The 71,256-nt window shown below is 47.2% G+C and overlaps 6 protein-coding genes across 6 annotated transcripts; 2 read left to right on the top strand and 4 right to left on the bottom strand.

The window, feature by feature from the left end:
- Positions 1-8,292: 8,292 nt before the first annotated feature.
- On the bottom strand, positions 8,293-9,730 carry PtA15_12A568 (uncharacterized protein; the record flags this gene model as incomplete). Its single annotated transcript, XM_053162190.1, has 9 exons — positions 8,293-8,373; positions 8,451-8,508; positions 8,596-8,633; positions 8,720-8,816; positions 8,894-9,063; positions 9,154-9,211; positions 9,314-9,348; positions 9,439-9,520; positions 9,609-9,730. The coding sequence occupies 9 exons, from the start codon at positions 9,728-9,730 to the stop codon at positions 8,293-8,295; spliced, it is 741 nt and encodes a 246-aa protein (XP_053026133.1).
- Positions 9,731-16,627: 6,897 nt separating this feature from the next.
- Positions 16,628-18,075, bottom strand: PtA15_12A567 (uncharacterized protein; the record flags this gene model as incomplete). Its single annotated transcript, XM_053162189.1, has 6 exons — positions 16,628-17,152; positions 17,222-17,356; positions 17,428-17,537; positions 17,588-17,788; positions 17,879-17,911; positions 17,973-18,075. 6 exons carry the CDS (start codon positions 18,073-18,075, stop codon positions 16,628-16,630), a joined length of 1,107 nt encoding a protein of 368 aa, XP_053026132.1.
- Positions 18,076-21,888: 3,813 nt separating this feature from the next.
- On the top strand, positions 21,889-25,257 carry PtA15_12A566 (uncharacterized protein; the record flags this gene model as incomplete). The annotated part of the gene is made up of 4 exons (XM_053162188.1): positions 21,889-23,406; positions 23,473-24,153; positions 24,217-24,504; positions 24,622-25,257. The coding sequence occupies 4 exons, from the start codon at positions 21,889-21,891 to the stop codon at positions 25,255-25,257; spliced, it is 3,123 nt and encodes a 1,040-aa protein (XP_053026131.1).
- Positions 25,258-43,796: 18,539 nt separating this feature from the next.
- Positions 43,797-44,123, bottom strand: PtA15_12A565 (uncharacterized protein; the record flags this gene model as incomplete). The annotated part of the gene is made up of 1 exon (XM_053162187.1): positions 43,797-44,123. The coding sequence occupies one exon, from the start codon at positions 44,121-44,123 to the stop codon at positions 43,797-43,799; it is 327 nt and encodes a 108-aa protein (XP_053026130.1).
- A 4,034-nt stretch (positions 44,124-48,157) lies between these two features.
- On the bottom strand, positions 48,158-51,305 carry PtA15_12A564 (uncharacterized protein; the record flags this gene model as incomplete). The annotated part of the gene is made up of 18 exons (XM_053162186.1): positions 48,158-48,424; positions 48,500-48,656; positions 48,722-48,797; positions 48,860-48,899; positions 48,965-48,997; positions 49,069-49,106; positions 49,181-49,283; positions 49,351-49,480; positions 49,548-49,686; positions 49,749-49,795; positions 49,856-49,957; positions 50,033-50,065; positions 50,140-50,297; positions 50,377-50,401; positions 50,466-50,512; positions 50,581-50,678; positions 50,756-50,978; positions 51,060-51,305. 18 exons carry the CDS (start codon positions 51,303-51,305, stop codon positions 48,158-48,160), a joined length of 1,962 nt encoding a protein of 653 aa, XP_053026129.1.
- A 10,528-nt stretch (positions 51,306-61,833) lies between these two features.
- PtA15_12A563 (uncharacterized protein) lies at positions 61,834-69,860 on the top strand (the record flags this gene model as incomplete). The annotated part of the gene is made up of 17 exons (XM_053162185.1): positions 61,834-61,842; positions 63,812-64,030; positions 64,088-64,201; positions 64,302-64,414; positions 64,532-64,994; positions 65,018-65,758; positions 65,837-66,214; positions 66,278-66,318; positions 66,413-66,540; positions 66,614-66,645; positions 67,691-67,918; positions 67,995-68,048; positions 68,114-68,404; positions 68,467-68,611; positions 68,685-69,256; positions 69,334-69,734; positions 69,794-69,860. The coding sequence occupies 17 exons, from the start codon at positions 61,834-61,836 to the stop codon at positions 69,858-69,860; spliced, it is 3,996 nt and encodes a 1,331-aa protein (XP_053026128.1).
- Between the last annotated feature and the right edge of the window lie 1,396 nt (positions 69,861-71,256).

Below are 71,256 nucleotides of genomic sequence, written 5' to 3'. Positions count from 1 at the left end.
CAACATTTTAATTTTTTCCAAAACTAGGGACGAGCATCTGAAGGATTTAGATAACATTTTGCAAAAGCTGCGGGAATTTTCTCTTAAAGCATCGTTGGCGAAGTGTGAATTCTTTTGCTCTAAGGTAACATTTTTGGGGTTTGACATTACGGATAAGGGTTTAAAAATGAATAGAAATAAGCTGTTGACAATTGAGCAGTGGCCTTTTCCGGCTACGGTAAGAGGGTTGCAAAAGTTTTTAGGATTTACGAATTTTTATCGGCGCTTCATACCACGGTTTTCTACTGTGGCGGGGCCTTTAACAACTTTGACACAGGAGAAGTATAGTGATTCGACTATGTTGAATTTGGAGGAGGCTGTTTGAGAATTTGAATCTTTAAAGTGTTTGTTTGTTAATGAACCCCTTCTTTTGCATTTTAACTTTGCACAGGATAGAATTGTACATGTCGACAGCTCTGGCTATGCTATAGCGGCAGTTTTGAGTCAGCTGAATGAGGCAGGGGATGTCCTTCCTGTCAGTTACTTTTTGAGGAAGCTGACGGAGCGGGAGCGATCATGGAAGGTGTTTGATTTGGAGCTCCTGGCAATCGTTTCTGCTTGCCAAGAGTGGCAAGCGTGGTTGATGGGTACGGAGAATCCAGTAAAAATGTTTTCAGATCACTCGAACTTGCTTTACTTCAAGACAGCTAAATATTTATCGCCTAAACAGGCAAGGTGGGCTTTGTTTCTAGATAATTTTAATATACTGATTTATCATATTTTAGGTTATAAGAACCCGGCGGACGGGCCGAGCCGTTGAGAAGACTACTTTGAAGAGAGAATCAGAAGTACTGACGCTAATCTAATTTCGGGGCGGATGGTGGCTTGTGAGGAGAGGAGGCGTCTACGCAGGACTTATCCCCTTTTACGTCTCACAATTTGTTTTTCCAGCGGCCTTCAAAAGAGTTGTTAGATTATTTTGGTGAAAATTACACTGAGGCTGAGAAGACAGGGAAATTTTTGCGGTTTGCTAACAATGTTTATTGGCATCGGGATAGGATTTTAGTTCCGGCGGCGTTGAGGACGCGATTGATTTCTCTTTATCATGATTCACCTACTGTAGGTCACCCGGGTATCGCTAGGACGTTGGCGACGTTGACGCGAACCTTTTCTTGGCCGGGAATGAAGGATTCTGTTATCAAGTACGTACGTCAACAGCTGTGATTCATGTCAGCGGGTAAAGGCTTGGCGGCAAGCGGCAGACGGAAAGTTGGTTTCCATAATTGCTAATCCAAAGCCTTGGAGCGTGATTGGGATGGACATGATTGTTAAGTTACCAACTTCGGGGGGGGGGGTTCGACTCCATTTTGGTTGTGATTGATCTTCTGAGCAAACTGACTCACTTTATTCCTTGTAAGGAGGTGTCGTCATCGGCGGTTTTGGCTGATTTGTTCAGAAAGAATATTTTTTGTTTACATGGTCTTCCTGATAGGATTGTTTCGGACCGGGGTTCTACGTTTGTAAGCAATTTTTGGAATGCTTTGTTGAAGTCTTTGAGTATACTTCCGGCCTTGTCGACGGCTTATCATCCACAGACGGATGGGCAAACCTAGCGGATGAACCAAGTAGTGGAAGATTATCTTTGACACTTTTGTTCATATTATCAGGACAACTGGCACAAATGCCTAGAGATGGCGGAGTTTTCTATAAATAATTTGGACCCGGCGAGCACAAAAATTTCCCCATTTTTCTTTACTTATGGTTTCCATCCGAGGTTTAATGTGCTAACTGAGAATACAGGAAGAAAAAACTTGGACGAATTTTTGGTAGACTTGCAGGTAACTCAGGAGACGGTGATGGAATGTTTGCATCAAGCAAGGGTCAAACAGGCTGAGTACTACAATAAGGGTAAGAAAGAAGCGCCGGTTTATCAAGAAGGCAACAAGGTTTTGCTTTTGCGCAAATTTATTCAGTCGCGGCGCATTAATGCAAAGCTTGATTATAGGTTTATTGGTCCTTTTAAGGTGGTTAAAATGGTCGGTTGCAATGCGGTAATGTTGGATCTTTCTAAGGATTATCCAAAGCTTCATCCGGTCTTCAATGTTTCTTTGTTGGCGCGATATATAAGCCCTAACTCTGTGGAGGGGTGTTCTGCTGATTTGGGTATAAAGGGGCGCTATTATACTGACAGCCAGGTTGTGGATTGGTCAAAATTCAAGTCTGTTTTAGATGTTTGTAGCGCGAAGAAGGGCAAATTTTATTATCTCATATCATGGAAGGGTTCTACGCCGGGGGAAGATACATGGGTTTCAGAGAATCATATCCCGGTATCTGCTGATTCTGCTTTGCAGGCTTTTTGTAGGACAGCGGAAATCCAGAAGAAACGGAAGGTAAGGAATGCGAAATCGGGCGCTGACATTGAGGTTTCAGGGAAATAGGGCAAGCTTATTTTGTAACGTCTTGTTTTTCATTACAGGGCGGCAAATGCTTATTCCTCCAGCTAATTTGTCGGTTGGCAAATCTCCTGTCATGCGCTTTGGGTTATTAATCCTAATGGTGGATTAATTGAGATTATCCAAATGATCATGACGTATCTCTTTCACAATCCTTTGTCAGTTCGGTTTGGATTCTTATTGTTATCTTTCTGTGGTTTTCATGTTTTCCTCTTTTCCCTTTCTCTTCTTTTCCCCATCAATATATTCTTTTTCATTTCATCCATCACTATCATCTTTGTGTATCCAAGAAATCTCAAAACACTCGGAAAAGACTACATTACCATTGTGAATCTTTCTTCTATTGCAATTGCATAGAACTATAAACTTATTTATTACTCAAGAATCGGCGAACTATCCTCTTGGATAGTTTCATAGCCTTATATAGCGAACTGAGTAGTAGCCGAGTCCTCACAAGAGGTCCCTCTTGGTCGACTGTTCTATGTACATATTTGTCAACCAGGAGGGATTCTTCCCAGTCAAAAATTGTATGAAGCAGTTGTCCGGGAGGTATCAGGATCCCTCCCGGACAACTATTCTATGTATCAGTCAACCGGGAGTATCAGTTGACGATCCCTCTTGGTCAACATGGGTGGATTTTGCCTAGTCAGTTGGCTGGGGGGATTCCTCCTGCTTGACAAAGGTGCTGACATGTACCTATGTGCTACTGCCGTGCCAGCTGAGCAACTCAAAAGTGAGTGCACTAAGTTAAGGTGCCGCTGGTGTGGCTAAGTAGAGTCTTAAAATACTGCTTAGCCTAGGCTGTTAAGCAACTTTAGAGCTGGTCGCTTTGAACCCGGGTACCCGTTCGTGTCCGGGTACCCGCAGCCTTTTTTGGGCAAAATGAGACACCCGCATCCGCATCCGCACCCGCAGAGCGGGTACAGGCGGTACCCGCGCGGGTATTCGCGGGTACCTGCCACTTCATCTTCTGTCGCCGAGGTTACATCGGCGACCAGGAGGTTTTCTTCTCGTCGCCGAGGTTACTTCGGCGACCAGGAGGTTGTCTTCTTGTCGCCGAGGTAACTTCGGCGACCAGGAGGTTGTCTTGTCCTTGCCGAGGTTACTTCGGCGACCAGGAGCTTACCTTCTGGTCGCGCGGCGAGGTTATTCAACCTCTGCGCCCAGGATGATTTCCTCTTGGTTGCCAATTTTTTTATAACCTTTGTGACCAGGATACATTCTGGTCGCCGAGGTTTTTTAACCTTTCCAACCGGGATGATTTTTTCCCTCTGGTCGCCGAGATACAGCCCCGGCACCCGGAAGGAATCCCTCCTGGTCGCTGAGGTTGTCTGTCATCGGCGACTAGGTGGGTCTTTCTGGCTGCCAAGGCTGTAAAACCTTGGCAACCGGAAGGTATCAGGCCTTCCAGCCGAAGAGGTGGGCGGGTGTGGATTGAACTACCCGGGTACCCGCAGGCTTTTTCCCGGAATCCCAGGCATCCGCATCCGCACCCGCACCCGCTAGCGGGTACCCGCTGCCCACAAGCGGGTACCAAGGAAGCAACTACTACGCTAATTACATTAGCGGCGCTAATTCTGTAGCGTAGTAGTTGGCCGCTAATGATTTTGGCTGTTAGTTTTAGCTGTAATACAAAGCCGCTAAATCACGCTAACGCTAAATTACAGCTAAATTACAGCTAATTAGCTACCCATTACAGCTAAATTAGCTGTAATTTGCAGCTAAAATTGCACTTTTTTCTCAAATACCTGTTAGCTTTAAATGTAATAGATTTTAAGCTACAATCTAGCGTAGCGTAGCGGCCTCAAAAACCGCTAAGTTAGCGCTAATTACGCTAAACGTAATTTAATAGTTGCATCCTTGCGGGTACCCGCCAACGGATACCGGGTACCCGCAACGGGTTTGTTTTGACCAGCTCTAAGCAACTTCCAAATATTCCAGGTTGCACCACCCTGGGATTTGCTTTGTATCAGGCTTGTTTCAAGGGGGACTGACCTCCAGTATACTGCATGTCAACTGACACCAGTTTCTCGAGTTTTTTTCATAGTGAGGGGGGTTCACAATTGAAAATTGGGAAACTTTAGGACCCATTTTAACACCTGTGTCAATCCAATTCTTCCGCTTTAAACCGAAGATAAATTCGCCATTATCTTTGGTTTGGAACCGATGGGAGGGCGGAGCTGGATGGAGCTGATTGGAGCTGGCCTGGGTAATAAATTCCCCCAAACAGCCCCATGCAGAAAATGTTTCATAGCCTAGTGGTTTGCAAACCTGGTAATAGGCAGGTTGCTGGTTCAATCCCCCCTGTCCCCATCCCCCATTTGGGGGATAGGGGGCAGGTTTTAGGGGTTAGGGGTTAGGTTTAGGGGTTAGGGGTTAGGGATTAGGGGTTAGGGATTAAGGGTTAGGGATTAGGGGTTAGGGGGGATATGAAAAAAAAACTTGGGCAATACTGGTCAGAAGCATGTGGTAACCTTGTTTTCTGTGGTTCTGACACAGCTCCTCCCAGCTCCATCCAGCTCCGCCCTCCCATTGGTTCCAAACCAAAGATAATGGCGAATTTATCTTTGGTTTAAAGCCGATGGATTGAATAGCCATGTCTCCATTTTAACCTGTTTATGAACATATTTTTCAAAAGTTGATAAATTGCACTGATTGATCAATCACACCTTTCTCTGGACATCTTGCCAAAATTTTAAAATTATGTTCATAAAGGCCTTAAATTGACCTCCAAAGTTTTATAAAATTCAATTGTGAACCCCCCTAATAAAGTGATGAATGTGGAAGTAATCTCTATATATTAATATTTAGTGCAAGCATGGGGAAAAAGGACACGGGAAGGGGCAAGGAAGGCCTCCTTTTATAGATGAAAACTTGTATGAGAGTGGTTTCGATGATGTGCAATAATGTATGTAGTGTGAAATATGATAACATGGTGTGAAAAAGAAATTAATATAGTGTGAAAAGAAATTAATGTAATGTGAAATAAAACGACTACTTTGGGAAACATAATCACGTCTAATTAGATGAGATTTACCAACATGTGAAATGCAAATCTTTGATGGGAAATATGTGTGAAAACAAAACAGTCAGAAGTAGCTGTGCGCCTAGTATGAGCTTGAATCTATGTGTGAAACTAGTATTTTACTGTGCTAATTTGTGGCATGATTGAATTCTGCTGAGTGGACTATCACAGGTTTTCTGGGTGATGAAAAAACGTGAAATCTGAGAGAAAAGATTTAATGTAAAGTATTTGTCCTTAATGTATTTAATATGTAGTTTATAATGTACTATAATATTTAAAACTATACTATTTTGATGCTGTTGATGGTTGATTGATCTCACCACACTGGGCAGCCTTGGTCTTGAGAAATTTTACAATTGGAAATATGCCTCAGTGATAGTTGGGGGCCACTGTGGGAATCATTGGGATCAAATTTTGGTCAGGTTGCTAAGGTCACAGGCAATCAAGAATTGGTACGCACAGATACTTATCAACCATGGCCACAGACACCCCTGTTCAATGGCCTTGATGGCAAGCATCTTCTGTTGCTCTAGCTCAAAATCCAAGAAAAATTCACGATTGGCATCAGACATCACCCCTTTGGATTTTTCTTGTGCCTCCGCAACAAGGTTGCCTATTGAGTCCTTCAGGAGTTTGGTGTATGACCTTGGCTCCGCAACTTTATTCAGGCAGTCATCCTCTCAATCCCAAATTCGCTTCCTGTTGTTCCTGGGAAGTGGGTTGGACACTAGCTTAACTAAGCCTCTCAAACGGAGGGTCCGGGGGACCCCGCCCGGAGGGCTCTCCGCAGGAGAGGCTTACGCCTAATGTCTGAAGTCTGGCAGGGAAAGGAAGGATATTCAACCCCAAAACCACTAAATATTTATTTAAAAATCAGCAAAATATGTACAAAAAAAACTGCATAGACAGTTTTATTGGCAGTGCTGATGCGCACCCTCACCCAAAATTTTGAGCAAAAATTTCCAAAACTGATTGAAGGAATCCGTTTCGAAGGTCAAAGGAATCCTGAAGGATATTACATTGCTCTGAAGATCCATTTTTGGATTTTCTGATAATATGCACAATTGAATTTCCTATCTGCAACAAAATGCAACACTACATGTGTAGGATCTGCGGGTTTGCGGATCCAGGATCCACAAGGCATGATGGTTGTGCATCCTTAGTTTAAATTTCTTCATGTTTTTTTTTATTTTTAAAACATTAGTACAGTGCAAATGGTTTGGATTGAGTAGATGAGACCGGTGCCAAATGAAAGCTGAGGTCCAGAAGTATCTTTTGGCTCTGGCCCTGGGGCAGGTCCACAGGACCTGAGGGGAAGGCTGGCTGAGGGTTAATATCTTCCCTCCAGCCATTTGTCATTTCTTTCCCAGCCAAAATTTCGACATTACGCGCAAGTCCCTCCCTGCGGGAGGGGCCGCTTTGCGGCCAGCCACAGCAAGCCTCCCACCAGGGGGGACTTGTGTTAAGTTAGGGTTGGACACACCTTTGAGGGGTGGGGCACCCTTGGATGTGCATTTGATTCAACCAAAGAGCCTGGTGAGCGGTTGGAAGACTCCACGCCATTGGCTGGTGGGCAGAATTGAGATGCTGCAACTTCAAGGTTGCCAACAATGTCTGACCGGTTTGACTTTGGCAGGGGATGATGGCGACCATCACCATTTACGCAACGGTGGGCCGCTACACTAAACTATCTGTAGCGTGCGCTATCCGCTAGTTCTTGGACTCCAGAGGACAGGTTTGATCCCTCCTGCGCGCCGTGGGGCCGCAGAGCTGACTATGTGATTTTTTATATGTAAGTGTATACATGAAAAGAGACCAAGTGCAAACTATGGACCTGGTTATATTCAAAATTGCATAAGATTTTTTTACATCAAATCATAAACTGCAATTTTGGCTGGGAGATGTCACTTTAAGTTTTATGCACACTGACATCTCCCAGCCAAAATTGGCTTTATGATTTTATGTAAACAGTGGCATATGCAATTTTGAATACCAAACATTTCTGACAATTTGCAAACTGCGCCAAGCGCCTATCTCATAGCCCCGGGGCCCCGTCCCGGTGGGCTACATGATAGCCACCTTTGGGTCTTTGCCCATGCTCACAGTGCACATGTTATTGGCCTTGTCACCATATATCTCACGATGTTACTTTACAATACTTTAAAAGATACTTGATATGACACATAGTAGATTAATAGTAGGACCCTGGCCAGAACACAGTAACAAAAATCAATTCAAAACCGTGGGATTCATACATTTTTGAAAGAGGTTTTTCTTCATTTCTTTCAAAATTTTGCCACATGTTTAGGATAAGACAGCAGTACACTTGCGGTACATATGTGAAATCAATAGCACTCAAAAAAAAAAAAAAAGCTTTGCACGCCCTCGCACGCCCCTGCAGGGCCGTGCACGCCCTCGCCTCGCACGCCCATGCAGGGGCATGCACGCCCTCGCACCCCCATAGGGTACCACACCAAGGGCTAAAATAGGTCGTGGGGGCGGGCGTGTGGCCCAGCACGCCCTTTTTGAAGGGCGTGGGGGCGGCCGTGTGGCCCAGCACGCCCTTTTTGAAGGGCGTGGGCGTGGGTGTGCCCCCGGGAGAGGGGCGTGCGTTTATCAACGCCCGACTGGTTTGATACCTGCGGGACGACCAAAAGTATGCGGGCGAGCTGGGGAAAGGCCTACATTGGGGTTGGGCAAAACTGGGTGCTTGAAAGTAAAAACTTGATAGCTAATGTTTTAACATAATGACAGAAGAGTATGCGGGTTATATGTACTGGATAACGAATGTGAATGTATCGCGGTAAAAGAAAGTGGAATCAAGAAATTTGAATGCTACTCCTGAGAAGAAGAGTATGTTTGGACAAAGATTCTCCCATTTGGTCCCTGGGCTCCGTTCACATTGACCACACCGGGCTGTTGGGTGGTGTTGTCAGGTTAGTGCTTTGTTTTGACCAATATGGCTGTAAAACTCAGGACGTAAATGAACTCACAGTGTTGCCACATTTATTCATCATTCCAATGATGGCGGAGTCAACTTCTTTCTTGTTCCTGTTTCGTGATAATGCCGATCAAGAGGGGTTGGATTCAGGGCCAACAGAGTGGAAGTTTTGACTTGTTTGCGTGAACTACACTTACATTTGAATGTCTGATCCGTCGGTGGTGCTTATTTGTACCTAATGAAAAGTAATAAGGTCAAACTTTTTGCCTGATCATTTATGGTTCTTGCTGGAAAACCTTGTAGCAATGTTTTCTGACTCACAGTGCATGATCCGGAGTTTAGTTCCAACGCCATTGGCGTCGGTACGAGCCCAATCAAATACCCGGTCCGAGGATCAATAGGGAATTTCTGGTAGGCTCTGCATCAAGATCATCAAATGAGCAAGATCTCAGCGGATGATTGTGAAAAATAGGTCAAATTGAGACGTTGACATACGCGATGCAATCATCACCTGATCCGATAGCTGACTCTCCTTCGGGTCGATAGCAGTACGCCTTCTTGAGCTCGGCATCCGAATTCCATGCGGACCATTGTGAATTGGGTGGGGCACGGATTTTGATCTGGACAAGGACTTGCTTGTTGCTCGGTAAGATAATCCAACCAGCCTGGATGTTCATGAATCATGCCACGAAGCAGAGAAACTCTGTCAGCCGACCGTCCGAGTTCAACTTCTACCACATATTAGATCCGCTTACTTTATCGGGGCATTTCTCGAAATGCGCAGTAACGGCCTCTGTTATTTGAGCCGGGGTGCTAGATATGACGTAAGTATAACAAGATCAAATTTTAGAATCAGTTTTAGAATCAACGCATAGTGTTTTTGACAACAAGCTGTGACATCTCCTGTTCACTCACATATCTTGCATCAGGTTTTTGTTGAAGACAATGAGCTGGTGTGAGAAGTAGGCATTAATCAGAACAGTGTAAATGTCTTAAGTATGGAAAGCGGAGCTACATCAAATACCAGATCAGAGACTCACGCTGCAGCTGTCCGCTATGGTTCTTACTTCGTTCTCAGTCGATGGAAGTTTTCCATTCTCTAGTTTGATGTTGGCGATCGCTCTGAAAAATTGTTTAGGACGTCAGGCCGAAGGGCTTATCAGCAAAGTCGGAAGTGGAAAAAGGAACACAGAAATAGATTAAGACGCACTTGTAACAATGAGCCTGGTTTGCAGGATAAGTGTCGCACCACGAATTCATGTTGTTACCCTCGGTGCTCTTCGCCGTGATCAAACTGATTGCGGCAGCGAGGACATATCGTGAGGCGATCATGATAATTGGTTCTATCTATATCAACGGTGTTTTAGCACAGACTAACAAGTAGTGGGACTAAGTATTGCAGATGATTTGTGCTGTGAGTGAAGATATAGATCACGATGATGATAGTCTGGCTTTTTATAGATTGAGGACTGAGGGTAAGCAGGGTAAGCCTCTTCCAGTGCATCTCGGTCTCGTTTGCCGGTGTTTTCTATTGAAATTCTTGGGACGGTTTTTGGATCCTTGCGGCTTCTTGAAACACAACCCCTCGATGGGGATTAGTAAAATATTCAATCAAAACTTGATCCATACAGCTTCGTATGAATCCTCCAAGCTGATCTCCTCCTCGTCGGCGACTCGGAAGCCACTTTCTTTTTTTTTGTAACACACACGGAATGCGGGGTGGTGTCTGGCACGGGGGCCGGCAGGGGCCGGCAAAAGAATACCGGCTGCGAAACCGAGCAGACCCTTCTCTCCGTACCGCGAGTCCGGGACTGGTCATCGAAACCAAGTCTAGACCCCTCGATTCCCAACCCCCTGATTTCAAGAGAGAACTCCGTTTGCTGGTCGTTGTGAGTAGTGGGCAACGATTCAAATGTACAAGCGAACATGATACAGGACTTGAGGTTGGATGGGGGCCCATTCTGTGCTGGTTGCACCGCATTGCCAAGCTTGGTGCCCAGCTGACATCCGAGCTGCAAGTTGGCAAGGATAAATGGCCCGGATGAACCAACCCCAAGTGCCGTTGAAGCCCACGGCAATACGGGCCTCGAAACGGCTTTCCAGTTCCTTGGCAGACGCCATCTCAATGCAATGTGGCACGGACGATAAGAAAGCGGCCTAAAGCGGCTCTTGGCATTCTGAAGTTATTCACCGAAGCGGACTGCTATGTTTGGTGGTGATTCCACGACTGGCAGTTTTTTTTAATGTAATTTTACCTTTGGCATTACACACTATGAATATCATGGTATCTACCTACAAGCAGTTTTGTTATTTTATGTTTGTAGTTTGTTTTTTTCCAGTACTTGTTTCTATGGGCCAAGCTCTGTAGAGGATGTGGTAATCTTAACAACTAGGGACAATGTCACAATGAGTTGTGATGTGGGTTTGTGGGGTGGATGGGGTGCAATCATTTCTCAGGTTGATTCAATTGGGTAACGGTTATTGAAATTGAAGAGTTTTTGTATGTAAAGTAGACAACATAAGTGGGTTGAAGGTTGCATGGGTCGTGTGTAGTTGTCCAAGTGCGGAAGTGGTAGTGGCCAGGGGTTGGGTCCACCGGGATTCAAACACCGGACTTGTCACTCTCTTCAAAGTGATTATGCTATGTTGTTGCAGGGGAGACACCAAGCTTCCGTGGGTGATAGTTACCACTAGGCCATCTGGACCCCGACTGGCAGCTTGGCTGCTCAATGGCAACACGCTTGGCATGTGCATATTTTCATATTGTCAGCCACAGAGTACATGTCACAGTACCTTACACGTACCAAGTACCTGCAATTGTTCATATTACAGCCCTTCCAGAAAAGGATGGCACTTGCGAGGAATTACCGCCCCTCGCTTGTGCAAATCCTTGCACTTCGTGATCCAGGTAAGTTTGCAGTGGAGCTTAAGCTTAACCATGTAGCCACAGCTATGTCCAACCGGACCGATTTGCTCCCCCCCCCCCCCCCCTCCAGCAGCGGCCAGATCCTGCTTCCCCCCTCAATTCTACCTCTCCCGGCTCAAAGAATCTTGCTAGAAACCGTTACCCTGCCTTATTGCCCACTAATATCAGTCGTTAACAATTGGTCCCCAATATGGCTGAACAGCCATGTATCCCAATCAAAAAAGGTAACGTGGTTTTGAATATTATATATCACCATCTATTTGGTTTAATTTCACACTGATTTTTTTGTGTCCTCCAACACTTTGCAATGGACCTTGGACGGCGGCGGTCTCTGTACTCTCACTTTGTTTTTCTGCTTTTCAGCCATATCTCGTTCCTCTGTTCATTCCCACCTTTTCAAAATTGAATGCAAGTTTGAGAAATGATTTTTGTTTCATTGTCAGGATTTTAAAATTGTTTTTGATTACTGTAAAGAGATAGAAACTCTTCAAAACCCAATGACCATTTCCATTCAATTAACCTCTGGTAGGATATCACCAATCTGAAAGGTAGTCTTGTTTCTTTTTCACTGGGAAAACATGTGCAACCAATGAGCCTGTTTGCTCTGAATGAGCTAGATCCAGGCGAATCCGGTCGTCACGCTTTAAATAAACTGTAGCCCTACCAGCACTTCTCCAAAAGGAGAATTGGGAATGATCCGGTATTTTTTTCTTCGTCGGAACCACACCGGCTGCGAACTTAGCACAAGTCCCTCGCCTGCCGCGGGGCAGGGGCGCAAAGCGCCTCGCACGAAGTGCGACCCCCCGTCAGGGAGGAGACAGAGACCCTGCGAGGCTTCCCCTTCGCTTTGTTAAGCTCGCACCGGCTGAGGTTTTTAATTATTTATCAGGCAGCCAGCCAAGTTGCGACATGATTTAGTATTCCCTGAAGTGTTTTCTTTACTGAATACCGTCAAGTGTTCTTATTGTTGTATAGCACAAAAACTTACCAAAAACGTGTGAACAACAGCCTAACAGAAACCAGGTTGTTTGGTAATTAGGGTTTTATTTTGAGTGACAGTACTCTTGGAATATTAAGAAGGAAAACAGCGGTATTTTATTACATACTTTCAAAAAAATAATAATAAGAAAGATTGATTAAAACTTGTACAACAGTTTTCCTTGCGTTGAAGTGAGAAAAAGCTGAGAAAATAACAAAAGTTGAGGCCCATATAACCATCAATGATATTTTGAACTTTTTTTTGGAGTTGAGCTTGCTGTGTCATTTCGAGAGGTAGTACGGGGCCCCACAGAAGGAGGGAGGCTTTGTGTGACGAACTCGGCCGTGATATTTGTCAAAGATTAGATATACCTTCAAGCCTGCTGCACAGTAGTACGTAGACATAACTCAGCGATGAAATTTATTGGGGCTGGGGCAATCAAAGCTAACTAGGGCTTGATGAAAAGGGATTTCTTCGCACCTGAAGAATTCCAATCACTCCCGGCAATGGCTTGATCACCAAAAATCATCACATTCTTTCCGGCGGCTCTAATTTGCTTCCATTCAATCTATCTAACGTCAGAATCAACGGCTCTAGAGACCTACAAATTTCTGATGATTTTGCGGTCCAATTTGTCGTCCTGTAGATTGGTAGTAGCGTTTTGCCGAGTTCCAGTGCCACGGAGCGAGGCGGGGGAGGGGGGAAAAGGGTTCAAACATTCGTGGAGACAGCCGGGACGGGTAGAATTGAGGGGGGAAGCAGGATCTGGCCACTGCTGGAGGGGGGGGGGGGAGCGAATCGGTCCGGTTGGACATAGCTGTGGCTACATGGTTAAGCTTAAGCTCCACTGCAAACTTACCTGGATCACGAAGTGCAAGGATTTGCACAAGCGAGGGGCGGTAATTCCTCGCAAGTGCCATCCTTTTCTGGAAGGGATGTACACACAGTACATTCCTTTTACTTTATTACATATATACATCATTGGATACAAGCTTAAGAATGTACTCTTGTATTACATTACATTACATTACATTACAGACAGCCATAGTTAAATATAGTTACTCCAATGTACTGTTGTTATAAGAGTTAAGTTAAGTCCAAACAGTAAGATTACAATATAACTTAACATTACTGTGCATGTGAAATACCCCCAAGTCAGGTATCACTCATTTATCCCCTATTACACCTCATTCCCTACATACATAAACTATTGATTATGATATAAATACATAAAACAATACATGATGTAATCTAATTCAAAGAGCACTGAATGGAATCATTGATTCCAATGATCAGCTGGTGTACACAGCTACTGATCTGTGATCCGTACTGATCATTACACTTCCCTGATCATTTGATCCTCATGAGGATCTGCTTCCCTTGAGCGCTTCCAGTTCCCCCCTGGTCCTGAAGCACCTCCAAGCACCTCCATTCCCCCCCCCTGCTCTTTTCCCCCTCTATATAAACACGCCCCCCAGGACTGTTTATCCCCTAGAATATTATTACAGCAGAGTTTAACCCATACCATAGTTAAACAGTGCTTTCATTCTCACCCATCTTTCACTTCATGAATAACATCAACTCTTGATTACCCTTACCTTTTGTAAGTAAAACCACAAACCCAAGTTGAGTTATTCCTTGGATGCCTATTAACACCTTGTGTTGATCTGGATGCGCCTTCATTGAGCAAGCCTCTCAGTCAAGATTAATGATAGAGTGAAACCTTTTACAGGTCTTACCAAGAACCCATTGGCTCATCCTTGGCACTTTACACTATCATCTTGCTAGTAACAACCCTCTCAGGCACGGTTAGTTACCTACAGGCTGGCACATATTTTGTGGGCGAGTGGTTGCTGCAGAAGGTGCCACTTTCAAATGGCGGCACATTGGATGGTGGTGGTGTTGTTGATAGACTGAGGCAACATCACTAAAGATGTCACTTCGCACCCGGGTACCCGCCTCAAATTTCCAGGATTTCAGACACCCGCACCCACACCCGGCACCCGTGGGCGGGTACCCGGGTGCAAAAGGCGGGTACCTGCTAAAAATATTGGGTATTTTGGTTGTTTTTGAAAAAAAAGAAAATTCCCAGTTGGTATCGGGACTTGGAGGTAACAGTTCAAATAAAAGTAAATCAAAATAAAGCTAAATCTACTACAAGACTGCCTTTATTTCTTTCCATCTTGACCTTTGTTTTTCGTTTTCACCTCATTCTTCTGATTCATCTTAAATTTATGTAACATTCCACTCTCAATCTTACCATTTTTTGCATAATAGGCCACTGCCATCCCACAAGTGATTGATGATGCACTGAGCTGGTGCCATCTCACCAAAACATAATCACGTCCAAAATTGAATGATTGCTCCACATCTACCGTTGTGGCTGATTGATGAAGATTGTCAGAAGCCAAAAAAGTCACTCAAAGAGAAAATTATAAACCCACCTGGACAGCTTAATACATCAAGTGTCATTTCTAGCAGACTGCTGTGAGTATTCCCCGCGTGACTTTGTCTAATCCACCATTGAAGGAAGTTTATGTACAGGCTGTCCGGCATCTGTCAGAGTCAATCCCCCCGCCAGCCATATGTTGAGCATATCGGTTGATGTCTGTCCTGAGCGTGCTAGGGAAGCATTAATTAAACTGGCAATTATACCCATTTGAGGCTATCCTGAAAAATGTTAGTAAGGCCATTGAAGCAAGAGAATAAAAGTGATTAAAGTGATGTGACTTGCCTTTGCATGGGTATTAGGCTCTTTGGCAGTGATTTCTGGAGATCAAGGCTTGTAGTGAGCTTCCCACATATCTTGTGTAAGCTTGATTGACTTGTAAATCCAATCAAAATCCCACTTTGCAAGCTTGAAATACTCATCCTTAAACAATGAATGAAGAACTATTCAATCACGAGTTAGTTTGTGTATATGTGAGAGAAGATAAAATAAAACAACACACCCATGGCAACTCGGTACAACGGGGAACAGTCGGTCAGCGTGTAATACTTGTTGGTCATTTGCAGGCCTGCACGGCAGGCATTCCTCAATGCGGGTGGGTACTCGTCTCGCTTGTCTGAAATGGCAGTGGATAGGTGTGTTGTGATGTTTTTGATAAAAATCACAATGTTTGCCAACAAAGCGCTGCCCCGATTTGAAACTTGAAGTGTTATTTCCTGGAATGGTTGAAGAATGTTGGCCACGTCACAAACAAGATCAAGATCAGTCTGGTTGATTTGATATCTGCAAGGGAGACCGTAGTGCTTGTCTTTCTGCCACTCAAGACTTGAAGAGAGTGAAAGTCAGTGTATTTTCCAAAGAAAGGAAGAGAAATAATATTACTCACATGGCTCCTGAACAGTGTAAAACACTTGTGAGTTGAGCAAAGGTGGAATTCCACCTGGTCCTCACATCCCGTTCAACGTTATGGGGTTTGAACACGTCATGATCTTTTCAGAGCTCCACAAAGAGCGCTTTTGAATTCGGAGACTTGTTCAGCTTGCGTGAAATGGCTCAAAACTGTTTTTTTATTGTATTTCACCGTCAAAAACAATCACTGAATAGAATAAGACATTTGCATACCTTAGCAAGTGTTTTTTTGCAAGATGCAGTGGTATATTGGTCCATTTCATCCTTGTCGCTCATCCCATAAATATTGCCGGTCTCCAGTTCAATGTCAGCATCACCTAGCAGCTCGGTCAGCAGTGAGTTGTTATTTTCATATTTGTCTCCTGAATCATCCACTTCGGTGGCCCTAAAAATGATCAGAAAGAATAAATAGCTGAAGATGAATTCTAAAAGCAAGATACAAGGTACCATGTACATACCAAGAAATCTGTTCTTCTGTACTAGAGTCCAAGGCGGCTACGCCGCTGCAAGTTCAGGGTATTTGTCTGACCCCTTGCCATCCCCATCAACCAGCTATATGTCCTAGCATGGCCCCTCATGCACCCCCAAAGGGGCTTGCCTCAAGTGTATTCCTTGGTAGCCTTTACCAAAAGTGATGGTGACAGTAAGACACAATAAATTTTAATGCGCGCGGTCCATGCAATGAATCATGACAGGAAAACGACCAGAAATAAAATAGAGAGAGAAAAAAGATGTGGGGAATGTGCGGTGTCAGGCACTTGATCACCGAAAAAAAAGAGGAATGAGCATAACAAAGCGGCAGTAAATGTAATCAGATCAAAGAGAGAATTAAGGGTGCTTTTTTGGGAGGTGGGAAGGTCGGAGGGGGGGGATCGGCGCCAAAAGAGGACACAAAATAGTACATAAAGCACAGAAGCGCTCACACCACACCACAGAAACAACAACACGAACAAAAATAATGACAGATTATAGGGCGGAGAGAGAGACACATTTTGCGCAGAGGATGCTCAGGCTTGGAAGGGCCGTCTCGGGTGAGGTCATGACGCGGACGACGCTGCAGGTGCGGGCATCAAGCCCGGCGGCGATGACGCAGAGGACGATATCCTTGCTGGTGAAGATCCCAGCGATCCGCCTGCCGTCGTTCTCCATCACACAGACGGCGGTGGTGTGGTGTTCGCGCATGAGGATGGCGGCCTCCTTGACGCTTGTCTTCACGCCCACCGTTGCCGCGCTCGTCCGGGCATCAAGGATCAAGCCCAGATTGGGGAAGGAAATCTTGTTCCGGAGCGCCTCGACGTACACCATCAGCGGGTTCACTGCCCCCGGCGTCGCCCCGCGCGTCCCGTTGCCAAACTCCGACTGGACCCCCTCAATCGGATTGTACAGCTTTTGCAAGGAGCAGCAGGCCCGTTCGAGCTTCTCGAGCGACTCGTGGAATACTTTGGTGATATCCAACAGTCCGATCACGTCTCCTTCATCGTTACAGACCGGCTGGATGACCGAAACACGTTAGTTTTTTCTTGTCTTTCTCTCTTCCTGGTGAGAGATGGGGTGGAATACCAAGTGCCTGAATCCTCTGGTGACCATTGTTGTGAGTGCTTTGGTGGCCGAGGTGGTGTCGATGGTGACCATCGGGTTGCGGGTCATGATCGCCGAGACGGGGGTCGTGTGGGGATCCATTCCATCTCCGATCACCTGCGAGACAAATAGATAGGAGAGAAAGCTCAGTTTGGCGGGCTGGATTGGATCGGAATGGGAAGATTGACCCTGAATGCCAGGTCCTTGGCGGTAAAGATCCCGCGTAGATGCTCGTCCTCGTCGACTACCAGGACGCAATCGGTCCGTTTAGCCACACAGAGCTGAGATGCATCTGCGACTGTGATTGGGTGCAGAATGTAGGGGTTAGCTAGGCCACCAGACAGAGACTGAGCGAGTCGGGGTTTTCCAACCTGTGATGTTGTCGGGCACTGTGAGGGCTGGTAGCGGTCGTAATGCTGATACTGTGCCGGCCTGTCATTTTGGAGCCCTTAGAACGGCTGTGCTTTGAGGGTAACAGCGGCAGCGGCAGAAGATGCTCGGTGGTACAGTGAGGGGGAGGATATGGGATGCTCGGGAGCGTACGGTCAGCTGGACCCAGACACAGAGAGAGAAAAGGGCCAAGGCTGTCAGTGTCAGGCACGCGCGCGGAGGAGGAGACTCAGAGGAGAGGCAACGTACCAGAATCGGCAGATCGCCTTGCCAACGTTGTGGCTGAATTTTCAGCCTGATCTGAGACAGCATACCTGCAAGTAGAACCCACTACACAAAATACATGTGGTCTGGTTGTAAGACTGTTTGCCGTCGTTCGCGGGCCCACCAATAAGAGTCTTCCTGGTATCGATAGCGACATGACGCAGGTGTGGTGCTGGTGTCATAGGGACATGGTGGTGGCGCCATTGTCAAGGCCAAGTGCTGCTGACACGGGTTGAGGCTGGTCAAGGTGGAAGATTAAGCCTATGTAGATTGGGCTAGCCAATGGTAGATCTTGGGTGATGAATATAAAAGGTGTGCTCTTGTGTTCGGATAATCCCCAGGGCTTCCTCTGCCGCTGTACTTCCAGCGTGCGGTTCGTCCTCACCCCCTCCGCTGTTGCACTTGCGCAGTTTGAGGGGCTACACTCGTTGACCCCCCTTTGCATAATGCCTTCAATGCGGCGCGCTGGGGGTCATCCTCTCACCATTTTTTAACCCTGCTAGACAGGGATGGATGGTGGGCCACGGTGCATCAGCTTGCTGATGTTAGGTGGCTGGGTGCAGATTGTTGCTCTGTTTTTGGTTGTTGTGATATTGTGGTTTTTTTGTTCATTTTGGCATTTGTAAAGGGAAAACCCTTCATCTTTTTTTCCTGGAGGTTGTAAAGGGGAAACCCTTGATTTTTTTTTTGTGATTTTTGAAGATTTGTAGGGGAAACCCTTGAAATTTTGTTTCGTGATTCAGAGGCTTTAATAAACTTGGATTTATTAGGGGGGTTCACAATTGAAATTTGTAAAACTTTAGGACCCATTTTAACCTGTTTATGAACATATTTTTAAAAAGTTGATAAATTGCACTGATTGATCAGTCTCATCTTTTTCTGGACACCATGCCAAAATTTTAAAATTATGTTCATAAAGGCCTTAAATTGACCTCCAAAGTTTTTTAAAATTCAATTGTGAACCCCCCCTATTTCGTTGCCTTCATTGCTGGAGTCCTTGTGGTCACTCGAGGAGTTTTCTGTCGCCAATTTATTTTTCTTCTTGTAGCTTCCAAACGGTTTCAAGATTACCTGCACGATCAAGTTCAATATATGTGCAAAACATCAAATCCAATGCGCCTTGCCTTTCATCCGAGGCCACTTGAATTTTTTGATTTTGTCAATCATTGTTTGATTGTTTGAGGCATTATCTGTCACAATCCCACAGATCTGTGCAGCAAACAAAAAAAGAAGAAGACAGGATAAGTCAAAAAGAATTCTGGGAAGAGTAACTTTGGTCGCTTGCCTTGTCCTATACGCCACATTTTTCAACAATGAGGCGGACTGTATCAGCCAGGTATGTGCCACTATGGCTTTGTTCAAATCTAACATAGTCAAGGGGCATCTACTCCAATTCAAACCCCCCGGTACCAACGCTATCACCTGCAATCAAGCGGTATATGACAACCCCTAAGATATTGTATCCATTTGGCGACTGCCAAGTGTCAACACCTAAGTACATTGCACCTTTGTGCTTCTATTTGATTCATTTCAACAGAGAAGAAAATCAAAAAATGAAAACAGATTACCATTCAGAGAAAGAACTAACCTCAAGTGACTTGATCAAACCCTCCTGCACCGAGGTATACAGCATCACAATATTGTTTGATGTTTGCCTGCGTGTGGGTAAATTTTTCAGAACTACTGGGTGCATGATTGCTTGATGAGCGTCTTCACCAAGAGCCGAGAATGGGCAAGCTCCTGCTGCACATCAAACTGCACAGAGCTTAGGGACCTATGGGATCTATGTTCAGTTGTAGTCTATTTGGAAAAGGAGGGACAAAAATTTTACTCACCTCACACACATCAATGTCACCAGTACCCGATACTCCCAAGGCGGCTAGTTTTTGGGTCTTTTCTGAGTACATTTGTTTCTTGAGGCAGCTAGATACATGTTTGGAGAGGTTAGAAGTCGAGGAATCATAGATGGGTCAATTGATTTTGATGCCGCACCTGGAAAAACATTTGGTGAATATTGGTAAGTACTAAGCATATACACCAGGGGGGAAATGGTGGCACTCCCCAGAGAGTGCCAGATGGCAATTTCTTTCAGGAACACTGCCAGATATGAGTTGTGGGTCAGTTTGAAATCAGTTGTGTGCTAGCTTGATGTTATGTTCAACTGATATCAATCTCTGCTGTAGTCATGCTTGTATAATATGGTGAGTTAACATCACAGCATGAGGCTGTGGAAATTGAGATACTTCCAGGCACGCTTTCTTCTGTAACCATCAAACATGCCATCTGTTGAAGCAGTGTAATTCATGCTTAGTCATAGATATTGCACAAAGTACTCCTTGGCAAGTACTCGGCACCTGTAGGGGAGTACTTTCAGGCTGGCAAAAATTACCCATCTAGAGGTGCCAGGTGCAGGTGCAGGCTCCAGGATCTTGGGCTGAACAACAGGCAAGTATTTGGTACAAGTACTTTCCATACACCCGTGACACAAGGCGCCTGTGACGGTAGGTATACTGGGAGCGTGGTAATCTCTTTGGTGGTGATCCTGGGGTTATCTGGGGTGTGGTTCTGGTGTGCTGAAGTCTGTAGATCCGCCTCAGGCAAGGGGGATACTGACTACGAAAATTTTCACAGTTTGCTTATGTAATTTACATATGTACATGTGGTTTGGCGTGCCTGGTAGCGCTGACACGTCACAACTGCGCATGCGCGCTACAACTCAATAACTCAGGGAAGGAGTATAGTTACAAAGAATTGGTAAGTTGTAACTAGGGTTAAAATTGCATGAGGAAACAGAATATGAAGTCAAAACAAGGTTATCTCTTAAGATGAACAAGATATGAAGTAATTCATATGTAAAAAGTAGAAAAAGGCAGACTTTAGGTCAGCTGAGTTGACTCTAAGGCTGACACAGTCCAAGTCAACAAATGCCTGCACTTTATACGGCATCTCCTTGATGTAGGTGAGTCCAATGTCCCGTGTCCCTATTAGATAGTGATCAAAGACCTGGATTGCTGCGTGATAGTGCTTGATTCCTGGCGCTTTGTTGAGTTTTCTGTTAGTCTGCTACCATGATGTATCACCAAAGTATGCAGGGCTGTTGGATTGACCCATGACCCCCCTACCCCACCTACTCTTTTTCACATTTGGCTTTAGAATTGTGGTAAAATTTTATTCACATCACCTTTTTTTTCTTGTTCAGTGTTCCATGACCGCCTGCTTCTCCTCTACAAGCATGCCAAAAATTGAGTGTCCCGCTTAATTTAACGTTGGAATTTTTCCTTGTTTTCCATGGGTGATACATCTGCAGGCTGCTTACATGACGTAAAGCCACCAGTCAGAGTACCAAGAGTGGTGCCATCAAACCTGAGCACTTTGAAAGTCTTATTATGAGAGTAAAAAATGGTGAGAAGGTCCAAAAGCAATGCTACATATCTTACAAGATGCAAGAGAAGGAAGAGGTCATTTGGCTCAGCGGAACTATCATGCTATTCCTCACGACTGAGGATCAGGTACAAGCAATAGAATGGAAAACAGCAAAAAAACAAAAAAGAGTAGGGCAAGCACTGGCACAAGTGTATCAGTCCCTACTTCGGACGGTCCCTGCGGGACGGCGTCCCCTCTCCACAAAGAGAGGGTCTTCAAGTTAGGTTTGAAACCCCCTATTATGCACCTGCGGTTTCTGGCCTTGGTTGTGGGTCAACCCGATGCCAGGCGCGTCGGAGAGATGCGGCGTAGTCCGAACCCACAAGGAGCGCAGTCCTCAAAAAAGTTGAAGACGAAAACCTAAATGCATATTCCCGACCTACACTCGATCGCAGGAAAATCGGAAACGAAGACGCAAAACAGGCTGGAGTAAAGAAGGCGAGTACATACCAACAAAGTTATATATCCGATATTCCCGCGATCTGGAAGGCTACACATCACAGATTCCTCTGAGCTGACTAGATGATATCATAAATATCTCCCAACTTCTGATATAGACTCGCCAAACGAAGATGATGGATGCCCTCTCGAACGATGGAGTACCCCCACCTTCCGGCACTCAAGCTCTACCCAAGAAGAAAAAGATCTTGCCTACTGTCGGCCCGATAGGATGGTCGGATAATTTCAAGAAACCGAAGAAGAGCTCAAGGATCTCTTTACCGGAGCTTCCTCCGTCCTCAGCTGAAAATCTTACGCCCTCGACACCAGCTCAACAGCCACCCAAGAAAAAAAGGCAGGTCATAGTACCGCAACTTCCTCCATCTCCAGCTGCAAACCCTACGCCCTCGGCACCTTCTCAACAACCACCCAAGAAAAAGAAACGCAAGATATCCAACCAACCCCCTCTTACCTCCGCACCAGATCCCTCACTTGAAGCGACTCCCGGCGTGATACTTACCCCAACGCAGCCGCATGAAATAAAAAACACATCTTCTAATCTCCGAAATCCGGAACCGACACATCTCAACAAAAAGAAAAAGGCTACAAGGGTTTCCTTACCTGTACTGCCTCCTTCCTCAGCTGTCAACCCGATGCCCTCTACACCTTCTGAGCAACCACCGAAGAAGAAGAAACAGAAGTTCAGCAATGACTCTCTCAACTCCGTATCAAAACCATTACTCCAAAAGACTCCCGGCTTAATACCTACCCCAACCCAGCCTCATCAAACCCAAAACGTATGTACTAATCTCGAAAAACCGAACCCACAACCCATTCTTCAGCCTCAATTGTTATCTCCCTCGCTTGATCAATCTGCTACAATCAATGCCGACTCTCAAGGATCTACGGATACGTCTCAGCTAAAACCGAACCAACCAGTTTGGCCCTCATTAGATTCGTTCTCTAACTTAACCCCTCAAGAAATCCTCGCAAGGTTTGCGACCACCGCTCCAACAACCCCATCTGTCAAAAAGAGGAAGAAGAGCCAAGCGATTTCCGGGCAACCGGTTGCAGCTCCAAATCAATCATCGTCTGCTTCTGTCGTAAGAAAAAATCGCCTGAAAGCCAGCACAGGTGAACCCGATCAGAATGAGAAAATGCCGGAAGCCACCCCAGTCACTCCACCAAGCCTATCAAATTTGTCGAAATCAGTCTATACCGAACCGCAAAAACCAGATGAACAGGCTGAAAGAAGTTCAACTTCCACATCAATCCCCTTGACCGCACCAAACCTATTACAGGCCACAAATTCACAGACTCAGGCGCCCGTCAGATCTGAAAATTCACAACCTCATCAGACGGCTTTCTCACAAGCAACTGGAGCAGTTACCGATCAAGACCGAAGTAGTAACCCTAAGTTCGATGGTCAAATTGTGATTGGAGCTGCCGAGCCACATTCTCTCAATGTCCCAGAACAGACTTGTGTTCCTGCGACGAAAAAAGAACGGGTGAAAGCTAAGGCCAAACAGAAGAAACTCGCCAAAAAAGAAAGCTTACGCAGTGGATCGGTTTCAACCACACAAACCACACAAGAAGCCAAATGCTTCTCCAGTGTGTCAACCTCACCCCGTCCCATGCAAAGGGATTTTCATGTAGGCCCAGTTCGTTCACCCGGCTTTTCTTCCCAATCAATTATTGACATTGGGTTTTTCTATCAGGTACCATCCCGACAATCGACTCCTATATCGATGGTGAAAGTTCCAAAGCACTTCGGTAGATGGGAGCTCTCGATGCCGTCGGATAGGGATGTCCCAATGACCTTGCTAGCCCGGATGCATCAGTTCCTGGATGAGGCTGTGTGTGCTGGATTTGCCAAACCGATATTTCGTGACCCTACTCTGACCAACACTGAACCTGCACCCATGAGCAAGGTCACTGCCTCCAACGAGTTTGTCTCAGACATCAACCGATCAAAACAGCTGGATAAACTGTCAACAGATGAAAACCCCACTCACGTTGTCGACGAAAGCAACTGCGCAGCACCCAAACCAAGGAATCTGTTCCCTGCTAAAACGTCCCACCTCGCGATTGAAGCTCCGGCCACGATCCCTGACAACCAAAGAAAACGAACTTTCAGTGTTTGCTCATCTTCTCTAAGTGAGGACATTAACAACACGGTGATGATGACTCTGGGTCTGGAGGAAAGTTACGAAACTGATCAAGAAAACGATTCCATCAATAACCAAGCCCCCAAAGGCCTCGCCGTCGATTCCAATCCAAAAATTATCGAGCCTCCCCCCTCTCAATTAGAGGAGAATGCTGTCACAGAAGCCGTATCTGGAGTCCATGCCGCCTCATCGGGGACTGACCTGAGTTCATCTCATTTGTCAAAACCCGGAGTGCGTCTGTGAATGAAAATAACTGGTCTTTCACAAATTAATACGAGCCTTTTTTTTCCGTAGCATCAGCCAAATTCCGACAACAAGGGCGTGACGTCAGATAATGGCCTAGGCAATAATTCGCCGGCTAAGGAACCACCAGTTACATCGGCTGATTCGAGTGAGGCTAATTCGAGTGAGGCTTCTTCTCCTTCGGGAGCCTCGGAAATCGTGACCGAAGATACGACAATCCAGCCTCCGGATAGGGCTCCGTCAGATAAGTTGGAATCAACAATATCCACTCTGTCCCTCCCTCAACCAGAACCCAACGCATCTGCTTCACCAATTTCTAACAAAACCCATACGAAAAGTGTGAGCCTCACGACAAACTCCGCCCTATCATCATTTATTTTCCAATCCCGCGCAGTTATTGTCGTTTTGGTATCATTACACTAACAAACATTTGTATCTGCATTTCTTACATGTTAGGTTTCTGAATCTGATTCCTCCTCTGAGGATGAATCAGACTCGTCGCCGGAAGATGGAGCACCACCTTCCGCACAGCGCCCACCACCACGGAAATCGGCAAGTGTAGAGAGCTCGAGCTCGGACGACGAAGCGTCATCGACCACCAGCTCTCATCACGCCTCGCCTGCCAATCCACCCTCTCAGCCTTCCTCAGTTGCCATCGGCTACGCTGGGAGGACTGGGCTCTACAAAAAAGGGCCAATGGCGGGTAGAAGAAAAACATTGGATACCTTCCGGCCGCTAGATTTCACTTTGAACACTCCTCAGTCAATTGGTCTTCCTCCTCTATCAACAGACCCAAAGAATCGTGCTGGCCATTCGGATAAGGAGTCAAGTAGCACTAGTGACGACGACGATTCGGACAGTGATTCGAGCGACACTTCTCCTATGAAAAAACCCGACAAACTGCCGCTTGGCTTGCCTGCCCACAAGCTTGCAGGAAGCACCGCTTCTGCGAAACCTAACAAGTCCACACCTTCTACCGCTAAGAATAGCTCGACTGACCCGAATAAAAAGTCGAATAAAAGTCGAAAATCGCTTGTCAAGTTTTGGGCCACGGAAGAAGCTAAAATCATCAAATCTAAAAAAAAAGCTTAAATTTGCATTCCATTCGCCACTCTTTTCTTTACAAACTGTAATACTTGTCCCCATTCTCAGCTTAACCATCTCTGTTGATTCAACCACTATTCCTTTTAGGTTTGGCTGAGTATTTTCTTGGCTAATACCCCAACATATCATATCCAATCGCACAAGTAAAAATCAATCGTTCTGTTTCATTTTTGTTGGCCAAAAGCATACACGTGATTATGTACCATGCATCTACGGATAAATGCCGTCGACACTTCTTGCTACAACTAAACCATTAGGAAGGCATCTATGTACACTGCTCTATACCCATTATTCTTCTCAGTTATGTGCCGAGGAATCAGTGACAGTCAGGACTCAGGTGATCCCATTACTCCAATCGATCAGGGGCATCTGGTCTCAGGATCCTTCTGCCTTTTTGCCCCTGATCTATTCATGCATCTTGTCCAAAAAATTAGCATTCAAATGAAAGCGTAAAATTGACAAAGCTTTTAAGTGATAATTTTGCATGTAGCATTCCAGAAATATTGCTCTGCTTTGAGTATTTGGGTGGTACATTTTTTTTCAGCTTGGAAGTTTATGACATTATGGTGTTATGATTTTATGCAAGTCAACTTTGAATACCAAAGGGAGCCAAATATCAATTGATGGGGGCACACACAAGTGACTTGTTTCTTGTGAGGAGAGCTCAGAATTATTGATGATTTTCTGGTATTTCAAAAGCATACTAAATAGATAACTACAGATCTGGGACAGGTGTTGCAGTCAAGAACTACACCCCCAATGCAAAAACTCAAAGGATCTCCAAATTGACTCCAGAGATCCTTTAAAGTTCCCGCCTGCATGCAAGGAGGGGACATTGTGGTTGGGTCAAACCGGCTTTACGAGGGACCCCAAAGTGGTATCCCAGAGTCCTTTGAATCCATTTTGGAGTCTCCAAAGTGGATATCCCCTTTGAGTTGTTCCCAAAGTGTACTTCAGAGAACATCCCACATATAATTGGATTCTCTCCAGAAGAAACTCAAATAACATTCAAAGTCATTAGACTTTGAATGTTACACCACGGGCACAATTCATTGATGAGACAAATTTTTCCCACTTGTTTGCCTTTGGAAGGGCCGCCTGCAGAAGCTCCCATTGAATATTGGCACTCATCTGATTGTGACTCTGAGGCACGTTGGGCCCACCAGATTGTTAGTTCAACGGTTGGACCGCGGTTTGGCATTGGTTGGTTGGGGCACCTGTGTGCCCTAAAGGAAACAGACCCTTTGGCCCCAGGGCAGGGTGACTCAGTCTCAACAGCAGGTGGTATGCACAGGGCATGACCAAATATGCCGGCACCATGCACAAGCTGTTAATGGACCTCTGGAATTGGAATTCATATGGGTCTCCAGGAAGGTCCTGGGTTTGATTCCTGCTTTCAGAGTCTTTATTAGGACACAGAAAATTGTCTCTGTGTTGAAACCTTGTCTGCACAACATATTATTTCCAGCTGTTGTTGGAGCGGTCAGACCTCTGCAAGCTCAACAGGTTGTGAATGTGCAACATAAACAATGCAGCCCTGTGTTATGAGCCGCACCTGCACGCCATAGCCTGCTCCGGGGACATGTCACCTATTGTACATACATGTCACAGCTCCCTACCATAAGGGGAGCAGGGGGGGAGACCATCTAGCAATCTACTAAATAGCTAGACATCCCAGAAGAACCAGACAGCCTCCAGCACCCACCCCCCCCCCCCCACATACGGATCCTTAAATATTGCTAGATCTTCATACGGGGGACAAGGCCGAATCCAGAAAGAATCAAACCAAAGAGAAAGGGGTTTAATTAATTGACTCCCATAAATTCAAGTTCCAACTCCCAAATGTTGCGGACGTCCGGGAGACCGCCGCAAGACGTCCCCTGCGGGTCAACCAGACCTCAATTTGACCCGGCCGACTTTTGGGAGTCGGAACTCAAATTCCTCGTGAAAGTTTGGGAGTCGGAAATTTAATTCCAAAATATTCCCATCAAATCAAATAAATTCAATAAATCCTCAATGGGGCATCCAAATGCCCCCAAAATTTTACAGCCATCTGGGGAAACACCTTTGAGCATATTGTGAGCTTCACGGCGGGATTACACATCAGCAACACCTCATATGAGTGTGGGGTGGATTTCGCGGATTTCCTACTAAGGCAAACCACCAAATCCTGAGCTATGGAAGCCTGCAGATTTTTTCTGCCACATAAATACACTCTCTAGAGCATATTTTAAGCTTCACGGCATTAGCACACCTCAGGGAGAGCCTGTGTAGCCGGGGGGGGATTTGGCGGATTTCCTACTACCGCAATGCGCCATATCCTGAGATATGGTGATCCAAATGCCCCCAGAATATTTCTGACACATAAATACACTCTCTAGAACATATTTTGAGATTTACGGGTGTATTACACATCAGGGAAATCCTGTGTAGCCGGGGGCGGATTAGGCGGATTTCCTACTAAGGCAATTGTCGTAGTTTTCTTCCTCTGCGCTGTCCTACGCCGTTAGGAATTTTTTTGCGGTCTGTGTCGGTAATTGTAGATAAGAGGGCAGGTAATCCTTTGAGAGCCCTCCGAATTTTTTCATCTCTTCTTGATCAACAGCTGCGCTACGCGCTTTTTTCTGTATCTCCAAAAATAGATGGCAAGATGTCAGAAGTACACAGATTATTTTGGATATTCAGAATTCTCCTGCTCCCAGCAATCCAAAGCGCATCTTTGCATTCTTGGAACTGGGATTATGTGGCTTTAAGTCCATGAAGCAGGTGAATTTGAAAGCTCAAAACAGCTGCGCTGAAAAAGCGCCCAAATGACACTGCTTCATAGTTTCAAAGGAGTACCACTTCAATAAAGAAAATTGAAAAAAGTGTTTTTGATTCATGGATGTGGGAGGATCCAGAATATCCAATAATATTTCTGTACTTATGACATCTTGCCATCTATTTTTGGAGATACAGAAAAAAGCGCGTAGCGCAGCTGTTACACCCTTGTAAGTAGTAGGAAATTCACCAAATCCGCCCCCCCCCCGCAAAACAGGGTCTCCCTGAGGTGTGCTAATGCCGTGAGGCTCACCAAATTCTCTAGAGAGTGTATTTATGTGGCAGAAAAATTTTGGGGGCATTCGGATCACCGTATCTCAGGATATGGCGCATTGCGGTAGTAGGAAATCCGCCAAATCCGCCCCCGGCTACACAGTCTCTCCCTGAGGTGTGCTAATGCCGTGAAGCTTAACATATGCTCTAGAGAGTGCATTTATGTGACAGAAAAAATCTGCAGGCTTCTGGAGCACCATAGCTCAGGATTTGGTGGTTTGCCTTAGTAGGAAATCTGCGAAATCCACCCCACACTCATATGAGGTGTTGCTGATGTGTAATCCCGCCGTGAAGCTCACAATATGCTCAAAGGTGTTTCCCCAGATGGCTGTAAAATTTTGGGGGCATTTGGATGCCCCATTGAAGATTTATTGAATTTATTTGATTTGATGGGAATATTTTGGAATTAAATTTCCAACTCCCAAACTTTCGGGAGGAATTCAAGTTCCAACTCCCAAAAGTCGGCCGGGTCAAATTGAGGTCTGGTTGACCCGCAGGGGACGTCTTGCGGCGGTCTCCCGGACGTCCGCGACATTTGGGAGTCGATTAATTAACCCCCAAGAGAAAGAACCAAACCAGAAACCCAAAAACCTACCAGAACAAGACCAGAACTGCAGAAGCCTCCCATCAACACCAAATGGCCAACAAGGCAGCAGTGTTACACACCCAAGTGGAGGAGCTTGCGGCCACCATCCAAGAAGAACAAGGCGTTTGTCAACGGGCCAAGGCCGTACTTGCAGCAGCCCAAGTGGGCATGTTTGCCCCTGCCGTTGTGCCCATTGTCCTTGGACAACCACCAAATGTGCCCCAAACGCCAGAGGATGCCTCCACAAATGGAACCAAAGTAGGCCTCCCGGATAAATACAATGGTACAAGCACCACCCCAAAAAGGATGGCAATGTACACACATTGCCATGATCAATACATTGCTATTACATAGGTCTTACCACCAAGTATAACCTTGTGATACAATCATGTAACTGAGATTTAAAATTGTTTTTACTGGGTTAACTGAGTCCCATCCCTCCCCACTCATATTGCACATACATCCTGGAAGTGATTTTGGACGATCATCCAAAATCACTACTGAGCACCCTGGCTCTACACTGGAATTATCCAAGTAAGAGAAGCTTTAGAGCATGGCCATAAGCACAAATTGCCTTCCTTTTGGGGGTGGTGCCGGGTGTTTGAGGAAAGTAAGAGGGTTGTTTCAGGAAAGTAAGAGGTGTCTTTGAGGGAAGTAAGATACATGCAAGAGTTGTGTTAGAGCAATGTTAGAGCATGGCAATGTGCACTCATTGCCACCCTTTTTGGGGTGGTGAAGGGGACCCAAAGCCAAGGTCTACGTGAGCCAGATTGGACTCTATGTACTTTCCAACCCACAAATGTTCCCTGAAAATTGCAGCAAGGTGATTTTTTTGATCTCATACCTGACTGGTCAAGCTAGCGAGTGGGCCCAACCCTATACAACGAAACTCTTTTCAGGCCAACCGGTCTCCTATCTTGAATTCGCCACAGCTTTTCAAATGATGTACTATGACACCAAGCGGAGATCCCGAGCCGAGAAGGCGCTTTGACAACTGAAAAAGACAAGAAGACAAAGTCTGTGGCGCACTACACCTTTCAGTTAAATCAACACGTGTCCAAAACGGGTTGGGAGACGACAACCCTCATGAGCCAATACCAACAAGGTCTCAAGAAAGACATTTGATTGGCACTGGTCCTTGCAAGAGTTCACTTCACAGCGCTTTTGGACCTCAGTAACTTAGCCCTGAAAATCAACAACGAGATCAACAGAGCGGATTCGTTCGCGGCAGACCCCGCCCGCCCCCCCCCCCCCTGAACGAACATAACACCATGGACATTTTGGCAATGAGGGGGACACTCTTGAGCTCATACAAAGTAAGCATGATGAAAGCCGGACTCTGTTTCTATTGCGGCAAGAAGGGTCACATTGTGAGGGGATGCCCAAAGAAGGGGAAGGGCAACTAGGGCAAAGTAGACGTGTGGATTGCCAGACTCGAAGACCAGGTGCAACGGTTGACCATTGTGGAACTTCTATGCAAGGCGTGATCTGAGCTTGGAAGGGAAGAATAGCAAAACTAAGTGAGTTTAAACTATAAGGTGCTTGAAGGGCTGCCTTCCTTAAATAAACTCTGGGAGAATTTACTGTGGTGCAATCTACTGAAGTATTCTATTATTTAGCTATTTCAGAACCTAAGAACCAGGTTTTGTGCGCATAAAAAAGAGATTTTATAAATGACGTGATTGGGTTTGTAATCAAGGGCACGTTATATTTATTGACAGATGTACTTCACGCACTGTGAAAAACTCGTTGCGCACTGCAGGGGGCGTCCACTCGACGTCCCGGCCACAGTGCGCGGAAGCTCAAAACGCTTCGCGCACTGCAGAAAATAAACCATGAAATTCTCATTTTTTTTTCTGCCAGCCGGCAGAGGGGATCTTTCTTGCCCCTCCTCCATTTTCTTGGGGTATTTGGACCCCCCAGCATGACATAAAAAAAGGATGATAAAAAAATACAAAAAATAAGCGGAGCACCTCCCCGGGGCGCACCCCCCGGGGATTTTTAACCTGCTAAAAAGCCATGGATCGGGTACCCAGCCCCTTGAAAACAGAGTTCGAGGGGCAGAAGTATGTACATACCCTATGACTTCGCCGTGCGGATGGCCGGCACAGGCTGGTCCCGGAGCGGAGTACATGCACACTCCCCCGATGACCGGCCAGCACGCACGTGGAGTGCAAATCACCGGTCATCGAGGGGATTACGCACTCCTCTCGATAACCGGAACGGTCCCGCTTATCGAGAGGAGTAAACACATCTCTCAATGACCGGAACGGTCCCAGTTATCGAGAGGATTAAATACACCACTCGATGACCAGAACAAACCTGGGAATCGAGAAAATAATCATCTTGATGACCGAGTCTGCTGCGGTCACCGAGTAGAGAAACACTCCCTCAATTACCGGAGCGAACTGTTCAAGGAGAGGATTGATGAACGGTTTGCTCCGGTCATCGAGAGGAGCACTTAATCCCCTCAATGAATGGAACGGACCCGGCCATCGAGAGGAGGAACACTCTTGATGACCGGGTCTGTTTCAGTCGTTGAGAGGAGCAGTGTTTACTCCTCTCGATGACCGTGACTGGGTCTGTTCCAGTCGTCGAGAGGAGCAGTGTTTACTCCTCTCGATGACCGGAACAGTCCCGGTCATTGAGAGGAGTAAACACTCCCCTTGACGACTGGAACAGACCCGGTCATCGAGAGTGTTCCTCCTCTCGATGTCCGGGTCCGTTCCGTTCATCGAGGGGATCAATTGCTCTCAATGACCGGGACTGTTCCGGTCATCGAGCGGAATGCTTAGTCTCTTGATGACCGGGACTGTTCCGGTCATCGAGAGGTGTGTTTACTCCTCTCAATAAGCGGGACCGTTCCGGTCATCGAGAGGAGTATGTAATCCCCTTGATGACCGGTGATTTGCACTCCACGTGCGTGCTGGCCGGTCATCGGGGGAGTGTGCATGTACTCCGCTCCGGGACCAGCCTGTGCCGGCCATCCGCACGGCGAAGTCATGGGGTATGTACTTCTGCCCCTCGAACTCTGTTTTCGAGGGGCTGGGTACCCGATCCATGGCTTTTTAGCAGGTTAAAAATCCCCAGGGGGTGCGCCCCGGGGAGGCGCTCCGCTTATTTTTTTGTATTTTTTTATCATCCTTTTTTTATGTCATGCTGGGGGGTCCAAATACCCCAAGAAAATGGAGGAGGGGCAAGAAAGATCCCCTCTGCCGGCTGGCAGAAAAAAAAATGAGAATTTCATGGTTTATTTTCTGCAGTGCGCGAAGCGTTTGGAGCTTCCGCGCACTGTGGCCGGGACGTCGAGTGGACGCCCCCTGCAGTGCGCGACGAGTTTTTCACAGTGCACGAAGTACATCCGTTTATTGATTTCTAAATTTTTGATCCAATTCTTAACTATGATGATCTAACTATAATAATATGATGAATGTGGAAGTAATTTATTAACTATTAATATTTAGTGCAAGCATGGGGAAAAAGGAAACAGGAAGGGGCAAGGAAGGTCTCCTTTTATAGATGAAAACTCGCCTGAGATTGGTTTTGGTGATGTGCAATAATGTATGTAATGTGGAATATGATAACATGGTGTGAAAAAGAAATTAATGTAGTTTGAAAAGAAATTAAGGCCCCGTTTGGACGCCCCAATTTTGGTTATAAATCGCGCGACTTATAACCGGGGGTGCTCGGGGTATAACACCTCATTTATATGTGTTTGGGCCGGCCAGTTATATCGTAAAATTCATTACTCGGTATAACGGGAAATTTATTCCCCCAGCCATTCCGGAAATAGAGGTCCTGACCTCTATTTCCAGGTGATAAATGGCTGGCCCATGGCTACATAAATATGTACTGGCCAATCTAGGGAGTACTACACAACCTCCCGATGACCGGTCAACCGGTCATTGAAGAGCACGCATCAACTTCTGGATGGCCGGTTTGACAGGCCATACAGAGGACACCCTCTCGATGACCGTTCAACCAGTCATCGAGGAGGACTTCACCTCTCGATGACCCAACCAGTCATTGAAAGGGACTCTACACCCTCTCGACGACCGGACAAGTCATCGAGAGGGATTCTACACCCTCTCCATGACTGGTTGAAACCAGTCATCAAGAGGGACTCTACACCCTCTCGATGTCCGGTCAACCACTCATCGAGAGGGTGAGTCCCTCTGAATGATTCTACACCCTCTCGATGAGTGGTTGACCGGATATTGAGAGGGTGTAGAGTCCCTCTTGGTGACCGGTCAAGCAGTCATCGAGAGGGACCGATCAAGCAGTCATAGAGGGATTCTACACCCTCTCGATGACTGCTTGATTGGTAATTGAGAGGATGTAGAATCCCGCTTGATGACTGCGTGACTGCTTGACCGGTCACCGAGAGGGACTCTACACCCTCTTGATATCCGGTCAGCCACTCATGGAGAGGGTGTAGAATCCCTCTTGATCCGGTCATCGAGAGGGACTCACTGTCTCAATGAGTGGTTGACCGGACATCAAGAGGGTGTAGAGTCCCTCTCAATCCGGTCATTGAGAGGGACTCACCCTCTCAATGAGTGGTTGACCGGTCACCAAGAGGGACTCTACACCCTCTCAATATCCGGTCAACCACTCATCGAGAGGGTGTAGAATCATTCAGAGGGACTCACCCTCTCGATGAGTGGTTGACCGGACATCGAGAGGGTGTAGAGTCCCTCCCAATGACTGGTTTCAACCAGTCATGGAGAGGGTGTAGAGTCCCTCTTGATGACTGGTTTCAACCAGTCATGGAGAGGGTGTAGAATCCCTCTCAATGACTTGTCCGGTCGTCGAGAGGGTGTAGAGTCTCTCTCGATGACTGGTCGGGTCATCGAGATTCATGACGCGTTAAGATGCTATTGTTGTACGGATGTTTGATTGTTTTCGACCACTGACGGAGGCTGATCAGGATAATGATGAAAAGTGCCATCCTCTTTTGTCGGAGCTGGTACTGTTTTTTTTTTTTTGAAGCATGCTGGGAGGCGACATTGTGAGGGATGGTGATGAGTGTGTATGACACCGAGTGAATTTTGGTTTGCCAAACAGACTTGTAATCAAGGAGTACTATATGATTATTGAGTGGACGCGCCAAACAGACCTGTCATAAATGTGCTGGTTGCATAATTGATTTTATGACAATTGGCTTTTCACTTTTGTGTTATGTATATTATTATGTGATTTATAATATCACACCGGGCGTCCAAACGGGGCCTAATGTAATGTGAAATAAAATGACTACTTTGGGAAAGATAATCACGTCTAAGATGAGATTTACCAACATGTGAAATGTAAATCTTTGAGGGGAAATCTGTGTGAAAACAAAACAAGAAGTAGCTGTGCGCCTAGTATGAGCATGAATCTACGTGTGAAACTAATATTTTACCATGCTAAATTGTGGTGTAATTGAATTCTGCTGAGTGGACTATCACAGGTATTCTGGGTGATAAAAAGATGTGAAATCTGAGAGAAAAGATTTGATGTAAAGTATTTGTGCTTAACGTATTTAATATGTAGTTTATAATGTACTATAATATTGAAAACTATACTATTTTGATGCTGTTGATGGTTGATTGATCTCACCACACCGTGGGCAAGGCGACAAGCGGAGGAGTCAAAAAATGGTGGTGCTTGGGAGTGATGGTTGTGCCTCCCCCAAGCATTAGGGATACTGTAGCAGCAAAAGTTGGATCTTGTAACATCTTCAACTCCAATGCAATCAATCCCCGGCTGTTTGCCTGCCTTTCTTTCACTACATTACAGATTCCCCAAGCCACAACCATCCTCCATGCCACTTTCCTCATAGATTCTGGAGCCACGCACAACTACTCAGTGAGCAGTTTGTCAATCAGGTGGACCTGAGTCAAACCCCATCAATGACCAAAGGAACAATATCAGGCTTTGATGGCTCAAAAAGCCATTCATCCAGTGAGATCATCTTATTACTCAACTCCGACCCTGACCCATCCACATTCATTATCACAAGACTCAAGGGCTGGGGGTCTTCCTCTCACCACTTTTTAACCCTGCTAGACAGGGATGGGTGGTGGGCCACGGTGCATCAGCTTGCTGATGCTGGGTGGCAGGGTGTGGGCTTGGGTTGTTGTTAATGTTTAGTGGCCTGTTTCTTTTTTCTTAATTGCTTTTTTTTATTTTTGGTGCCCTCTGATTTTATCTGCCTGTTTTGGTGAAGGGGAAACCCTTGAGTTTTTTTTTTTTGTGTTTGGTCATTTTGTAGGGGGAACCCTTGAATTTTTTTTGTACAATTCTCAGACTTTAATATACTTGGATTTGGCTGATAAAAATGACAAAAAACTGTTTTAATAGGGTGAAAGTCTGAGTTAAGTCAAGGTTGGATTGCGGTGCCAATTCACTTTGGCCATATATCCTGTCCTCCTCACGAAAATGATCTAGTGAATTTTGTATTTTTTTGCTTTTCAAAATTCACATGTGCACATGCAAGTTAACCTTTTTGCACTTTGCTAATAGTCACCCTGATGTACGCGCGTACATTGAGGTGGAAATATTACAGGATGGGCCTTTCACAGCCACATGAAAAGTAAAAAAAAATTTTTGAGACACCAATTGTCCCCCTGATGTACGCGAGTACATGAGGGGGAAAAAATCACAGGCTGGGCCTTTCACATCTCCATGGAAAGGACACACTGGTCATGGAGCCAAGAAAGGACTATATTCTGGATGAGTTCTGGATGAATTATAGATGAGTTCTGGATGATTTTTTGGCAAGTTATGGTTTATTTCAGGATGATTTCCAACTGATTTCCACGCTGACTTCAAGTCTTGTTCATACCTATTCAATATTGCTTTACCAAAGGCCTCCAGCACAGTTATGGAAAAAAGTTACAGTAAGGCACTCCCTGGGGAGTGGGAACATATCTCCCCTGGTGCATCCATCAAAAATATCATGGTGCCAAAGATGCTTACAATATTGCTGGAGGCATATCTCATAATGGCGGACGCACTATTCAGAGTGCCGGACACACTTTTGATAGTGGCGGACGCACTTTTGACAGTGGCGGACACACTTTTGATAGTGACGGACACACTTTTGATAATGGTGGACGCACTTTTGATAGTGGCGGACGCAGCGTAGCGCGCACTCTTTTGCCCCCTGCGTGCTTAGCATTAGAGCAATTGCGCGTATCTGCGCTAACACTACACTAAAATCTAAAATGTATCTGTGCTAACGCTATGCTAAAAGCTAAAAAGCTTTGCACCCTGTGCGCTTAGCATCAGCGTAGATGTGCGCATAGCGTCAGCGCAGATGCGCACAATTGTGATAACGCTACACTAAAAAAGAGCGCATTTGCGCTGCGCTACACTACACTAAAAGCTATGGTTAGCGTAGCTGACCCACTTTTGGGCCTTTTCAAACTCATCTGGGGCCTTTGGGCCCCAGAAAAGCTTGCATTGGCCCTCTACGCGCCCCTTTGAGCCATTATTCGAATTTATTTGAATATTTGAGCTTAAATTTGCCCAGGCATCATTCGACTCGACTTGAATACAAATACAAATACTCAAATCAATTTGATTCAATGTGCTAGTCTTTGCTCTCCACCCCCAGTGGCCTGCTCCCAAGTTCCTCACCCAGAACTCACAAGTCACCCAACACTCATGCACACTCAAATCCTAAAAACCTTATAACAGAAATTCAACCCTTATAATAAAGGAATTCAGCCCTTATAAAAAAGTAATTAAAGCACTTACATGTTGCCAGTCAAACAGTTTTCATCTGGAACAGACCAGACCTATCACTTAATAAAACTTGCCCAGCAGAGCTTGGTGGGTCTTGTTGACTGATAACAGAAGGATAGAGCTTGCAACTCCATCATACCCTTCAAAATTCAGGAAAAGGATTTCATTAACACTTTTGAGTCTTACACCGGGGGCAGTACCCCAGACTAGTAGGGTTATCCCCCTCTCACCAGCGGAAAACAACGCGCTCAACAAACTTATCCAAGAGGGCCTTGATAACAGTACGATCAGGAGGAAAACTTCCCCATGGGCGACCCCTGTGCTGTTTACAGGAAAGAAGGACGGTAATCTCCAACTGTGCTTCAACTACTGCTGTGGAACTACTCTGAGGGAAGAATAGAGCTTGAGAGGGATAGGTGCTTTAATTGGCTGCCTCTCTGGGACTAGAATGAGTAAGGACAAGAACAAGAGTATGGACTCTTGAAGAAAAATGTGGCTTGGAGATTTCTAGAGGTATGTGTCAATGATACTAATTTCTGCTCAATCTAATAAGATTTCAGGGATATCAAGTTTGTGCAATCTGATTTATTGGCATAAACAAGGCTAATGAAGGGTGACCATTGATCTGAATTTCTGGGACAAGATCTGATGGGGAACAAAAGATAGGGCCAAAGAGGGCAGACTATATACAAAATATTTTGGGGCTGAGTTGTGCTTGGAAGAAAAGATGAAACAGTGAAAAATATCAATCAAGGGGCTGAGGCTGAAAATGCCATGGGGATGGAAAGTTCTGGAAAGAGGCTGGAATGTGGAGAGATAATGAAACATCAGAAGAAAGAGATTACATATCATATGAGAGGCTGAAAAGGGAAGGGCTGATTCCAAAGGGGACAAGGGGTAACCAAGATGGGATCTCTATGGTTATTACATGTGTGGCTAATTCCAAAATGGGGTTGTTATACTGGATTGGGAAGGGAGGAAAAGATGATGAATATCCAGGGTCTTTCCTAATAGTCTTGCTCTGTCTGATGGGTGACTTTCTCCCGCTTTTGCCTAGCTGGGAGCCTGAGGAGTATTTAGTTGGTGTATGTGGGTATCCAGAAGGTGGGAAAAAGGGTGTAGATAGAATGGGGGGCCTGTTGTTGGGTATGAATCATCCTGGCATTGATTCTTGAGGGAGGTGGGGCCTTGAGTAGTCCAGAGTGTTTGATAGTGAGGAAAAAAGCCTTTGATTTTGGTGCCATATTCAGGATTGGCTTACCACACCGCAAGCTGAAAGCCCTCACGGTAAAAAACAAGTACCCGCTCCCGCTGACAATGGAACTAGTTGCCAGCCTACTTAACGCCAACAGGTTCACAAAGCTTGACCTGAGGAATGCCTACACCACGGCTGCAACCGAACGTTTCAAAGCGGTTGCAAAGTGGTATTTGAAATGTTCACAATACAATTGGAAGGATACGTCGGGGCGAAGCCCCCACGGAAACCAGTTTGAGAAGTTCGGCCAAACGCTCAAAATAATGTTGGCATTCCATTGTGGGAACGGAATGAAAACTAAATAGGTTGTGAGGTGGTTCTAAAAACTTATTCCGTTAACAGAAATGTTTTTGAGTGTTAAGATTGTACACGTTGTTTTCATCTTCTGTTCTCTGTTTCCGTGTGCTACATACATTTCTCTTCCATTTCACTCAGATGTCACATGTTGTAGGTAGTTCATCTGAGACAGCGGGCGTGGAAGGACTCTTTCCTCATCCTTCCACACCATCTCACCATCGCCTCGTGCCCGCTGCTCTCAGGTATAGTGTTTCTTGTCTTTTTCCTTGTCTCTTCTTTCTTCATTTCTTTCCCTTGTTCTCCAGTTGTCTGATGTGAAATGAACTGATCCTTCCACACCATCTCACCATCGCCTCGTGCCCGCTGCTCTCAGCCCTTGTCTAGCTCATCATTGAGAACCACCAAAACGTTTGCAAAAACCGCCATACGTTATGGAAAACATTTGTGAATACCGCTGAGGTAGCAGTGCCAACCGACTCTCCAGCGGCTGTCGGAGCAGCAAAAGATGTACTCAGGCACGGATTGAACTGACGATCAACTCGATCCCACTGCCCTCCGGTGGCTGCTTACAGCACAAGCCACCAGCCAATATCTGAGGAGAGCTGTTGATGCTATATATCCTCTGTACCATTGGATTTTGGAGCTTTTTTTTCCCAAAGTCAATTTTGACTTTTTTTTTTTTTTGGAGGATTGGGTTTTCTCAACCTTTCAGGTGGAAAAACAACCCTCCAGATTGGTTTTGCAAACTGACTCTGGCTTGCAAAAAGTTATGATAAACGTTTTGAAAAATGTTATCAGGACGTGAAAACGTTCACGGTTGTTGATTTCTTCCTTGAAACCTTCTTGGTTGTCATTTTTGTTTTTCAAACCGCTTGAAGTGGGAATTCAAACTATCTCGGTTGCACATAATCTTTGCCTGAACTAATTTGATTAAAAAAACCACATCTTAACTTTCACCCCAAGATAATGCTGTAACAAACAAAAAGTAACTCATAACGTTTGCAAAAACCATCCTCAAACCTTGAACGTTTGCGCGAACCAATTCAAAACCGCAAACGTTATTGGGAACTGAATCTAAACCTGAAACGTTTCCGGGAACCGGTTGCCAACTGGAAATGTTTCACAAGACCGTAATCTAACCTGAAACGTTTATGGAAACCATATCTTAACCGGAAACTTTCCCAGGAACCGTTTTCAAACCTGAAACGTTTGGGAACGGTAGCAAGAAACTTTTCTTGCAGCCGTGGTGTACAGGAACTTCAGGGTACCGGAGGGAGACAAAGAGAAGCTAGCTTTTGTATGCCAAGCCGGACAGTTTGCACCGCTGACAATGCTATTTGGGCCCATTGGGGCACCAGGATCTTTTCAATTCTTCATAAAAAACATCCTGGTTGGCAGAATTGGAAAAGACACGGTGACCTATCTGGACAATATCATGATCTATACGCAAAGCGGGACCAACCACAAAGAGGTGGTGTGTGAGGTACTTGAAACACTCAGTAAACACCAGCTTTGGCTCAAGCCAGAAAAATGCAAATTCTCAAAAGGCAAAGTTGAATACCTGGGTATTCTGATATTGTGTAACCAAGTGCGGATGGACCCGGCGAAAGTCAAGGCTGTATTGGAGTGGCCGGCCCCAACCAGTGTGACAGAACTACAAAGGTTTGTTGGCTTTGCCAATTTTTACCGCTGGTTTACATGTTCTGATGACATAATATGGCCAAAAACTTCAAGGAGTTCAGTTTATGAATAATTCTCTGTACAATCAAATTTATATGCATGGGGTGCATGGGAAAAAAAAGTTATGAATATGCCCAATAATAAGTACCTTAGTAGGAGATATGACTAAAAGCCGCCACCCCCTCAAAACTCACTTCTGTTTGTGGGGTACTTCCAAGAAGCTAACCATTCTTATAAAGGTTATTTAACTCAGTTCTGGGAAATTTTTGGGCACCATAGCTAAGGTTTTGGGAATTTTCCTTAGTAGGAAATCCACCAAATTAGAGCCACAGTAGCACGTGGCTTTCCTGAGGTGACCTAATGCTGCCAGCTCACCATGTTCCCTTCAAAGGTTTTGCATGCTGCAACACTTTGGGGGGGTTTGGGTGCTGCAGTCAAGGGTAAAACCGCTTTGCTGCGGGTAGCGGCAGCGCAGCGGAATTGGGCAAGCTCCTCTGCGCTTTTGAACAGCAGATTTTTGCTGCCGCTGCCTCTTTTTCAAGGGAGGCCATTTTTTTCCACATTGGCAGCGGCTACTAGTAGCGGTCAAGAAGCGGGTTTCTGCTTTTTTGAAGCAAAGTGAAGCGGGATCCCGCTGCAAAAGCGGGCAGCAAACACTGTGAAAAAAACTCAAGAAACTGCTGCCAGTTGACATGCAATATTACAAAGGTGCCTTTGTAATATTGCATCTCAACTGACAGAAGTTTCTTGAGTTTTTTTCACAGTGGAAGCGGGACTTTCCCGCTTCTTGAGCAACGGTGGCCGCTGAAAAGGCAGAGAAAAGTGGACATTTATTGCGGGCAGGGGGGGAATAAAACATAGATAAATGAAATTTGGGCATAGTTTAGGGGGAGGTTGGGGGTCATGAAAGGAGACAGAGGCAGGGAAAACAGATTGCCTACACATGATGGTACTGGTAGCTGGCACAAAATTCTGGGTGCCTGCATCACAGAGTGGGTTGGCCGTCACTACTGGGAGCTAATTGGATGATCCATTTATCTCTGAGGGGAGGCAGCTCACAGGATATGCAGTTGTGGGGTCTCATCTGTAGCACAGCTGCAATCTGCATTGCGTAGAAACATCCCTAATCATCACAGAGTGGCACAGAGAAAAAAAATAATGTGAAAGTGATATGGGAAGCCCCTGCTGTTGACGCTGCCGGATACCTTGCCTCAGCCATAGAAGGATCCTCCTCAGTGGCAAAGAGAGGGGACCCATGCACATACTCTCTATTGAGGAATTCTCCCAATGAGCTTGTTCTGGCTGTATTGGGCCTTGGTGCATAGACTTGGTAATTGGCACAGTTTGCTAGATGTGTGTCCCGGGGCCGGAGGAAGTTGATGTACGCCACTCCCCCGGGGGCCAACTGGTTACCTTACACCGATCACAAAAAGCTGCAACAGCAACTGGGAAAAATCCCTAGCTCATGGAGAGGTGATAAATAAAAGATGTACCAGCTGGCCAATGAGAGATGCCGTTGAACGGGTGGACTGATCCGCAAAAGCTATACATTACCAGTTGCCCAAGTGAATTCCCTTCCTGAAATCTAAGAGCACATGCCTTAACAGGTCACCAGAGAGGTTCTTCCCAGGTAACTGATACAAGTTTATGTAAGTACAGCTTAGACAGTGGCGGTGAGGTCTTTGCTGCGGGATTGATACAAGATTGACCAAAGTTGGCTGAGGAAGACAGAATTTAGAAATCAATCACGATTGACTGGTATGCCATCTATTGCTGCACCAGCAGCGCTGCGCTTTCTACAGCGGGGAAGCAGGGAAAAGCGCCGCTAGCGCTTTGCTGCACTTTTTGTCAAGACTCAGGGCCTGCCCCAGATCAAAGGAAGCGCAAGGAGCGCAACCTAGAGAATCTGCCGTTGGACCCGGGTGCCAGCGGCACCCGGGTGCCGCACCCGTTTTACCTGAAAAATAGGCACCCGCACCCGTACCCGGCACCTGCCGGCGGGTGCCGCGGGTGTACCGGCGGTGTACCGGCGGGTGCCGCCGGAAAGGATCCCTTCCGGGAGAAGAGGCTGTTGTAGTCTTGTCGTCCGCAAGGGATCCGCGGACGACGAGGCTACAACAGCCTCGTCGCTCGCAAGTGATCCCTTGCGGACGACGAGGCTGTATCTTGTCGTCCGCAAGGGTTCACTTGCGGACTACGAGATACAGCCTCCTCGTCCGCAAGGGATCCCTTCCGGGAGACGAGGCTGTTGTAGCCTCGTCCTCCGCAAGGGATCCGGACGACGAGGCTACAACGGCCTCGTCTCACTGAAGGGATCCCTCCCGGACGACGAGGCTACAGCAGCCTCGTCTCCCGGAAGGGATTCCTCCCAGACGACGAGGCTACAACAGCCTCGTCTCCCGGAAGGATTTCCTCCCGAACGACGAGGCTATGCTGTAGCCTCTTCGTCTGGACGACCCAAACTCCGCCGCATCCGGGGGAGCTGGGGCGGTACCTGGGCAGGTACCCGGGTGCCGCACCCGTTTTACCCTAGCTTAACTAAGCCTCTCGAACGGAGGGTCCGGGGGACCCCGCCCGGAGGGCTCTCCGCAGGAGAGGCTTACGCCTAATGTCTGAAGTCTGGCTGGGAAAGGAAGGATATTCAACCACAAAATCACTAAAAAATTATTTAAAAATCAGCAAAATATGTACAAAAAAAACTGAATAGACAGATTTATTGGCAGTGCTGATGCGCACCCTCACCCAAAGTTTTGAGCAAAAAGTTTCAAAACTGATTCAAGGAATCCGTTTTGAGGTCGAAGGAATCCGTGAAGATATCTCATTGCTCTGACAATCCATCTTCAAATTTTCAGATGGATTTGCACGTTTGAAAATCATCATTTTCTAGATGATTGCAGCTTGCAGGATAAACCAGCACAGAAACATAAAGGTGAAAATTTGCACACTTCGCTGTTGTGTCATGAGATCCTTATGCTTGCTCGTGCTGTATTAATGACTGAGGGATGTTTTCTTGACAGTATCGGGCACATTCCTCTTTGTTTTAATGATCGGTCGTACATAGAAGAGGTTGAACGTGAAAAGAGAATGAACTTTCCGCTCTGCATGTGTTCCAACTGCATGAAAAAAGTAGGAGAGCTTTTAACAAACAACCTCAAACACCTCAACCAATCGAACTTCACGGACTATGTATTGAACTCGGTCCCAATGACACAACTAACGACATCTGTGACCAAAACAAACAACACCGACGCTAAGAAAACCCGAGCTGTACCTGTCAAACTAACCAAGCCCGAGATGGTGGCACTCAAGGGAGTTCTCAAGCAAGACTGCTACAAATTTATTGAGTCGGCTGTGGGGACGGGCGGGACTGTTGTAGCCAGAAGATTCTTTTGAGAAAACGATGCCGAGGCAATTGTAAAGAATGTTAACAAGATAGTCGACAATGAAAAGCTGAAAGATGTCATTGGAGGAGAGGCTTTTGATGGACAGATCAATGTATTAATGCATTCTATCAATTGCTTCTTGGATAGTCGCGGAAATCAAAATCAATCGGAAAGAGTACGAAGTGTAGGAACTAGCGTTGTGAAAAATGTCATTATCACTCGACCAACCAATGACAAGCCAACCCCGGTCATCACACAAAAACGATGTACTCCCAAAGAGGCCGAGGAAAAAAGGTTGGAACAAGAAGCCAAGAAGCGAATCCGTGCCAAAAACCAAGCACAGAAGCTAGCCAGGCAAGCGGCCGATGATTTCCGAAAGGCAAGTCAGCGTCGGATCATGGAGGAAGTAAAAGCTGAGTACGGCTTACCAAACAGTTCTTAAACCTCGTAAGTTGGTGGGTTTGCTAGCTCTTCCACATCGTGATCTACATCAAGGTCTTCAGCTGATATTGATAGGCATGTGTAGTTTGAATCGTGTTAAGAGTGGATCGGCCTTGTATTCCTTTTGGAGCTTCATGAATCCTTCAACAAACAAGTCCGCCACTTTGATCGGAGTCGTTCGTTGAGATCTCGATACAGCAGGTTGCTCATTATTCGCCGGTTTATCTGCTTCATCTATTGCGCTAGGATGGCTTGTATCTCCGGTATCGGTCGCTTCTCCATCAACCTGCATCTCATCTGCTTGGTTTTCATTACTAGTAGAATCTTTTGCCTTTTGCTTCTTCTCTTGGCCTTCTTGATCAAAAATGTCGTATTTTCGCGCCATTTGCATAACTACATTCAAAGATTTTGCATCTATAATGTTCTTATGTGATTGAGTAAATACTGTTGCACCACTTTCTTTTTGGATGGAATGCAACTTTCACATGTGATATAAGGTCCAGGAGAAGTTCAATCGTTGTTGCCAGTCCTTTCCCTGACCATTTCCCTTGGCGGTTAGCGACAGACTTGTGCGCGTTTGTAAGGAAAGCTGAAAAAAATTTCTTTGGAATTAATCGATGGGAATTTTTTCTGTCACAGATGTCTATGATTCAGACATGTATGGGGATTGTTGGAGGGCTTTCTTGAGCTTGGATAGGGTGCATGTTTGAGGATAATCGGATTTGGTTAGTGCTCAAAGGTGAGCAGGCGCATATAAAGGACTTGAAACACAGTCGTACTTAACAGGCCAATTGGATCTGCCAGCAGAATGTCTGATGTATTGGCAGTGATCTTCAGAGATTGTGATCTTGCGAATCCAGGATCCGCCAGGCATGAATGTTTGTGGATCCTTGGTTTATCCTTTTTTGAATTTTGTTATTTTCAAAAAAATGTAGGGGGAGAATGGTTCGAATTGAGGGGATGAGACCAGCGCCAAATGAAAGCTGAGGTCCAAAAGTATCTTTGGGCTCTGGGGCAGGTCCACAGGACCTGAGGGGGAGGCTGGCTGAGGCTTAATATTTTTCCTCCAGCCATTTGTGATTTCTTTCCCAGCCAAAATTTTGATATTACGCGCAAGTCCCTCCCTGCGGGAGGGGCCGCTTCGCGGCCAGCCACAGCGAGCCTCCCAGGGGGGGGCTTGTGTTAAGTTAGCATTTTACCCAAAAAACAGGCACCCGTACCCGCACCCGGCACCCGCGCGCGGGTGCGGGGCGGGTGCCAGAGGTACCTGTCAACGGGTGCCGGGTACCTGCCGCGGGTCCAACAGCAGATTCTCTAGCGCAACCCTAACTCCGCAAGGGGGAGCGGTAAGTCCGTGCATTCCCTAGGTCCATGCATATGCATGTGACTCCCAGACAGAAGGAGTAAGCAAAAGCTGAAACCCTGTTCCTCTCCTCTTAGGGCCTGTACCATAGCGGCTCAAAAAGCTGTTTTTAGTCCGGAAAACGGCCTTCCCCACGGAAAACAGTTTCCCCTCAAAAACGTGTACCACAGCTCCTGTTTTTGGGGGAAACCAGAACTTGTTTTTTGTTCAAAACAATCAATTTCCAGAAACAGGTCTGACCCTGTTTCTCATATGTGTTTTCCTTCTGCTGAGCCCCCTCCAACCAAGACACCAGGGCCTCTCTCCTTGGCCAATGCAACATTTGTATTGGTCTATCTCTCATCTTGGACCAATGCAACATATGTATCGGTCCATCTCTCACCTCGGACCAACCTTGGTCTGTCTATCCTCCCAGACTGATATTATCAGTCTGGGAGGAATTCTCTCCTTCCTCTCCAACCAATACAACTAGATTGGTTGGAGAGGAAGAGAGAGGGTTCTGCCACTGATACTATGTATTGGGTAGCTCTCTCCCCCTTCCTCTTGGACCGCTCTATTGGATCAGTCCAAGAGGAATCCTCCCCTTCTTCCTCTCTGCCCAATATACAATTGGCCCAAGAGGAAGAAGGGGAGTGTTCCCCTCAGATCAATACATTGTATTGGTCTGATGGGATCCATCTCCCCTTTGCCCTTGGACGGACCGGTCTATTGCACTGGTTGGAGAAATTTCCCTCATTCTTTCTCTCCAACCAATACAATTACTACATAGATTGGTTGGAGAGGAAGGGAGAGGTTTGGGCCCACCTCCTCTCATCTTGGACCAATACACAATGAATGTATTGGTCTAGTGTTGAGGACCTTCCATCCCCCGCAGACCCATGTGTTATGTATTTATGTATGTACATACACAGTTTGGGCCGGGAGAGCAGTGCAGGAAGTTTTTACCTCTTGATAAACTGAATATTGAAAAAAAGAAAGCTTTTTTCCTCGCACGGGAAAAACAGATTTTGTATGGTACAGGCCCTTAGCCACGTTGACATTAGACGGAGTGCCAAAGCAACCCAAACAGACCCAAATACCTTCAAGGTAAGTAGGAAAGCTGGCATTAAGGTTCCAATCCAGAGAAATTTGGAAACCCCGCAGGCCGGATCAGGGTTTGCAATTGAGCTTGAGAGATCCGGAATCCGGTCGGATAGTGAAAAGCGCTCCAAAAGCAATATTTATGCGGGCAAACCTCAAAAAACACCCAAAAATAGGGTCTTGTCTCGGGGAATACCCGTCAAACCCGCATGAATTGGGAACTCTACCAGGGAATCCCCGGCATACCCAATCAAATTGGCACTTTTTTTGGGAAATGCCCCTTGCTTTCAGATCCGTTAAAATCTGGCCAGATTCCGGATTAGACCAGGGTCAGGGTGCGGGATGGGTGATATCCGGCTCCGTGGCACCGGATCGGAACCTTAGCTGGGATAGCCATAGCTAGGATAGCAATGCTGACAGGATTTTTATCCTTGATCCAGCACACCAACCTCCAACACCCATCTAGACCTATCAGGTTCCAGCCTCAGCAAAAGGATCTTCAGCCCTTCAAAAGAAGGTAAGTCCTGCGCTGTAGTGCCTTATAATAGCACATAGATGCTAACTGTCAGAATGCATAATCTGCAGATACCAGCAGCGCTCAAAGCCTCGCAGCTCGGATAGGCAAGTGTTAAGCGCTCCACCTACCGAGTCCATGCAAGAGAAATTCTCTCCTAGAAGCTTCTTCCCTGGAAGTCATAGCACTGCCGCCGAGCGCAGTTGCCTCTTAAGAGCATTTCCACCGCGGGCCCTAAATCGGGGCCCTAGTTGGGATTTTCAGGAATTTACCACCTCAACCCAACCCACCGCGGGCGCTATTTGCGTCGAAAATTTACGGCCGTCCCTAAATATCGACCTCGAGTCCCTACATGTAGGGACTCTCCCCATCGCCACTGCGCGACTTCAGCTGCTTCGCAGTCATTTCATCGTTGTCATATACTGTTATTGCTCTACCAGAGTCAGCCACCAATCCGCTCTTAGGTAAAACATTGTTTTTCTTATTTCTCTTGTCTCTGTGTTTGACAGATAGACCAGTACCTTATGAGAAATAAATCTCTTAGTATTGTGAATTCTATTACTTTTTTTCAGCAGAAGCGGCGCTTTTTAGGCTACGCTACCGCTTTTTGCCTGGGAAAACCAAACACGCAGCGGGCTGGCCGCTGCGCTGCCGCTTTCTGGGGTGGGAGAGAAGCGGGAACCGCTTTGCTGCGCTGAAAAGGCCGCTTTTTTGCAGCGCAGAAAAGCTTTTCACCCTTGCTGCAGTGCAGAGATATAAATTTTTCTTCATTTTTGCCATTTTTTGTGAATTTAAATTTTCAACTCGCATTCTGGATAGCGGAATTAATTTTCCAAAATTGCCTGGACCATGTTTGGGTCCTGGTGACCCGGTGCGGACTCCGAAGTCCGGTCTTCTGGACGTCCGCAATGTTTGGGAGTCGGAAAATTAATGTTTGGGAGTCAATTTTGCAACATGTATACACATACCTATTCATATCTACATATTTGTGTCCATGAATGTAGTCAAACATAAGACTGATAAGGTATTGATGCTAGGTCAATTGTGGAGACAACCATGTAACAAGAAATGTATGACAAACATAAGACTGATAAGGTATTGATGCTAGGTCAATTGTGGAGACAACCATGTAACAAGAAATGTATGACTGATTGATTCATGTTCTATTAACGAGTGAGCTGAAAATCACGCATAAATAGACCATCTGACAATCTGACCTGCATCAATCAAGTACATACATAACAGACTTGAGAATAATACAAATAATGCAGCAGAGCAACCTTTTCCATCGGTTTTCTAATTTTGGATGTTGATATAGAGATTAAAGATGAGGAGAAAATAAATATAGAAGAGAATAAACCAGACAGAATGATCAACCCCAAAATGTTACATGCCCAAAAGTGCAAACAAGATATATAACAAGAGGTAGAATTGGAAAGTGCTTGGAGCGTGACGATAGAGCTCAAGTTGTAGTTGAGGAGGATTCCACATAGCAATGCTGGCGAAAACAGGCTTCGCACTGCGATGTCCGAGGTATGCCATCCCTTTGCAGCTGGCGGTCAATCAAAGTACATGCAACACAAGTAGACCATTCAGGAGTCGCGAACTCGCCGGAACGTTGAAGATTCTCTTCAATCCCTTGAGATAGTAGTGTGTTGTTCTTGATTTTCCCGATAGATTGAGTCGCAATCGCAAATCCATTATCAAACACGGCGTCAACCTCGTCTTGCTGTGAAAGAAAAAGATAATTCGTGTCAATAGATTAGTCTCGATACCAGTTAGACTCAGCGTTACATTGACTAACAGTGTAAGATGCTTGGACTGTCGTGAAATCTGTGGCAGCAACCATAAAGTAGTTGGGGAAGTAAATCACCAGAGGCGCGTCGGTCTCGTAGCATCCGAACACAGATGGACGTTGGTGTAAGCCTAATTCACTGAACGTCGAGCGGTAATCAGGAATCCTGGAAAAAAGTGCACATTGGTAAGTTGCGGCGGCACAGTTTGTATGGATGAAAGATAAAATTACTTGGGGAATTTATAGCCTTTGTAATCAGGTAGTAAGGTTTTTTGATAAGACATGTATAGAGACGTTCCATTGGAATCTGCATCGCAAAACTCAGTTCGAGATCCAACTGGCTGCAGAGAAAATTCGAGTGCAACTCACAGCCTCGGGCGTCGATTACATATCCTACTCCGTCTGTTTGCTGTGTCACAAAAGCTATAAAAATAAATAACAGTTCAATTTTTAAAGAAGCGAGCCGCAACTTACGGCGTCCACCGCAATTATAACATCCAGGTTTCTCTAAACAAAAATATATCAGCCGCGTGTCGTCAATGTAGTGTTTGATGAACAAGAGACGAGAGTTCAATTACCGCAGGTTGCATCAAGGGCCACAGCGGCATGTTTTCGCCTGATTGGGGGGGGGGACGAAAGTTGTTATCAATAAGATAAATGTGAGAGCTTGTCGAGTGGTTTGGCAATTACCTCCCAAGCCGCCATCTGCAAGATAAAGCAATGTATCTTTACCATCCGGAAATTCCTGTTTAGTGCCAGATCCTATACCTAGCCCATTGAATGGATTAAATACCTAATGGTGAAATAAAAGCCAATTTCCTTAGCGATGTGTGATAAAAGCAACTTATTGTTTATCTCACCAGTGCTTCGTCATACATGTGGCGAGTGAAATATTCATATAGCCCAGCGACAATCTTATTCCACAACGTCATTTTCTCGTTGGGTGCGAACGGTTCACTCAAGATATTAGAAGAAGAACCCATTATAAAGCTATGTAGGAATGTAAGTCAGATTATTGGTACGAATTAACTTGTAGGTGATGATCAAGAGCGCTCACGCAGCGTTGTCAAACCCCTTGACACACGGTGATTGTGGGATAGTTTTTCCGTCGAACATGCTAGTGCCAAGGTAATCGATCGGAATGAAACCGTTCATTGAAGGATGCCATGCACCGAATTCGTACGGGGTGAATTCATCTGAATGACAGTACAAGTAGCATCAGTACGTCTGCAAATGGGATTAGGAAGATGTTTCTCACAAATAGGGGTTTGTAGGTTTATATTACTGCGTCCTTTCTCTCCACGACTGCAATTGACAAATGAGCACAAATCTTTGAAAGAAGCTCAATTTGGTTCTTGCACTCACCTCGTAGCTACAATGATCGGGAAGGGGGCATCGTAATTTTGAAATGCGGGAACGTCCCTAATAGAATTGAACAAAACACTTTTCCCGTAATCGGGGGCGTTTCTGATTAAAGTGAAATGAGATGTAAGCTTCAGTTGCACAGCCATGTCTCATGGGACTCGATTTGAATGTACTCACAGAAAATGCTTCCCAACCATCAAAGACCACACACTTTAGGAAAACGCCAGTTATTAATTACTCTAATGCTCTGGTCTTGGAGACTTTGTTTGATTAAAACTACTTACTCCACAAGACTAGCCGGGAAACCAGCATTGGCCTTTTCTCTTGCAATCTTGACTGCTGGTGGGTATTTCTTGACCGTCTCCCAATCCAGCGGCTGATTGTCTTGCTGCAGTTTCCATGTAGAAACTAATTCTCGGACATCAGGGAAATTGCTGGTGGACTGAGTATAAGTGCGCAAGACATGTCAGAAATAGTGAGATGATGTGCCCCTGACGAAATTGGCGACATAACCAACGCACCCATGAGCCAGTGAACCAAGAGCCCCTAAGCAAAACAGCAAGTCTTTAGTAAGGCGATTTGTGTAATGAGCTTTCTAGACTTCTCTCACCCACTGAGTCCAGTAATGTAGTTGACCAGTTGGATAATTCCCCCGGTCTGAACAAGAACAAATTATTAGCCAAAAAAGAGTTGCCCAAGTTGACAGGGATCTTCGGATAACCTACGCCGGCCCTGACCGCATCGGGATTTCTATCATCTAAAGCGTGTACCATACTAGCCCCAATCAAAGCTGCCCTAGGTCCTCCGCCTGAGAGTGCCAAACCTAGTAATCCCTCCAAGACATGAGAAAAACTGCGCGTAAGAGGAGGAAAGGGCCAGAAATATTCCCATGTCACTAACCGACATTGGGCAATGTGAGTCCTCTCACAGCTCCTTGGGTTGAAGCTTTTTTCAAGAATGACTCGATGTCAAAGTCTGAGAGACCCGCGCGGGAAAGATAAGAGCGCCAATAAGGAACGGATTTGAGTGTCCGTTTTTTGATATATTCTGCTTCCTTGGAAGCTAGTGGACCAGCTAATGTTGGTTGTCTGACCGACAAGTCATTGGGGCAATCTACCCAAACCTTCAAATCCAACCAGATCACGTCCAAGAAAGGTCAGCTCGTCGAGAAGATCTGATATCCATAGACATGTAAGCAACTCACCGGTGCATAACCGCCGCTTGGAGAATTTGTTAATGCGGGTGAGCGAGCGAACAGACGAGGGTTGTCCGGGGTGGCAAGAATGATAAGAAGGAAAATGGATGCATAGATTGTGATAAAGAGTGTGATTACTACGATCAAGTTGAGGGCGAGTGACATCCGATAGCATGCCCGTTGACGCGCAATGGCCGCCGAGGGGGGTATATTGACAGCAATCTTCAAATTTGAATTCAGCGGCATGATCCCCATGGCCTGGACTAAGTTTGGAACCTGCTTCGGAAGGGTGAGGTGCGAGAAGATCTGATTGATCCGGGAAGGTCCTCTAGACTCCGCAGATGATAAGATTGCAACAATGAGGAGTAGTCCGGTCTGGCACTGGCGAGCGGGAGGAGGCGAATATCTTGAATGAAAAGAGAGATGAACGAGATTGGAGGCTGGCAGTGAGAGAGCTATCAAGACTGATCCTCAGTTATGTTGAAGGAAATCGGGCGATGTGTTGTTCCTGTTGAGCATCACCTCATAACAAGATCAACAGGATGGGTTTGAAGATTGAACGAGTCCAAGTTTAGTCGACCCACAAGACGTTTCAGGCTTTGGAGTAGGATAGCAACTGCGCCAATGTAGCGTCGAAGTCTCGCTCAAACACACTTCCATTTGAGTGGGCGAGTTTCACTGCCCAGGACTTACGAAGTCCGACGGAAAGGGGTACATGTTCAGCTGGAACGCCAGCGAGGACCGGATCTCTTGGGCCGTTTGGCTCTTGAGTCTTGACTGGACGAATCGATTCCAGTAGGCTTGCTAGAGCTTGCTAGCTGGGAAATGAATCACGCATCTGCGTATCGGTGAGGTCACTAATGTACACATAAATGCAAGTACGAGTGTGCAATGATGTCCCGACTACCTCTCCTAGCATCGCTGTCGCATCGCACACCCGCCGTTACATTAGAGCAGGTTACTGGAAGGGTCAAACGTCCAGGGGGATGGGTACTTCACTCCCGCACTTTCGCCGGGGAAACGAACTGTTGAGGTTAGCGCTGGTCCCGCATGGGCTTCTCTTCAACTCGTCTGTTTAATTGAACTCTTCATAGGCCGAGCTGGAGCAGCCAAATGAACCTCTGCCACACTCCAAGCTAAGAGCTTTATTAATCTTCGGATGTTATGAAGTCTATAGCTTTCTAAAAATAAAATTCATAAAATGCGGATCATGCTGCATCGCGTCTTCGATTGTCCTATCACTTTTTCGTTGCACAATTCTTCCTCAAACCCATTGTTTTTGTTACATATCCATGTCTGTCTAAAACAACCCACAGCTCATAGACATACAGAGCCGGGCAAGGCAAGGCGCCTGAGAAATGTAGATTTATAACAAGTCTTGAATATAAGGGGTTGCAATAGTCTGCATAGGTCTGTATGTTGCATACATAAGGGAATAAGACTGAAGATCTGTGTGAAGATGCATGCGCGTCATTAGGCACGACCGGATCCACGTCTATCAAGACATGTACATAGACACGACTTGATCATCCCGATGTGTATGGCGCAGTGGTGTTTCATCTTGTCCCGCAGCTTTGGGGACTCTTGTCAATGGTGGGCCAGTGGAGGACTTCCCGTTGCAATCTGGGAGCAATCTGAGAGCCTCCCAGAGTCTCAAAGCCTAAATTTCCCTGCAAAATTTGGCTCAGATCTGGGTCTGGAAGGGGTTCCCAGATTGACGGGAAGTCCTCCAGTTAAATATCTTGATGCTTATGAATCCTGGATGACATTGACCCCATTGGATACCAACATAGCATTTGACAAATGAGTACTATCACTGCTGTAATCACTGTTGGCATCTTGATAAATGAAAATACATGACATTTTTCACCCTTTCTTCTCATATTCTTTCCGGTCAAGTCCCTCTCCAAAAAAACATTGAAGCAGTTAAACAAAAAAAACATTGAAGCAGTTAAAAATTAAACCTATAATTTGTACTGTCTTTTAACCTTTTATTCTGTAATTGTGGTGTTCAAAATTGATTTTCAAACCACTTTCTACATAAAATCATAAGATCTACATGTCCAAACTTTTGATGGGGTGAAAGTTGAGGGATTTCTTCATTTCAAGCGCCTCTCAAAACTTTGATAAATCTTATGATTTTATGTAAAATGATATTCAAAAATCAATTTTGAACACCCTAAATGAAAGCATCCGCATAATCCTTTGTGTGAGCCCCCTGATGCCCTGTTGGTCATAAATTGAAGTCTCAAATTTCTTCTTTGGCCCTTAAACCAACAGTAGGAGCAACAGTTTCCCTGCTACGTTGCCTAAAGCTTTGATTTTGATTTCAACACATTGGTAGCAAGCACTGCAAAGGGGGTTGTATTGGTTGCAACCCTGTGCAGTAAGGTTGACCAGAGGCAACCAATATATGCGAACCCGTTGCGGGTACCCGGTATCCGTTGGCGGGTACCCGCTCGTGGGCAGCGGGTACCCGCTAGCGGGTGCGGGTGCGGATGCGGATGCCTGGGATTCCGGGAAAAAGCCTGCGGGTACCCGGGTAGTTCAATCCACACCCGCCCACCTCTTCGGCTGGAAGGCCTGATCCCTTCCGGTTGCCAAGGTTTTACAGCCTTGGCAGCCAGAAAGACCCACCTAGTCGCCGATGACAGACAACCTCAGCGACCAGGAGGGATTCCTTCCGGGTGCCGGGGCTGTATCTCGGCGACCAGAGGGAAAAAATCATCCCGGTTGGAAAGGTTAAAAAACCTTGGCGACCAGAATGTATCCTGGTCACAAAGGTTATAAAAAACTTGGCAACCAAGAGGAAATCATCCTGGGCGCAGAGGTTGAATAACCTCGCCGCGCGACCAGAAGGTAAGCTCCTGGTCGCCGAAGTAACCTCGGCAAGGACAAGACAACCTCCTGGTCGCCGAAGTTACCTCGGCGACAAGAAGACAACCTCCTGGTCGCCGAAGTAACCTCGGCGACGAGAAGACAACCTCCTGGTCGCCGATGTAACCTCGGCGACAGAAGATGAAGTGGCAGGTACCCGCGAATACCCGCGCGGGTACCGCCTGTACCCGCTCTGCGGGTGTCTCATTTTGCCCAAAAAAGGCTGCGGGTACCCGGACACGAACGGGTACCCGGGTTCAAAGCGACCAGCTCTACCAATATATAATACTGGTCTCCGCAAGTTAAAACCAATCCTATGTCAGTTTGGCCCACCAATACATTACAACAAAGGGATAATGTGTTGGTGGGCCCTGCCAATATAACATTAGGACGGTAGGGATTTTTTAACCCTGCTGATGTTATACATCAGCAAGCCTTCCCAGCCAAATTGGCTGGGACCGTGGGATAAACTTTATTTTGGTCTTGCTGATTTTGGCCCTACGTGAACCATCCTATTGGTCTGGGAGACCAATATTAGGGCCTGTACCACAGCGGGCCCAATTTTCAAACTCAATTTTGACCTGTTTTTTTTAGTGCATTTTCAAAAACGGGTGTTGGAAACACTTTTTCCAAACTCGCGTACCACAAGACACTCATTGCTTCAGGTCTCAAGCCTCACCTCCCCTCACCCTCCAACCACCCAAACACAGACCAATACCTCACCACTCAAACCATCCAAGCACTGTGCACCATCTCGTTGGCTGCCTCCAAACTATTTTTATTCGAATTGCTAAGAAGTTGTGGAAGCAATATGTGACCTATACAAGGCGGAAATCATAGGCTTATCAATTTGTGCTTCCTTCTCCGTTCATGATTACCTGTTCTTCCAAAAAGAAAAAAGTTGTGTCCTTGGATTGCAATTGTAAGATGATTGCAAAGCATCTTGTTAGTTAAAATTAGGATCAAGGTCAGCAGTGTGAGTTTTCAATACCATCGGGTTCAGGTATTTGGCTCATAAGGTAATTGGAAAGGCTCTTCTGAGTTTGAACAACAATTGAGCTGAGCAAGTCAGCTCATTGGAGCTCATCAATACCAATCAAATCTTGCTAGTTTTTTGTCAATTGTTCAAACTGATTGCCTCCCGCTGTCATCAGAATTGTCCAAAAAGTTGATTGGCGGAGGCAAAAAGTCATTGGAGACAAGTGATGGGGCTGGGAGTGGGGCCAGGGTGAAAAGGTTTGGATCAATCGGAGGATCGTGTTGGGTTGGCATGCCGCATGTGACAAGTCGGTGGTGATTGCAGGATAGTGTGGTAGCGTTTTGGAAAACAGGGTGGGGGGTGTTTCCAAAAACAGGCTTGAAACGCAAGAAATCATTTTCTTGATTTGATCTGAAATCAGCCCCCCTGGTACGCATTTTCAGTCAAAAACGTTTTTGACCTAGAAATACAGAAAACATCGGCTCCGCGCGCGCTATGGTACAGGCCCTTACATTGCTTTCCCCCAGTTGAACTTATTGCGGCGGGTTGTAACCAATACAACCCCCTTGGCAGTGAAGTCCCTCCTTTGGAGGGTCACACTTTGCACAAGCCCAGACTTTACTTACCACTGGGGCTAGAGATGCCCATTGTTGCCTTCTGGCAGGTATCCGTCACCCTATAGCAGCAACTGTGAAAAAAATACAATACATGTATCTGTATCTGCCTGTATTTGTATCTGTTTTGCACCCAATACTATTTATTTGTATTGTATTCAAAGACCAATACTATACAAATGTATTCAAACTTTGGTATCTTGTTGCAAATACAGCCCAATACAAGATACTGTATTTTTATGTTTTTTGATAGTTTTTCTGTATACAGTCCACAGTGGCAAAAAACAAGAAAATCAAGTTTTAATAATTTATTGATACAATACTATGGTATTGTATCTTCAGGCAGACACAATACATTTGTATTTACAATTTTGTATTTTTCAACAGATACAATACACAAGTATCTGAATATACTGTATTGTATAGTATCTGTTTCACCATTGATAGCAGGTAGTAAGGTACCTATCTGCCCTTGCAGGCAACCATGGTGGGTGCAGCTACATGGTTGAACTTTTACTAAAATTGAACACCCTGTTCCCACTGACTGCACTTGCAAGGGCAGAAAGGATCTGCTCAAGAGCGGTACCCGTCACTGTCAGCAGGTGTGTCAGCCTTAGAGATACAACAAGTATCCTAAAAGCCTGCAAAACTTGTAAACCACTTACAAATCCTGGAATATTATTGAATATTCAGAATCATCGTGCTAAATTAAGGGGGGTCACCCAATCAAAGTAACCCCTCATTCCTACTCCTTCATACATTTTGTTACATATGTACATATAGCCACAAAGCGCTCCAAAGAGCAGGAAAACTACATAAAAAATCATTACATAAATTAAAATACATAAAATTATATTAATAGTAAAATTCCTTTCCCCTGTGAAACATGAGCCACGGGCAACGGTGGGTAGTTACGTTGCCAATAACGGTAACGTAACGGTAACATAATGATTTTTCAGCCGTTATCGTTACCGTTATTCGTAACGGCAGTGCGTTACGGTACCGCTGGAACGTGACAGAAAAATATTGGTGTTTGTTACGTTACTGGCGCCTGCGGAGCGCCATATAACGCCCGATAACGGCCAATTTTGGACCGTTACGCGTTATCTGGTGGATAACGCGCAGTAACGACCTCAAAAAAAGAGCCCGTTACGTTACGCGCGAGGCATGCAAAGACCCCGTTACAAATAACGTAACGGGCAGCTGCGGTTAACGAGGGTAGTTACGTTACCCAAATTACGTGAATAACGTAACGTAACGTAACTACCCATTGCTGCCACGGGTGAGATGAACACTTAGTACAAATTGATATTACACTTCATATTAAGCTATTTCACGTGACAATTGGTTATACAAATGTCACGTGTGGGAGTAAGGGAAGTTGTGTAATATTGTACAAACAAAATATCCATAACCAAGGCAGATTACACGTCTACTCTTGGCATTTAACCATAGCCAAAACTAATGGGAACTTTCCAACACCCTCAATGACCTCTCCAGTATTTAAGGAGGTAATTGAGCCACTGGAATTGTCCCCCCAGACATTTCACCACCCATTAACCTGTAAGTTAACTCGTGAAAATTCTCCTTTGGCTTATTAAAGCCACCACTTCCTTTATTTCTTCCCTTTTGGCACAAAAACCCCTAGATCTTAACTCTAAAATTGCCAATATTCCTTATAAGAATTTATTACAGTTATATCTGTATAAATAGTTTCTGTAAGACCTCCGCCTCTGACGCGCAGCCAATCAGTTTAAGCGCTTACCAGCTATTTCTACATCAAAAACCTTATATGTCCCTGTTCTTAATAAGTAAACCTTATTAATTACAAATATCTTCCTCTTGCATAAGAGTGTTTAAACCCTTGTAGTGGCTAAATACCACGTAACAAGTTTGGCACATTATTGCCAGTGTTTTATTTCAGTACAGTTATAGTACTAGGGCAAAAAACCTTATTTTTGACGGGTTTTTACCCTAAGTTTCATAAACACAGCTGACAAGGTGCCAATGGCTAGAGCCAACACTGGGTCGATAAGATACCAGTAACGGTAACGTATTGATATCTTATTGATTTTTGGTGCGTTATTGTTACCGTTACCAGTAATGGCAGCGCGTTACCAATATTTGGTTTGAATTTTGGATTTTTTTTCAAGCCGTTACGATATTGCCGCTGATATGAAGTCAATATTGCCGCGGTATCAAGATTTTTTTTGGCTCTTTTAGCCTTTTTTTGGCTCTAACACTGCCGTTGCCACGTTATCTGCGTTACCATAACGGCAACGGTATGGTAACGCAGATAGTGTTTTGATACGCGCAGCGCCCAAAAAATCTCGTTACTGCTAACGGTAACGGTCCAAATAGGTAACTGGGATTGATTCGACACAAAATTTGGCCTAATATTGTATTGAATCGTATCAACCCAGTGTTGCTAGAGCCCTCCAAACCTACTAATCTAGGGACTTGTGCTATGTTAAACTTCTAATAGCCAACAATGGGCCAGCTATGTGAATATGCACACTGTGAAAAAAACTCAAGAAACTGCTGCCAGTTGACATGCAATATTACAAAGGCACAGTTGACATGCAATATTACAAAGGCACCTTTGTAATATTGCATGTCAACTGGCAGCATTTTCTTGAGTTTTGTTTCACAGTGATGGGCACTAGCATAGTGTAGTGATAGCTTTTTTAAGCCATTCTTATGTGGTGCTATTGTTAGAGCATCAGCATTGGTGGCTAAGTTAGTATGGACTAACTAGCTCGGATTATGCTTGGAATAAGCTAATCCAATCAGCCGACTGCATGGGTGGGGATTAGCGGGTCCAAGGCTGTCGGAGGTTATGTGTTTAGGTGCCTGTATGTTATGTGTTTGGCACCTAAACACATAGAGCTCATGCTGAGCATGTTGAATATTCATTGTTCGTTTAGTCCAAGGACTAGTGAGGTCTACATGTAGACCCCACTAGCTCCAAACGGAGCTCCGGGTCAAGTTGATCCCAAGTTGATCCAAGCCGATGGGGATGCGGGGGTGTACTAAGTGCCCTAATCCGGGATAACTTAGTGCTGAATGTGGATGCTCTTAGCAGCTAGATTAGCCCACTTAAACTACTCAGAAAGGCACTGAAAAAGTGCTAGGTGGTGTAACCTAACCAATAGGTTACACTCCGTGACACTTGCTAGACATCCGAGACCAATATTTGAGCCCGGAAAACAAGCTGAAGAGCTTGTTTTCCTTATGCATTACTATTCTAGTGTTTCTTGTCTGTTCACTAGTGTAGTGTTAGCGGTTATTTTTCAAAAGCTGTTACTGCTACAATTTACTATGGGTAGACTAGCGTTAGTGGAGAAAAAAGCTACACTAACTGTTGTTGTAGCTTTTTTCTATGCTGAGGAAAAAACTGGGCAGCAGCAGCCCATTTTTGTCCTGGCGCAACTACAAGGATGAAAGTGGGCAGGAACACCAGCCTGTTTTTGTTCCTATAGTCACACAAATACAGGCAAAAACTGGCCAGTTTTTTCTTCCAGTTTTCTCCGGCCCTAGCATAGCGGGGAAATTATTTTGCTATGCTACCAGGAGGGCAATAATCTGTTAGGCTAACTCTCAGCGTAGCGGATTCTTTTCTGCACTTGCCGCTAACACTAAAAAAGGTTTCAGTGCAGAAAACAAGCTAGGCTAAAGCTTGTTTCTAGCAATGTAAAATTCTGCTTATAAAGCTAGCCGTAAAATCCCACTAATGCTGTGTATTACTGGCCAAAAAAAAGGTGCCGCTACACATTAGGTGGCCCATTGTTGCAATAGCCAACGGTGGGTGGTTACGGTACCAGTAACGGATACCATAACGGATACCATAACGGAAACGTAATGATTTTTGATCGTTATTGGTACCGTTACCAGTAACGGTAGCTCTGGTACGGTATCATTGCAGGTTTTTAGAGGGAAAAGCGGCTCGTTACGTTATTTACGCAGGAAAAAAAGTGATTTCGAAGCTGTTACGGTACTAATTATAGTGGTTTGCTTGGAGTCTCCACCACCCTGAGATTGCTGAAGATTGCGCTCGCTAACTGTAGGCGGTAGTTTTGCCCCCGCCTGCTTTGCTTCATCTCGCTTTGGGCAACCACGGCTCTTCTTTTCCGATTGAGCAGATCCATCTCGGTGGCTCTTCAGATTTCCAAGTGATGATGTATGGCCCCGAGTGTTCTGGCCACACCACTTGCATTTGTAATTTAAGGTTGTATTTGGCGGGTCCCCCTGCTTCCACGCTGGATCGTGAAAATAATCAACAACCTTGTCGTACACAGTCTCCTTGGGCTTCTTGTTTTCTCTTGGCTGGATTTCAATTGATCCATCTGAATTCTGGTCGTAATCAAACTCATCTGCACTTGTCTGCAGTACCAGTACCAAAAAAAAGGGATTGATCATTTGATTAATTACCCTATTCCTTTAAACTTTTTACATGCAACTTTTCAAATACCTGGGCTTGTGTAACGGCAAAACTTCCTTTAGACTTCACTTGTTTTTGAGTGACTTTCTCTGTGGCGGGCTGAGGCGAGGGCTGTCCGCGTGATCTCTTCTGCTTGCGCTTTGGCTTTTTCGACACCGCAGTTGACTGAGCTGAATCGGACAAAGGTGCGCCTGGTCTTTTTGATGCAGTATTTGATGCTGCAAGGACGGATGAGGCCCGTCTTGATCGGCGTGGCTGCACAGTGGACTGGTCGGAGGTGTTACCGGTTGGTGCCGCATTGTTGTCCTGGTTTCCAGAGAGCGGTTCGGCTGGTTGGCTTGGTGAATTCATTCTTTATGGTTTGGATTGTTTATGATTTAAAAATCAAGACAGATGATACACTGTTGGCTGTTGGCTATAGTATTGCAGAATAGAGCGAGAAAAATATCAAGCTCCGGTGTTTCAACTTCAGTCCAATCAGCACCGCTTTTTCCAATTTAACCCAATCAATTTTCTCAGGCAGTGCAACTGCAAGTAGTATACGCAGGGGCAGTCCCTGGCCATCTAAAATGGAACTGCACGGTCTTCAGAGCACCGCTTGTTATGTGTTACAGCGCGGTACCAGCCGTTATCTCAAAAAAGGCAACGTTAGGTTATTCAAAGCTCTCTTCGCTTGCCGTTACTGGGTACAGTAACGGGGGGCTGTGGTAACGAAAAACATTGCGTTACAAAAAACGCTTGAGTAACGTAGCGTAACGTAACTACCCACTGTTGCAATAGCCATGCTCAAACACAGATCTTAGTCTTACTTGCAAAAAAACTATCATACCAGGAAAATAAGTCGTCACCAGACGTCAGGTGACATCAAGCAACAATGGCTAACACTTTTTTCCAGCTCTGGCACTATCACAACTATGATACAATGACCGCTTTGTTTCCTACAGGGGGTTGTCCAAGAGTCTAACTGTGCAACTGGTGGGCAGCTCAGCTGATTTCAACTGTAGTCTAGTGACAGTTTATTTTTCCTGGTGCAACCACCTGGCCGAGTACTGCACATAAGTCTCTCAAATCTTAATTCAAGGGGGGGGGGGGTGATAAAAAATTGGAGTACTCAAAATTCAAGGCATAGATATTATTGAACCATACCTTATACTCAAGCCTCCAGGTAGAAATAAAAAAGTGCTAATGTGAGCCTCAATTTTACAAATAAAAGAAAATATAAATGATTGCGGATGGGTGGGCAGTGGCACCAGAACTTTGATTTCAGATTTTCATGTCAAAGAACCCATTGGACATGAGCTGTAGCAGGGACTGGATGACTTCCCATCAAGTCTAGCCTCCCAGATCTCAATTTACACACCCAAACTCTTAATTTTCAGTAAAAAGGAAGATATTTCCATCAGCCTGTTGTTCATTGCTTTCATGTGCGCTGTTTGTTGTTTTTGTAGGTGTCTTAATTGAGGAGTTGGGGGGGCATCCAGAGCTCTCTAAATGCTGACGGGAAGTCATCCACTTTCCTATGTATCTAGCTTTTCATGTAAATTTTACAGTCTGCACACTGATGGTTTGAGAGGCTGGAGATCCAGGCAGCTTCCTTGTCCCACAATCTACCTCTTACTACTTAGGCCCCGTTTGGAGCCGATATAATTGCGCGATATAATCTGGAAACTTGTGACATCTGATCAAGTTTTGGCGGACCTGATCAGATGTCACATAGGATGTCATGCAAAAAAACTCATATATCGCCTGGATTATATCGGCTCCAAACGGGGCCTTAGCATCCAGAACCCCAGATGATCATACATAGACTCTTTCTTGCTCTCCATAGCCCAGACCATAGCAATATTACACCCCAAAATAATTTTTCAATTCATGCAGGAGGTATGCAAGAGATCCTTATAGATACCCCGTCTGAATTTGCAGGATGAGTGGACCATTACACTCTTGACATTGTGGAAACACTCAGCTGAAGAATTACTGAGGGGATTTTCCTGGGGATACACACGTCAGTACGAATACATGAATGAGATTCACTGACTCGGATTGAACATATAGGTTTGTAGAAAAGTGCTGCTTGATCTTGACTACACAGTAAAACACAAAAGCGTTCTACATACATACTTCGTATGTACACCACGGGACATGTCCGATGTTCATCGGATGTGGACTTGGACATGTTTTCTGCCGTCCAGAACTCGCGGGGCAGGAAGCGTCCAGCGGACACTAGTCTGCTGGACGGATCCTTAACATTTCAGAGCGTCACATCCGCTGGATGGTATCGAGGCATCCAGCGGATGTAACAAACCCATTGAGCGGATATGACAAACCCATCCGCTGGATGTTATCAAGCCATCCAGCGGATGTTACAATACCATCCGCTGGATGGTATCGAGCCATCCAGCGGATGTGAGAGAACCATCCACTGGATGGTATCCTATGGCATCGAACCATCCAGCGGATGCGGCAAAACCATCCAGCGGATATGAGTTTGGACTTTACGGCCCTGAGTGTCAATGTCCACCGGATATTCTCACTTGCCTGGCTGCAGCCAAGCTGCTGCGGCCCATTTTTTTCACACCAGTTTTGCTGCGGCCCATTTTTTTTTCGCACCTGCGGACCCAATTTTTTTTTTTCGCACCTGCAGCCTTTTTTTTTTGGCTGGCTCACGTACATAATAACGTTTTCAGTACTTTATTATTTTCATCGGTGAGATTGTAGCAAACAACACATATAAAAAGTGAAAATGTTGAGGGAGAAGCCTGCAATCCTAGCAGGATGATATCGGAGATGGTCATTGAGATGTTATCCAAAGTTGTTCCAGGTCCCACCTCCAGGAGACTGGTCGGAGACGATGAAAAAGTGAGAAATTTGGTGGGAGGGGCTAGTCGGGCCTCAGATCCTACCAGAGCAAGATTTTAGATGTTCGTCGAGCTGTTCTTGTTCTACCGGCACGAGTTCAATAGGCCTCAGATCCCACCGGAACGAGATCGGTGATGCTCATCAGGTTGTTCTTGAGCCTCGTTAGAGGTCCTACCGGCACGAGATTGCAGAAGAATGTTGAGTTGTTCCTGAACCTCGTCATCGGTGGGCATTTTGATGGTGTTTTCCTTTGCAATTTGTGCAAACGTTTTCCCCTGCCCAAAGAGGGCATGATCCTTGGCCAGGACTGCCTTGCCCCAGCTTTAATGAATAAAAAATGTCAGGCTACTTTTTTGATGAACATAAATACGGAATATGCAGTGAAAGAGAAATGGAGACACTTACACCGCACAGTAATCGGCGTTACAAGTCGCGAGTTCTTTGAGCTTTTGATCAACTAGGTCCCATTGCGAGATTTTCTTGAGTGGAGGATTTACTAGGTGATCGACGGTTTGTAATCGAAGGTGGGCAACTCGGGCAATGAAAAGGACTGAGATATTTCTAAGCTGCTCGTTTGAAACAGATGCTTCGACAGGGTGCAGGTGCCTGTAAACTGTCTCGGCAAGCTCATGGATATTCGGAACTTCACCTTCCTCAACGAATCCAGAGTTGTCGGGTCGAACAATGTTTGAAAGGAGCTTCTCACGGACACCGTACCGGACGTGGCGCTGGATCTTGCGTACTTGGGAGATAAAATCTTTTGTGGCTGCGTTGTCACCATCAATGACCCCTGGCGGGAATTCCTTTCTGCGGAACTCAAGGGGGAGTCCGTGCACTTCAAACATTGTTTGATATTCCGCGGGGAATATCTGGTAGGGGTGACGGAATATCCGGTAAATACTCGGAGTATCCGGTCGGATTATTCTATCTTGGTCCCCTCTCAAAGGCAACCGCAAGAGACCATCTCGTGATCCTGACAAACATTGAACAGGTCAAAAGGAACATCAACAGCAGTAGCAGCAGCCGAACTCATCGATGCCCTCGTCAACAAGATCATGGCCAAGCTATCCAACCAGGCCAACCCCATCTCAGCCCACTCGAGACAGACGTACTCATCCGCCAGTCATGCAGCGCACTATTCGAGATGTGCTGCCAGCGACTGCCCTGCGTCATCCAAAAACTACTCCAGAAACTAGCCTCACCCTCCCACGTGAGCTGCACTAACTATACCTGGCTGACTCACTCACTGACTCCCTTCCGTCAACAGCCCTTCACCTCCGACGAACAGACCGGACTCGTCAACCATCTGCGCACACAGCTCTTCGTCATCAAGATCCTCCGCTACTGCATGTCATACCACTGGGCCTGGCACCGCGAGCAGGTCGCCCTCGCCAGCCACGACCCACCCCCCACGCCCCACCACCCCAGCCAGGCCCCCAAACCATCGCTCACAGACTGGGTTGACCCCCCCCCCCCCCCAGCTCAACGACAACCTTGCCAAGCAGCTCGTCGCCACCATTAGTTTCTTCCTCAAGGAGCACCAGCGCTTCGAAGACGCCAGCGCCGCCCTCGGACCCATCGGCAGCACCTGCCAGTCATCCGCCAACTACGAAGCACACCGGAAAGCCACCCTCGGAAACCCACAGCAACAACAACAACAGCAGCAGCAACAACAAAACTCAATATTCGGTGGTGGCGGCGGCGGCGGAAGAGAGCCCGACGAGAAGCCGATCTTGCCCTCGCTCATGGGCGACATCCTCACCCAGGTCTCCAAGATCCGCTTCTTCGTCTCCGCATCCAACTGGACCATCGTCCTCGGCAAGATCAAGAACTGGATCGCCTACTGGTCCGGCCCCGAAGAGTTCCCGGACCGCTCAGAGACCCGGCTGCTCGAGTTCTGCTCGCTCAACCGCCACCGGCTCAGCTCGATCGTCCGCGAGCTCTCCGCCCAGTTTGTCCACCTCAAGCGCGCCGCCCAGTCCGACATCGCCCTGGCCCTCAGACGCTCGATCTGGAACTGGATCGAGACCTATCCGAACGAGTATGCCAGCCTGGTCCGCTCCAACGGCCGGCTCGAGGGCGCCCCAGACGTGCTCTTCGACGTCGCCCACGGCCTGTCCGAGAACGGCAAGAAGCGCGCATACACCTGGCCGACGATGCCCATGCTGCTCGCCGTCTGCCCCGACATTGTCCTCAGATCACCGTCGGCGACCGCAACCGCTCCCAAGTCACCGCCCGCAAGGCCGCGTTCATCGAGAGTCTGCGCAAACATCTCAAGGCGGTCAAGATGACCGACGTGGCCACGGCATGCTGTGTGGACCTCTGCAAGGCGGCCACCTTCTCGCCCAAGATGACCGCCGAGGGCCCCGGCCTGCGGCTGCTGGCCTTGGACCTCGTTGGCGACCTCAACTCGCGCCTGCTCGACCCCTCCAAGCCGTTCACCAACTCCGAGGGCGTCGTCGAGATCCCGCTCATGTCCGAGGCCCTCGCCGCGCTCTGCAAGCTCGACCGCCACTTCGTCGACACCACGCTGCTCGAGAAGTGTCTGTCCCGGACGAGCTTCGTGCCCTTCCAGATCGCCTTCATCCAGGCCTGCCACAAACTGGCCAGCGACCCCGAGATCCCGCCCCGCTCCTCCTCCTCCTCCCGCTCCTCGTCCCCCTCCTCCTCCTCCCCACACCCCCACCCAGAGGATCGGTCGTCGGAGGACGAGGACGACATGGCGAACTGGAACGTCAAGCTCAAAGAGCTCTACCCCGCCATCGCCTCCTCCCTGAGACACGTGTTCATGAGCGCGGTGCTCGAGACCAACCAGTTCCACATCCTCATGCGCTCCAACTCCAAGCTCATCACCGGAGGCGACGAGAGTGGTCAGAAGACGGAGCTGGTCCGGGCGCTGCTCAACCTGTGGACCCAGGACACGACGCTGGCCTTCTTCGTGCCCCCCTCGGCCCGCCACCCCCACCCCCACCACCACCACCAACAACAGCAACACACGGGCCGCTCTGCGCACGAGCTCAACTCGCGGCTCGCCTCGGGCCACGACATCGACCCGGAAGACCTGGAGATGTTTGTGTATCTGACGACGCTGCTGCTGAACAACCGCAACCCGCGCCCGGTGCGCCAAGCGGCGATGACCGTCCTGCGGGCCTACCACCAGCCCTCCTCCTTGCCCAGACCGGGGGCCGGCGAGCAGCCGGGCCGCGGGCTCCCGGGGGTCGAGCTGCTCCCGCTCGGGCTCAGACAGGCCCGCGCAATCGTCGGGATCGCCGTGCTCAAGGCGCTCCTCGAGACCTGGGTCTTCCGCGAGGAAGAGCGCGAGGTGCTGCAGCTGCTCAAGGCGTATCTGGACCGGTTCAAGGAGGCGGTGGAGTGGAGCGAGCGGGGCCACAGCGTACGTTTGATGTCCCCTCTGCCCTTGCCGAAAGGAAGCTGCTGATCCGCGGGGCCGAGACAGCCGGGGTTCCCGTTCGCCAGCGAGTCCCACGCCCACGACTGGCTCGTCTTCGGCCACCTCCTCCGCCTCGCCGTCCCGCTCGGCCTCTGCACCGTCGACCAATACAACCTGGCCCACCTCCTGCGCTGCTCCAAGGAGCTCATCAGCGTCTTCGAGAAGCACCCCCCCCGTCCTGCGTCTCTGCGGCCTCGACGCGAGTCTGTCGGCCGCCCAGCTTTCGGCGACCTTGCAGGGCCTGCCGGACAACGGCAAGGGGCTCGGCGGTCAGCCCTCCTCCCCCTCCTCCCGAAAACCAACGCTGTGCTGACGTGTGTGTACGGTTCTTTGTGTGTGCAGGTCGCGTGGCCCAGGCTAAGCGGGCCAAGCTCGTCATGCGCACCATCGCCTCCAACTCGCCCATCATCGATCCCCTCTGGGACGAGGCCCTCCGCCGCTGGAAGCTCCTCTCCTCCCTCGTCGGCCATCGCCCCTTCGAGGACTCCTCCGGCGACCCCGGCATGTACGACTGTGCCCCGGCCCTCGGCGCCATTGCTGGCAAAGGCGTCCTGGTCCGTCTCTTCTCTCTCTCACACTCTGCTTGATACTCTCTCTTGTGGGCTCATTTGCTGGGATACGAGATGCAGGAAAACACGAACGCCTGGATCAGCATCTCCGGCCTCCTCACCTCCATCGCCTCCCTCCACGACCCCTCGCATCCCAAACCCCGCCCGCCCCGCTCGACCACTTCATCCCCCCGGACCTGCTCCACGACCGGTTCTATGCGCTGCCCGACCGGGCCCGGAACGTGGACCGGTACATCCAGGTGCGTCGTCTCCCTCCCCCTCCGCCCTACCCCCGAGACTGATGAGTGTGACGGATGTGTGGGGAGATCACAGGAGATGGTGGACCTGCTCGTCGCCGACGACCTGCGGATGCGCGAGGGCGTCAAAGACGCCCTGGGCACCGAGCTCCACACCGCCCTGTTCCCCATCCTGCTCAAACACCTCAAGTCCATCGTCGCCCACTTCTTCGAGCACGAGCGCGCCAAGCCGCAGAGCCCGTTCAGCCACTTCATCGAGCAGGCCATCTCGATGCTGCGCCTCTTCTTCGAGCGCATTGTCGAGCCCCTCGCCGAACCCGTCGCCGAGCGCGTCGCCGCCCTGCTCATCGACTTCACCAGATACACCAACAGGCTCGGCTGCCTCGGCTCCGACTTCGGCCCCATTGCTACCCGCATCAAGTACAAGATGGCCCAGCTCGCTGAGGTCATCGTCGCCTGTAATAAGGAGAGGGCGGCGCCGCTGGTGACGAGCACTGTGCTCAAGAACCAGATGATTGACTACTTCCTTGCCTGGGCCACCAGCGTCAACATGGTATAACCCGCCCCTCTGCCCATCACCCGTACTTGCTCTGACGCTTGTTTTTGGATCTCAGGTGTTGTGTATCTCGGCCGAGGAAGCTAGTCGACAGCGCGCGAATAGGGACCTCAGCATCGCGTGTCTCAAGGCCCTGGCCGCGTTCTACGACCGGCTCAAGCTCGTGCCCAGACACGCGCTCCTCCGCGGCAACCACACTGCTAACAACGAGGTCGTCCATGTTCGCCTGTTCAGTCGCCATTACGATTATCTCTCGTTCTTGCTCACTGAGGTCACTAAGTTAGAAGTACGTGTATTCTATCCTTACTTGGGCGAGAGCGGGTGTATTGATGCGGAAAGCTTCTGCGGGATCTGTTGTGTAGGTTGTTGCGGTCCGGAGTTGCAAAGGGAAGATGGCGGCGGGCGGCGGAACGAAGGTGCGTGACTTCCCACTCAAGAGGGCGGCTGGGGGCAGAGAACTGATGATGTATGAGGGGAGCAGGGCGGGGGCGGGGGGACGCTGGAGCACGCGGCGGCCTTGCAACGGGAGCTGGCCTCGATCACGCGGGAGATCGTCGAGCTGGCCGGCTTCCGCGGGCAGACCATCAACTGTCTTGTCAAGCTCATGGCTGCGAACATCGACCCCGCCTTCCGCTACTTCGTCAACATGTTCCACCACCCTGACAATCGCATCAAACAGGCAAATATCCACATCCTGTGGGAGGTCGTGAAGGAGGGCCTGCCCGAGCTCGTCAAGCCTGTGCGGGCGACTGGCTTGGACAAAATCGTCGATGTAGGGCTTTTTCTTGGCGCCGCAAGACTCGCTGTTGATGCTGTTTTTTCTTGGGTGGCTAGATAATCACTCGGCCCGACCTCACGCTCGCCTGCGGGTCCGCCGACTTTGAGGAAATGACGGAGGTGATCCTCAATATCTTTGACTATCACAAAGGCGTCATCAAGTTCCTGAAGGCCTCGATCGAGCGGGAAGTCGCGGCGACAGGCGAGTCGTCCTGCATCCCCCACTCTCGTTACGTACACATATGGCTGACGAAACAATGATGCTGGGTGTTTAGACCACGAGTCAACGGTGTTCCGGGGGAACTTGTTCACCACGCGGCTGCTCACCATCTTTGCCCGGGCCCAGGGCTACAACTATCTGCGGGCCACGCTCTCGAACCTGCTGGTCGGCCTTGTTAACAAGCCCTCGGAGTTCTTGGTCAACTTCGACCCGCATCGGGCGAGTGCGGAGGAGGACGAGGCGGCGCGCAACCTGGAGCAGGTCACGGAGGCGTTCCTCAACGTGATTGCAGTGTCCTGGAAGAAGCTCCCGGGCGCGATCTGCGAGATCTGCCACCACTTCGCAACCACCGTCCAGGAGAAATACCCCGAAAGCGTGTTCACCTCCATCGGCGGCTTCATCTTCCTCCGCTTCATCAACCCCGCCATCGTCTCCCCCGAGGTCATTGACCTCGATCTCCCGAACAACACCCGCGAGATTCGCAGGAGCCTTGTCATGATCACCAAGGTCCTCCAGGCCCTCTCCAACAATATCCGCTTCTCCGCGCGCAAACCCGCTATGAAGCCCCTTAACCCCTTCATGGCGAAAAAAGTCTACCCCATGACCCGCTTCTTGAAGGACATCTCCGTACGCTTTCCTCCTCTTCTCCTTTTCCACCTCCTGACACGGGAATGAAAATAACGGGATACACTTTTGGGGGGTAGTTGATAGACGAGCCGGGGATGTTAGCGGAGGAGGGGTGTGATCTGCAAGAGGAGCTAGCAGCGGTCCCATTAGACGCCTCGGACCGCCACGTCCTGCACCGCTTCCTCTACGAGCACCAGGAGAAGCTCGGCGCGGAGCTGAAGAGTGTCCAGCCGATGGAGTTCAAGCATTGGCACGACGGCACCAAGCGCCTGAGCCCGACGCTGGGCCACGAGCTGTGGGCCGAGGTCCTCCCTTCATCTCCCTGCCCACCGCCTCGGCCTCCGAGGTCGCCGTCAAGTCCTGGCTCCAGAAACTCAGCAACTGTCTCGTCTGTCCCCGTGAGGAGTACGAACATGCCCGCAACCGCGTCAAAAACATCTTGCGCAGACTCATCGAACTCACCCTGTGTCAACAAGAAGTGCGTCTCTGGCGCTGGCTTCTTTCGCCCCCAACTGACTTTTTCGTGTGTGGGTTTAGCTCCAAGGCCTGTTGCATGGCCGCATATGGCCCTCCGTGGCCCGCCAGGAATCCCTCCTGCCGCTGATCATGGAGGAGCTCGCGATGTCCGCAATCACCCATGGGTCCAACTCGGCCCGGTTCACCGAGGTCTGTGAGATTGCGGTGTCTGGAAACTGCATCAACTTGCAAGGCAAGCTGCTGCGGAGGGTGCGTAATCGTGCTTCTTCAAATAGGTTGAGGGGCTGATTGTTGATGGTGTGGTGCTGGCGATCGGCCGGACGACCGCGCAGCCAGTGGCGATGATATCGGACAGTCCGGAATGGCCGGAGATAACGGCGCTCGTCCCCATGGAGATGAGCATCTCGTTTTCGGCGCACATCCAGGCCCAGCTGTATCTCCCGGACATCCTGCACATCGTGACGATGCTAGTGGGGACAGGGCTGGCGAGCCAACAGTCGGTGATCTACGCGATTGTCATCAGCACACTCACCGGTCTCTGCTCGCTCCAGGGGCCCAACCAAGAGGCCTCGGCGCTCTACGCAATCATCAAACGCCTCGGCTTGCCTGCCACACAGGCCCTCTTGGCCTCTGCCCTGTGCTTGTGTGTGTGGGTGTGAGTGTTTTATGACAAATCTCGCGGGGCCCCGTGGGCAATCTCTCTTGTTGGGTGCGGCAAATTGGATGTGTCTCCATAGCGTGAGAAAGTGGGAATGAGCGTGAGAGAAGAGATGATAGGATCCCAGATCCAGAAAATGACCGGATATTCCGATTATTTACCGGATATTCCGTGACCCTGACAGGATATTCCGCACGGAACATCTTGAAATGTTTGAAGTGGTGTAAACTTTGCTGTTTAAATTGAGATCAGTGCTATGCATCAAGAATGAGAAATCATGTCAAAGACAACGCACCATTGTGAGGGTGAGCAAGGACCTGTCACCTGTCCCAGGGGTGTATTGCTTTTGTGTGTAGGCCTGGATGTCGGATCGCAGCATTGTTTCTTTGGAGATGTCCCGGATACGGTCCTAAAGAAAAAAGCACACACCGATGAGGATATGACATGAGAGAGGGAGATTGGAACAGACCTTTAGGACATTGCTGTACTGAAAACCTTTGGATGGGGGTTCAGCGGTGCTGTTGTTGTTATTTGCGGTGACCTTTGGCTCGTGTGTGGCTGAGCCTGAGGAGTCCTGCTGCAAGCGCTGCATCTCTTGGAAGACTAAGAAGGGCATGGCAGCTCCTGGCGTCTTTTTGATACAACTTCAATGAGATGGGTGGAAGCCAAAGAGTGAAAAAAAATGCTTACATTCAATATAGTGATAGCATCTTGATAGTGCTTATCATCAAGCTTGGTTTGAATCCGAAGCTTCCTGAGGAGATCCACAAGGGGATCGTCCTTGGTGGTCATAGCAGGGGCCGTTGAGGATGTTGCCGAGGGCATCAGACCGGATTGATTGCTGTGGAACAATTGATCTAGTTGG

The sequence above is a fragment of the Puccinia triticina genome, chromosome 12A, assembly GCF_026914185.1.
Source record: "Puccinia triticina chromosome 12A, complete sequence".
NCBI lineage: Eukaryota > Fungi > Basidiomycota > Pucciniomycetes > Pucciniales > Pucciniaceae > Puccinia > Puccinia triticina.
The sequence above is the reverse complement of the archived record's forward strand: the minus strand, read 5'-3'. Positions and strand labels throughout refer to the sequence as shown.